The sequence below is a fragment of the Tachypleus tridentatus genome, chromosome 1 (genome assembly GCF_004210375.1).
Source record: "Tachypleus tridentatus isolate NWPU-2018 chromosome 1, ASM421037v1, whole genome shotgun sequence".
NCBI classification, from domain to species: domain Eukaryota; kingdom Metazoa; phylum Arthropoda; class Merostomata; order Xiphosura; family Limulidae; genus Tachypleus; species Tachypleus tridentatus.
In genome coordinates, this window is record NC_134825.1 from 139,169,428 (window position 1) to 139,241,516 (window position 72,089).

At 33.9% G+C, this 72,089-nt stretch overlaps 1 protein-coding gene across 1 annotated transcript; it reads right to left on the bottom strand.

Moving 5' to 3' along the window:
- Positions 1-18,789: 18,789 nt before the first annotated feature.
- LOC143225470 (uncharacterized) lies at positions 18,790-53,664 on the bottom strand. The gene is made up of 3 exons (XM_076454943.1): positions 53,393-53,664; positions 32,535-32,591; positions 18,790-24,012 (listed from the first exon to the last, which is right to left on the bottom strand). The coding sequence occupies exons 1-3, from the start codon at positions 53,411-53,413 to the stop codon at positions 20,542-20,544; spliced, it is 3,549 nt and encodes a 1,182-aa protein (XP_076311058.1). The 5' UTR covers positions 53,414-53,664; the 3' UTR covers positions 18,790-20,541.
- Positions 53,665-72,089: the final 18,425 nt, after the last annotated feature.

The following is a 72,089-nucleotide window of genomic DNA, read 5'->3' on the forward strand; positions in this document are numbered from 1 at the left end:
GTTACGTAGATATAGTAATTACCTGGTCCACCTAATTATTCTACGTATGCTATCAATCGCATTTTATTTCGCACTTAGCCAAATTATGTCGGTCTACTTCAATTTGATAAAACTGCCAGAAATGTTACAACATTTGTTCATAGGTTTAAGTATGTGGAAAGTAAGTGTATAACATTGAAGAATGACCTGATGATAAGAATATTTTGACGTAATGTATAACATTGAAGAATAACCTGATGATAAGAATATTTTGACGTATTTTTTCTATTTATAAAAATAAGACAAGATATAAGAAAATACAGTGAAAAGAATACACTTTTATCGTGTAATTACTTCTTAATTTTAATATCAGTCTGTTTAATTTAATGTGTTTTGTTCTGGCTTAAAAAGTATGATTACAATATATATATATATATGTAAACATAAGATTAAAAAATACATTTCAGACTAAGACCACAGATATTTATATATAAAAATCTGGAAAGAATTCCATATTTTCTTCGAATAAGATTCACAAGTCAAGTCAAACATTTCTCGTCTCATAAACTATTCAGTATAAATATGAATATGCTCTATACAGGTTCTGAAACATGAAGCGTTTTTAAATGCCTATGGACTTTCAGAAGAGACCTGCGACACATTTGAATTTTCATAAGACCAGCGACACAGTTAAACTTTCAGAAGAGACCAGCGACACATTTGTGTTGCCTCAGATACTTAGTTTTCAAACAATCAGTATCGTAAAGCTTTGCCATAATTATTCACGTTTCAAGAGAAACACCAGAAACACATGACAGCACATAATTAGACACTTAAATTTTACACAAACACGTAATAAAATATCTGAAATATAAACTGAAATTACTTTACAAGATTAGGAAACACCTTACTTAATCACCTGTAACATTAAGGTGTAAGTGAATGAACCTGTAATACGTAGTCCAACCACTTACAGACCTAACTCTACGCACGATACACACTCATAATAAGAATGCTACTTACTTTATGCGGAGCTTGTAATATTCGATGAACTGCAGTAATTTGGTTTATCAAGGGGATGTTCACATTAAATGAATACTGAGGCGGTCTCGCGGGTTCTGGAAAATTAGTCGTAACTATGAAAGGATCAATATCATTCAAATACTGCACCCTGCATGTCAAAGATGCCATGTCGAAAGCTAATGTTTGAAACGACTAACTCACAACGCTTTCCACATGCCAGCAACAACTGAAGAGAGCATGCGCAATGCGTTCTTCGTGCGGTGTGTGTTATCGCCCACCTTAGTGTTTGGTTAAGACATTCGTATTACAGATGACACGTGAAGAAAAGTAAGAAATTTATGTTTTAAGGAGGGAGAAAAGGAATACGGGTATAGCTCATCATATGTGACAGTATTAAGTTCAACTTCTAAAAATATTCAAATCATGAACACACCTCAGAGTAACCACATTCCTCTCCAACTTTTGCATAAAATGTCCACAAGAAATTACTAATATTTTATTCTACGGATAAGGCTGGACCACAAACCAGTTAGAAGTTTGAGATAAAACAGATTTGCTAATGTAAAACGCACATTTCGACGGATTATTAATGTAATTTTTTTTAAAGCTCACATAAAGTTTTGTTTATCCGTCTCAGAATCAAGTTTGAAACAGAACTCAAGATAGAATGATTTAATATATAACAGGTATAATTATTACGTGAATAACACTGATTTTATATATGCTATCGCTACACAGGGAAAGAAATGGCTTTTAAAATGTTAACATTCATTCATTATTACATAAATAACATTGATTTAATGTATTATAACTCCATACAAAGGCATGGAAAAGCTTTGAAAGAGTCCACAATCATAAGTGATATATGATTAGCATTTATTTTATGTTTCATACCTTGGCCTAGCATGGCCAGGTGGTTAAGGCATTCGACTCGAATCCCCATCACACCAAACATGCTTGCCCTTTCAGCCGTAAGGGCGTTATAATGCTACGGTTAATTCCACTATTTGTTTGCAAATGAGCAGCTCAAGAAATGGCGGTGGTGATGATTAGTTGCCTTCCCTCTAGTATTACACTGTTAAATTAGGGACGGCTAGCTCAGATAGCCCTTGTGCAGCTTTGCGCGAAAGTCACAAACAATGAAACAATAATAATGTATCATATCTCTACACACAGAGGAAGGAATGATGTTGAAAGAGTGGCCACATTGTACTTCTCATCTTGAAACGGGAATTTAGAATTCACATTTTAAGAGCAAGTCGACGACATTTTAAACTGCACAAATAGGATCTGTATAAATGTCCCATTTCTAACTGGTTTAGAATATCGTAAACCATGGTACTTATTCAGCTTTGAAAGAACTGAAATCCAAAAGTAGGAATTATTGTTTATGTGAATTCAAATAAAGCGTTCACCTCTTGACCTGAAATATTTCACATCATGCTTTAAGATAGCGTGTAAGTGATGACCAAACACCTTTCTGGTACTGTGAGTATCAAACACACATTACACTGGTAAGGGTTAGGCAAACGGTGATTCTTCTGTAGCATACAACTTAAGTTTACGGATTTAGAATGTTAAAATCCGGATTTCGATACCCCGTAGTGGAAAGAGCGCAGATAACTTTGTATTTAAAATAACGAAAGAGTGGGTGGTGATGATGAGCGAGAATTTGGTCGATTTTAAACGAGTCTTTCATTGTTTATTTAACGAATTATTCAGTCTCTGTGCTGCAGAGCAAATGTTTGGTAGTTAGCGACATCCATGATTATAACAACACAAGAATGAAATTTTAATTGAAAGTAACCAAGTGGAAGGTGTAGTGAACTTTAAGGATACGAATGGAGCAGTAGTAAATGAAACTAAAACTTAAAAATGTAGTTTACAATATAACTACAGAAAGTCAAGGCTAATAAAGATAAGAATAAATATCTAATGCATTACATGTACATTAGACTGTAAGAATACACCAGTATAATGTTACTAAATTAATTATGATAGCAGAAATACCCGCCCTCCCAGCACGTGCTCGTTTCTGACGGAAGGCGATTTAGCCTGCAGCCTTTTCTCAAATTTTCTGACCGTTCTACAACAACGATCTCAACTTGATATTTATTAATGTTCACCGTCTATGAGTTTGTGTTTTGTAATTTCGCACAAAGCTACTCGAGGGCTATCTGTGCTAGCCGTCCCTAATTTAGCAGTGTAAGACTAGAGGGAAGGCAGCTAGTCATCACCACCCACCGCCAACACTTGGGCTATAACTTTATACTTACTTCCAAAATCCAAACAATCAGTCAATCAATTGCCCTAAAGACCAATGTCGTTCAAATAGAATGCTTCAAGATTCATTTCTAGTCTCAAAAGCCATCTTTTAAAATTTTTTGTCACCACACTACCATTTAATAAATATGGTTTCTTGTTCGCTCTTTCTTTTTTAAACAAATGAAAGAGTGGTTTGTTTAAAATTCACGCAAAGCTACACGAGAACAATAAGCGCTAGTCGTTCCTATTTTAGCAATGATAGACTATCTCACTCACAATAAGGAAGGCAACTAGTCAACACCACCCACCACCTACTCTTGGGCTGACTCTTTTACCAACGAATAGTGGGATTGACTGTCACAGATTAACGCCTCCATGGATGAAAGGGCGAGCATGTTTTGTGTGACGGGGATTCGAACCCTGACCCTCAGATTTCGAGTCGAGTGCCTTAACCACCTGGCCATGCCGGGCCACAGCAGTCATGTAGAAGAGCTAAGTGATGAAATGTTTTAACACGGATACGCATTAAAATCCTGTTATGTGTTCTAGAAATTACTTATCATTTTAATTAAAGAAAAACATTAAAAACAATTAATGTACCCACATGTACGTCAAAATTCGTATAGTTTCTTAGAATAGCAAAAAAACATTTTATACAAAAAACATACAGGTTTGGCTTGTTTTGAATTTTGCACAAAGCTACACTAGCAAAGCTAATTTAAGAGTGAAAGACTAGAAGGGGAGCAGGTAGTAATCACCACCCACCGCCAACTCTTTCCTACTCTTTTACCAACGAATAGTAGGATTGACCGTCACATTATAACGCCTCCACTGCTGAAAGAACAAGCATGTTTGGTGTGATCGGGATTCACATTGCGAGTTAAGCGCCATAACAATGAAAAACAGACTCACAAAGATGTTCAACTTTATATTTGGAGGTTTGACCCCCCGACTTACACTGACCTAGGGATTAGCAATACAAATAACAAGAAGTGTCATTTTATTTCACATTTGACAACAACACGAGATACTGGAAGCCCAGATGTATCTAATCCATATTTAATTAACTGGACAGAGAGAAAGTTAAAGAGCCTCAGCCGGCTCCAGGGACGCAGGTTGCCGAACCCTAGTGGCACAGCGGTATGTTTACAGACTTCTACTGCTAGATTCCTGGTTTCGATACTCGTGGTGGGCAGAGCACAGATAGCCCTTTGTATAACTTTGTGCTTAACTTTCAACAAACAAACAGTTTGCTGCATTGTGTAACTAAAAAGAAAACTAAATAAATAGAATTATGGAGACTTCAAGACAAACGTTCAACGTCAGGAAAGTATTCTGACGATTAGAAGGGGGAAAATGCTCTACTTTCTACATCGTGAAATAAGGATAAAATGTTTAGTTTTGTCAGGTAATTTTTTTGCAATGTATAGATATTTTCATTTCATACATTTGCGCGTTTTTTGTTTTGTTTTTTCGTTTTTAAAGTGTTTTCAGAGAAAACGTGCCGAGATACAAATGTAAATATGTCTTTAAAATAGAGATCTATAAGAATAAACTTGCCATTTGAATTTTTTGGATAAAGTTATCATATGAAATGGAATAAATAGGATACTTTTAATGAGTTGCTTTAACTTTAATTAGGCCTTGGAAATGTTTAAAAATTCCATGAATAATTAAACTCTTTAGTGCGACTTGAAAAGGTATGTAATTCAAACACAAATATCTACAGAAACTTTCCAAACAGTTCTCTCTGCTACCGACCTAATGCTAACTTCTAAATGAATATTTAAATACCATGAACTAATTCACTTTATACGAGAGAACCAGGAGTTCCGTCAAACTTCTTTTGTACATCACGAACAAGGAATACCGATAAACTTTATTCTTTGTCAACTCATGTTTGTGACAGACACAAGCAAACCCTAGCTTTAACAATAAATGTATGGTGACAAACAAAGTTAATTTAGTGAGTTAGTAGACCTGAATTACAGACAATTCCGAGTAAGCCCTCAGTTTAGTAATAACCCCGGAATGTAAGGTAACAAACCAAAATCATATAATGAGTCAGAAAACCAAGCACAAGAAACGTTCTAATTTTACTTTTATTGTAAATGAAACAATGCACTAACTATTGAATATGTTTAGAAAAGAATTAGACTAAAGATAACTTTCTACTTAGTTACGAAGTAACATTTGCCCGTTTTTCACGTTGAAAGTTTAGCTGAATTACACATAGTACACTGAGTAGCTCTCATCGTATTTAAATAGAAACGTGCGTGTGTGTTTTCGTATAGCAAAGCCACATCGGGCTATCTGCTGAGTCAAGGAAAATCAAACCACTGATTTTAGAGTTTTAAATCTGTAGACTTACCGATGTACCAGCGGGGAACAAGTAGAAACGTAAAATTATATTTGGTTGTTTATGAATTTCACGAGGGATACCTGCGCTAGCCGTCCCTAATTTAACAATAAAAGACTAGAGGGAGAAAACTAGTCATCCACCGCGAGCACTTAGGGTATTTTTATACAAAAAACCAGTGGGAATGACCAAGACATTAAAACTTTTCCATGACTGAAAGGACGAGCATGAGAGAGGGTATTGAACCCACGATTCTCAGATTGCGAGTGGAGCGAAAATTATATTTCAAGTCATCTATTTGTGTCAATTAAGATCTTAATGTTTAAACACAAAGTATTCTATCCCCTTTTCAATACACGTAGTATTCTTTCCTCATTACGATATACATGATACTTCATTTACTCCACCATCTTTATGATACATACAGTTTTTATCCTCATTACAAGATCCGTAATTCTCCATCTACTCCGGGCCCGCCATGGCCAAGCGTGTTAAGGAGTGCGACTCGTAATCTGAGGGTCGCGGGTTTGCATCTCCGTCGCGCCAAACATGCTCGCCCTTTCAGCCGTGGGGGCGTTATAATGTGACGGTCAATCCCACTATTCGTTGGTAAAAGAGTAGCCCAAGAGTTGGCGGTGGGCGGTGATGACTAGCTGCCTTCCCTCTAGTCTTACACTGCTAAATTAGAGACGGCTAGCACCGATAGCCCTCGAGTAGCTTTGTGCGACATTAAAAAACAAACAAACAAACAAACCATCTACTCCATCATCTTTGCAACACATACAGTTTTTATCATCATTACAAGATCCGTAATACTCTACCATCCTTACAATACATATAGTTTTACCCTCATTACAATATACATAGTATATTTACAATGCATATGCTACTCCCTCCTCTCAATAATAAATACATACTCCATCTTTATTAAAATCCACCTAGTAGAATGTTTTATGTAATTTTCTTCTCAGATAACTAACACTCCCTTCATAACCTTGGAAAATTACAAAGTACAAATACGACATAAAATTGTGCACTAAGAAATAACAATCGTTGAAAATAAAACAAGTGGTTGGTTAACCATTATTTCACTTGAAAAATTTACCATATAAATTCCTCAAACTCTTATTCTGTCTGTAAAGTATAACATTAGAGTATATTGTTGTTTGTCAAAAAGTCAACTTCTGTTGGAAAAGACACAATGACGATTGTCTTCTCGTAAAGGCATATTAAAAACATCTTTGCAGAAAAGGCCAACTAAATGCTTGTTAATGTAGATGTCTCATAATCTAAAATGATGTCATATTATATTAACCAATATTCGACATCTTGATCTGGTTACTGGTAACACACCATACTCTAATTGTCCCTAGGACTACTAACATTCGCTCGCAAACAATTATATTATCTATTTTTTGTCATAAGGCAAAATTTTGTTTGTTTTAGAGAAAAGTAGCATTGGACTATCTGCTGCATCCATTGCGGGGAATCAAACCCTGGATTTTAGCATTGTTAAATCCTTATGGCCAGGAGTGGCCAGGTTGGTTAAAGCGTTCGACTCATAATCTGAGGGTCGCGTGTTCGAATTCCCATCGCACCAAACATCCTCGCCCTTTCAGCCGTGGGGGCGTTATAATGTGACGGTCAATCCCACTATTCGTTGGTAAAAGAGTAACCCAAGAGTTGGCGGTGGGTGGTGGTGATTAGCTGCCTTCCCTCTAGTCTTACACTGCTAAATTAGGGACGGCTAGCGCAGATAGTCCTTTCTGTAACTTTGCGCGAAATTTCAAAACAAACAAATAATGTTAAATCCTTAACTTATCGCTAACCCAAATGAGTCTAAGACGAGAGCATTAGGCTTAATATCCTAATACGTTTCTCTTGTGACAAATATAATTATTACAATAAAGGCTTACCAGCTTACAAAATATGTTCACGCCATAACAATGGCATACAATATCCTAAATTAAAGTGTCACACACGCAAGCTAAGCGAAACTTTGTAGGTACTGGAGCATGAAAGCGATACTTAGAATAAGAACATCTCTTATTTAAATTTTAAAAGTTAATAAATGTTTTCAAAAATTTTATTTTTCAAATAATATTAATTTCAATGTATCCGATTACTGGCTAATTGTTTGACAATTACTCAAACATATCTCTGGCCGGAAGTTATTATGTTCATAGTTAATGGAAGATTATCTTAGGACATGAAAAGTTGCTTCCCTTATATGTAATTCTACAAAAAACGCATATAAAAAGTGCAAAACACAAAATGTGAAAGAAAAACTTGTATGTAACCCCGCATGGATGTAATGAACCTCCATGGCAAATTTGGCGAAGACCCCCATCCACACCCTGCGAAATAATTATTTGTACGTACAACAGATAGCACTATTATATTTATATACATTACGTATTTTTCCTCATTTTAATTTAAATGAATCCGATTAAATTTTAATAAAGTAATATGATAATAAAAGATCAATTTTATTGCTTCCATAACTTAAATTGCTTCCAAAACTGGTATTGTCTAACTGCACCAACTGCAACATAAGTGGTTGTGAAAAACGGATATGATATATCATAACGATCTGGCCTTTTTGCTGGACTAATATGTAAAAAGAATTTGTATTTTCTAATATAATGACCCTTCCCCAGTGGCACAGCGGAATATTACCTGACATACAGGGTTAGAAACCGGGTTTTGTTGCTCATGGTGTGCAGAGCATAGATTGCTTGTTGTGTAGTTTTGTACTTTAAACAAACAAACAATAACACAGTGGCATGGCACAGGAAGTTTCAATTATGAAGCCAGAGGTGGCGTGTATAATCCTTATATACTTTATTCATAAAGAGATCCTAGACATTCAATAGTACAAAGCTGCAAAAGCTGAATTATATCTAGAAGGTTATATAACGGCTCTATAAAAAAACATATATTTATGTTCATATATATTTATATATAAATAAACACATATTTATGCAGCTAGATGGGATGAAGCGAAATGAACCAAAATTTAAAATGGCGGGAAGCCTTCAGTAATCCCTATAGAAGCAAAGAACTCCAAAACTATTTTCCAATCCAATCCAAATAAATGCTTTCAGCTGTAAAATATATAAAGCTATGATTACCAACGATGCGATGGAGCTAGGCATATGAGATGGCATTATTTCCAGCTACACCAGTAATTTAACGACTGTTTCCAAGAGAAAGATGATTGAAGAAACTGGAATCACATTCCACTACAAACCTATCAACTTCCTTGATAAATTCCAATGTATTTTTGTGCCTTTATTTACTTTATTTTATTAAATGTGGTGCAGGAAGCCGACGTTCTCATAACAGTGGACCATTTGTGAGAGATTTTTCAAGGTACATGGTTTAAGAATGAACTCGCTATAATCTCCATAAAAGTTTGTTATAGTGGAAAGTGTGTAAACATGGCGGTCAGAATGTGCCCAGTCGACTATGATGGTGTATTTCCAAGGTCACACAGTACTAGAACATGGATCAACCTCATTATGAAGTTTAAATAACGCTAGCAATAGTTTGTTGTTTTCTTCAGTTACCTCCTTTTGTATTTTTATCCAGTGACTCAGGTTTAAATGTTAAATTATAAACACAAGATAATACCACATAACACATTCATAAAGGAACGGTATCCTTTGATAATTTTTAAAATTAAGTTTGTAAATGTGTTGAATGAGTAACAAAGAGTTTATTACAAGTTTTACAACTGTATAACATTTCGACAAGGTTTTGTCGTCCTTAGGTAAAAGTAGTTTAGCTAGACATAGGAATATATATATATAGCAAGCATCAAAGAGATCACACGACTGGAGTTTGCTTACCAGCTTAGTAAAAAATATCTCGGTACCCAGCTGTTGGTTTAAAATGTAACTGTTTTGTTCCATTACGACTGTTTATTGCGTTTGGTTCTTTCTTTAAAATTAGATTGTTTTTAATATGTGTGCTATGTTTTTTGAGTTGAAGTTTGTGTGTTCAAAAAATGAAAAGTGCCATGAGAATATTTGGAGTGGGTGGGTTGAAATACAGATTTCATGGCTTGTGTTTCGAGATGTGAACAAGTAACACAAGATTACTCAAGCTTAAGTAATCTATTTTAAGTACGTTTGTGTTATTGAAAATTAAATTGGTTTTAATTATTGTAAGTTCTAACGGGAGAAAAACTGTACTGGAGATGTGAATTGGGGCTATGAAGATAGAAATGAACTGCAATATTACACACTTCGCTTATCGGGAATTTCAGAGAAACACAAAACTAGTTATTAAGGTGTTGGGTAGTCTAGAATGATTCTGAAGTTGATGATGGACTTGAATTTCTTTTTATCTCAATGGAATGTACGATACAAACTATACTATTCAATTTTTGACAACAGTGTTATACGTATTTCAAGTTATTATTTGTCGTTACAAGTAGCAAAACAATCAGTTATTATCGTGTACGTAATAAATATCTGAATGTACGTTTTAACAATTGTTTCACAGTATTGTGTGTTGCTACAGATAACAAATAACCAGCTGTTACCGCGTATTTGCTGATAGTTGAATGTACGTTTTAACAATCGTTTCACAGCATTGTGTGTTGCTACAGGTGACAAACAGCCAGCTGCTACCGTGTATTTGCTGATAGTTGAATGTATGTTTTAACAATTGTTTCACAGTATTGTGTGATGCTACATGTGACAAACAGCCAGCTGCTACCGTGTATTTGCTGATAGTTGAATGTACGTTTTAACAATTGTTTCACAGTATTGTGTGATGCTACATGTGACAAACAGCCAGATGCTACCGTGTATTTGCTGATAGTTGAATGATTATTCAGTCACATATTCCAATAAGCTTGATTTCTCTTATTTATAAATGATGTGATTTATTGAAATAAGAGATTACGTGTAATACTTCGTGTTCATTTTAACATGTATAAAACACTTCAAGTAATATTTTAAATGAGTTAAAAGGAGACGTGAAGAAACCAACAAGACAGTGTTTGTATTTGTAAATTTATAATATATCAAATGATCAAACATCGTGGGACAATTAAACTTCTCATTACGGAAGGTACACGTGATCAACATTGTTTATTTGTGCTTTTCTTGACTTTTTAAATAAATATTGTGATGTGTAGAAGAATTAAAGAAAACTCTTTAATTATTACCTTTTTAACTAATTATTATAAGGCGCTGGACCAAAATGTAACCATCTTAAGGTCAAAGATATATTAAAATGTTAAGTATTAATGGATACAAAACATTATCCTCAAGACTTTTGGGTCGACTTTTAGAAAGCGCACTCGTTATAGGTTTTGTTGTTTTGTTATATTTTTCTTACATTATTATTAAATATTTTCAGGTAAAAATAGGTGGTATCGTTTGAAAATGCCTCTAAAATTTCAGTTTAAATTACCTCTTAATAAATAAGATATTTCAAGAGTTTATGTTCGTTCATGTTTCAGAAGGGATATCCAGTTTCGTTATAAGTAAGCTTTTTCTGGTTGGAAAGTTACATATAACTAGCCTATTATTTCATTTATCATATTAACTGTTTGCTTTTTAGCAATTACAAAATTGGATAACTATGAACTAGTATATTAGAGGGGAGTCAAAGAGTCAATAGCACGCACCGCCAAATATTTTTGTCTTATCGAACTGTGAGATTTCACCATCACTCCTATAGTGTGCCCACGCTTCCAAACTGCAGAGTGCGTTTTAGCGACAAAGGAGTGCGAACCACGAACTCTTGGACAACACAGCATCATTCAAACCACTAAGACAATTCGACGATTATACGAATGGCTGCTTTATAAGTTTAAGACGTTACTATGTAATGTTTAATGCACATATTCATAGCACAGCCCTATATTCTACATTCAATTCGGATATTCATAGCGTTTGTGTAACTAGTGGCTGAAATATACAAACTTTATGTTGTCTTCTAAGTAACCAGTGGTAACAGTACAAATTTTATGTCGCCTAAATGTTTGTTTGTTTGTTTGTTTTTGAATTTCGCACAAAGCTACTAGAGGGCTATCTGTGCTAGCCGTCCCTAATTTAGCAGTGTAAGAGGGAAGGCAGCTAGTCATCACCACCCACCGCCAACTCTTGGGCTACTCTTTTACGAACGAATAGTGGGATTGACCGTAACATTATAACGCCCCCACGACTGAAATGGCGAGCATGTTTGGCGCAACTGGGATGCGAACCCGCGACCCTCGGATTACGAGTCGCACGCCTTAACACGCTTGGCCATGCCGGGCCCACCATTGTCTATGAGAAAAAGGACTTTATAGAAATCTTAGCTTAAAAATGAACTATGATCACAGTGTTACATCACAAAGGAGATTTTATTGAAGTATATCTTTGTAGACTCAGTTATCAATGGATGTGCCTCGCTTTTATCTTGTAACATTCATGAGATTTTCACTAAAGAAACACAAATATTTTTTAAAATTTTGTTTCGTGAGTGTTTTATCCTTTTTGTATTTTTATTGGTTAAATTTGAAACTTTTTCTTTTTTCTTGATCAAATCTGAAACATATCATTTTCTGTAGAAATTTCATTTACTGCTCAGCTATAAACATGCCTGGTTATATACGTAGTTATAATTGTCGTCGATCAGTGCGGAAGTTTCCGACCCATTCTTATAAGAAGTATTTAATATTTATTTCAATGATCTGGATTTAAACTGTATTTTTGCACGTGCATCTTGGTATACACACACAAAACGAAACGTTTTTTAAGTGTAACTTACGTGACAATCGTGGCCAGTACTATCTACGGTAAGGGAGGAGCGGATCCCTGAAATGGTAGATTACTTTAGATTTACTTTACATCATATGTTTCATTACTCACCCTTCCCGAACTCAGATAACACTTTGTGTAACTTTGTGCTTAATTACAAACAAACGAAACAAACACATAAGTACCATTAAAATAGTTAACTGATATCGTCGTATGTTCACTTATTTGAGGCTGTTTGGTATTTCTGACTTCTCTTGTTTGATAATGGTTCACATAGTCTCGACTAAGCTGTTTTTACGCTTGTTTAAATCCCCCATTACAACCTCTGCCCAAACCTGCTTCGAGAACAAGTGTTTTGACCCAGTAAGCTACCTGAAATGCCACTTATCTCTAGATTGAGGTCAACAACATAAAGCATTTTGGTCATGTTTTAGTAGTTAATATATGATATGTATATATATATATACACACAGATACAGTATTTATTCATCTAATTAAAACCGTACACGCATAATCACTTGTTACATAATCATGGGTATGATAATTTTTGTTTTCGCTGACGTTTGCAATCAAATCAGCTTAAAAATAAATAGTAAAAAGCACGAAATATTATAAGAACATCAATGAACAATTATTTTCTGGTATTTATTAGATGTTTGGACCTTGTTCTTACATAAGTGAGAACTATAGAGATCAGGCATGAAATCCGCAGAATTTCCTTTACCTTGCTGTGTGTCCGGTGACTTGTATGTAATCACCTTGCTGTTCCTGCAGTGATCGCCATGCCGTTGCGTACGTGATATTTATTGCTTTTGACAATTTGTTTCTAATATTTAATTCTGTTATTATTATTATTAATATCTCATTGTCACTTTTCTGACCATTTAGATTATCCCAGTTATAGGATTTGTTTCTGGGAGGAAGCATAAGAGTTAGTTTTAGGGGCATACAAAAAACAAACAAACAACAACTAACGCTTATGTCTGCTTAAATCAAAACATACAGAGAATTTAAAACCCCTAAAATTCTAAATCGTGCTACATCAGATAGCGAAAGGAGTATAGCTACTCAGTGAGGGTATAGCCATCCACCACTACGTCGCTGGACATGTTCTTATTTCTACGTAAAGTTTTATAAGGAAAGCTATCTAATGATTTCAGAAAACGTAATACAAACTTTTTTACTATATAAAAGACATTATGATTTCTACACCGACACTCATGTTCCCTCCTGGCTCAGACGTACTTCAAAATATACAAACAAATTAATTCAAAACTGTGTTTGTTTGTTGTTAAGCGCAAAGCTACACAATTCATTATATGTGCTGTATCGAAACCCAGTTTTTAGCACTACAAGTCTTGAGACTTAGCAATGAACCACTAGAAGGTCTAAATCAAGTGCGTTTTAAATAGAAAAAATATATTTCCATTTGAATACTTCATTCATACTAAATATATCAAGTTAAAGATATTTAGTATTTCCGGAGGTTTAACGAATGAATGTTTGAAATTATGTTACTTTATTGATTATTTCAAAGCCTCTAGCTTTTGCTCAGAAAGTTGAAAGTAAACCTTTCTTTCGGTATGAACACTGTGTTTATGTGTAACAACAGGGACCGGTGACTTGATCAGAAAATAACGAATCTTACGTGTATATAATATATATATATGTGTGTGTATTGTATCATAAATCAGTCATACGTTGCAACAAAAGACCAAAGGTAATAATAAGATTACACTTTTTGTATTTGTTTGACAATGACTAGATTTTCAGTTTGAAATAACACGTCCAAGCAAGTAGCATGTTGAAATAAATTCACATGAATCAGGTGACGTGGATCGGAAAGCATGTCGAAGTAGTCGGAAGTTGATCGGGGAACATGTCCATAGAACTGACATGGATCAAGGAGAACATCGAAATAATCTAACATGGATCATGTAACATGTCGAAACAAGCTGAGATGGACTGAGTCATATGTTGAAGCAAGCTGACATGGATAAAGTAGTATGTTGAAATAATCTAACATGGATCATGTAACATGTTGAAGCAAGCTGACATGGATAAAGTAGTATGTTGAAATAATCTAACATGGATCAAGAAGCACGTCTAAGTAGGTCGACATGGGTCAGAAAGCCTCAGAAATATGCACGCAATAAAGCGAAAAAAAATTTTAGTATTTTAATTAGTAACGGGAAGTATAGTAAAGAGACAAGAAAACACCGACAGTAATTATTCACACGGAATTACCTGAAACATATTAAATAAGTGTTTCATCGGATAATAACTGGAAGTTGTAATTACATGCTCACAATTATTATATTAGTGAACTCTGAACGCATCGTCTCAGCTAATTCCCATTGTTAAATGTAGTTATATGCAATTATAAGGTTAGAAGTGAATGTTTATTAATTCAAGACGAAGTTAAACCAACTAAACTATGAATACAAATAAAGAAAAGACTTTTCAAAAAGGAAGGAAGTGGCTAAATAAATCATTCAAAAACAATACAAACAAGATAGTATCGTCCTAATAACACACTGTGTAGTAGAATGTTAACAGACAATATTAAAGTCAGTTGTGATTGAATAGTTTCATATATTTCCATATGCTAATGCTGCCTGTGCTGTTATGTGGATGATACAAATGCCATCCATAATATACTATTTACATTGTTTTTCAAGTATTTATATTAGCCATCCGTACATTTACAACTGTTTTTGAAAAGTTTTTTGCTTTAGTTGTTTACTTGTGTTTTTTTTTTTAATGCAGTGTTTCAATAGATGTAGCAAGGTTGTATTTATAACCAAGTTCCAAAACAAACAAACAAAATCTAAATACAATGAAGTTCCAACTGTAATATTTATTACTTATTTATTATTGGCTGTAAATTCCTATTTTCCTTTGTATTTACGCTTTTTAAACGAACACTAAATTTCTATAAAAACTAACCACACGGGGTAATAATAACATAATTTACATTAAAATTATGATTTTTAAGATTACTGTTTGTTTGTTTTGTAATTTCGCACAAAGCTACTCGAGGGCTATCTGTGCTAGCCGTCCCTAATTTAGCAGTGTAAGACTAGAGGGAAGGCAGCTAGTCATCACCACCCACTGCCAACTCTTGGGCTACTCTTTTACCAACGAATAGTGGGATTGACTGTCACATTATACACCCCCACGGCTGGGAGGGCAAGCATGTTTAGTGCGACGCGGGCACGAACCCGCGACCCTCGGATTACGAGTCGCACGCCTTACGCGCTTGGCCATGCCAGGCCTTTAAGATTACTACTAGAACACTTATAAAAGCGGATAGTCCGTTTGAAACTATGTCACCCCAGTGAAATTGGTTGAAACAATTATTTTGGTTTTTAAGTTAACGGTTAACAAAAATGAAACAAAAGAAATAAGAACACGAAATTCAAACATTTTGCTAAGATATTTCCAGAACTTGTGACTCAGTCATCACACATATATTGTTATAAAAGGAAACACTATGTAGTATTGTAAGGTTTTGATGACCTCCTATTAAGGATGTATTTAAAATATAATTTCAATGACGAATCTGTGCCATCCCTACATAGACAGTGTTGCCGCCTGATTGTATGCCCACACACCACAAGTTTTTAGGTATTCTAACGTTATAGTAGCAGCTCTAGTGAGCTCGTTTATCTAGCAAGAATCTCTTTAAAACTATTTTTTTTATTTCAGATTTTCATTTGAGCATTACATAACTATTAGAATGGCATACAGCATTACGCAATGCAGAACAGTATTTTTGGCACATTGATAAAAGCTGCTTGGCATGTTGAAAGAAATGAGATCTCTTAGTATTTCCACATTAACAACGTCATAAACAGAGCTCTTTAAAAAATGTCTTCGTAGTGTCATCGAAATTATTCCACTAAAATCTAACTTTCATCACACGTTTGTATGTGTCAGTGAGTCAGTTTAACTTGTTTGATCCAGATGAGAAAATCTGCACTGAAAGATATCTTCACATAGCCAACCCTAATTTTGATCAGATAGACTGGAGGGAAGGCACCCACTGCCAGTTCTCGGACTACATTTATTTGACTGAAGAGTAGGATGTGACCGTCTATTTTAATGCACACCTGGTAACCCAAATTTTACAGTCTAGAGTACGTTAACTATAAAGCTACATTCAGACCACACATGTCTACACGATTTGTTTCACTAGGATATTTCTCATCACATTGACTCTGCTTTAAACAGCCAGGATGTTTTGCAAAGCAGTTATACAGAGCTGCTCCTAGTGGCTCAGCGGTAAGTCTGAAGGCATATATTACGAAAAAAGAAAAACTGGAATCTCCCCTCGTTGGTCCAGTGTTAATCAGCTCATAACACTAAAATTAATTCTGTAGTTTTTTGATTAACAACAAACAAACAAAATATACAGAGTTTAGTATATTCAAACTATTTTAGATATGGTATAAGCAAGTTACGTGTCAGCCATTGCGAAAATAAAGTCGCGGTGGGACGAAATTTATCAGAACAACATTTTAGCACTATTTGGTATTTCGTAGGTAGAGGGCTGTCACTGAAGACTGCTCACTTTTGAAAATTTATGTAGCAGCCCCTTTTAGTATAATATATTCATACACACAAATAACAGAGTTGTGTTCAAATCTGAGAGTCTCTGCGACAGGAATGTTAACTTGTAACATCAAGTTCGTCTAGAGAGAGACCTAAAGCCATGGTAAGCAAAGTGTGGCTTCTTGTAACAGGTGAGGATTCACAAACACAACAACTAGAGACAGAAGCTGCAACAGAATGTGATATAATCAAGAAGGATCTCCGACTGGAAATGATGCCTACGAGATTTGGGATCAATAGGATAAAGTTTCTTCTTATTGCTCTTGATTAGCTATTGTGTACTTCAAGTAGCTGAAGAATTAAAACGGGAAGTCATGTTATTCCATACGAATAAATATTGGCAAATTTACTGGACGAAACGCTTTTGGATTTTTTACTAGACTGTTGAAACTAATGCTAAGAAACAATTATTCTCGTACATCGTGCACTATATGGAATATGGAAAGCATGCAGGGATGTATGTTTAATACATTGGAGCCTTTTGTAGTAAAAATATGCTGCAGGGCTATTTTTGAGATGCTCAGATTTCATATGGAGCATTACTAGACGTGACAAAATGGATAGTAATGGCGTTTTGCAGCTCCAAAATCATTTTAACACAGCTTTGTAAACCATCTGTGTTTGACAGATACGAAAATATGTTTCTGTATAATGATTCCTACTTACTTAACACTGGTTTCTCAAATGAAAGAATACCGTAAATACTGCATCATACATAATGAGTAACTAACGTTAAGTATATAATAACTTGTAATTATGAGAGTCACTCGTTAGAAATCATCTGCTTTAATCATGTAAAATTATTTCTGTAAAGAAATGTGCGAGATCTTCCAGAAAGATGGAGAGACAATCCAATTATATTAAACAATGCAATAAAATTGATAATTTGTTCTCTTTGGTAGTCATATTTTCGGCCGTAATCCTAATCCCATTCCAATAAAGACATCCATGCTATTTAAAATGCCATTTTTCACTTGCTTTTTTAGGTTGTTACTAAGTGTGAAATAATTATCAGGGCTTCTTGATTTTACAAATCAATGTATTTCAACCATTTATAAGCTACTTTTGGGTATTAAGACTTTGAAACCATCTTAAAATAATTCCGGAAAAAAATTAAAATAATTTAAAGAACATTACTGACATTAAAGATATAGAAACATTTCAAGAAGAAGGTCATTTTTCACACTTAAACGTGTATAAGAATAAAAGTGAAAGAACTTTTCAAGTCGTTCACGCCTTCAGTTAAGTCACGGAGTTACAATGTAAATATAAAACGTATTATAAACACTACAGAGCTTAAACGGAAAAAAATATGCTTGTAACTTTTGTTCACCTCGAAACAAAATTTTGCGTTAAAAATTGCTCGGAAATGGTGGTGATTAATTCGAGACGAAATGCGATAAAACTGGTGTATTTGTTTTAACGCAAAGCTATATGTGTTTCGTTCACCGTGGAAAATAGAATCCCGAATTTTATAGAGTTCATTGTGCACAAACTTTTCGTCATCCGCATTTATAATTCTCAAATGATAGGTTCGATTCTCCACAGTGGACACGGCAGATAGCTCGATGTGGCTTTGCTATAAGAAGAGAAACATACCAGTAACCTTATCACGGACACACCGAGGGAAATGAAAAGGGAATCGATAGAATAGTATAACATATGAATATTTTTGAATTAATGTATGGAACATTTTCACGATATGTTTCTTTGGAGTAATTTTAATGTTTATTGTGGTTTACATTGATATCTATATATTTGTTTCAGGTAGTCATATTTTTTATTTTTTGACATATCAAGCAGGGAGTCAAGGCCCTCACTTTTCAAGCTGTCTCAGTATAAATGCATTAAAATTATGAAGCTTACTCTCAGAAAAAGCGGAAAATTGCATAAAACTGAATCCAGAACCCAAGAGCTTTTGGAGCCCTAAGGTGAACCCTGTACCTCGGCCGTAATGAGTGCACTTGTAGGGCAAATTCATTCATTTCGCTTGGTTAAATAAACCTTATCTCCACCCAGTACTTTTAATTGGCTTTCTACACTTTCATTGATGAAAAAAAACATGTTTAATTCGCCTCTTCTGTTTAATAATAATATATATATATATATATGAGTGGTAATGTATCGCGCAGTCAAAACAACCTGATGCAGGAAACACTGAGTGTTTGTTTATTTTTTGAATGTCGCGCAAAGCTACACGAGGGCTATCTGCGCTAGCCGTCCCTAATTTAGCAGTGTAAGACTAGAGGGAAGGCAGCTAGTCATCACCACCCACCGCCAACTCTTGGGCTATTCCTTGACCAACGAATAGTGGGATTGACCGTCACATTATGATGCCTCCACGGTTGAAAGGGCAATCATGTTTGGTAAGACGGGGATTCGAACTCGCCCCCCTTAGATTACGAGTCGAACGCCTTAACCCACATGGCCATACCAGGCCACACTGTATGTTCTTAACACAAACGATAATTTATCAATTTACTACCTTCTGTATTTCAGACTGTGGTAAACAAAACTGTGAAATGTTTTAAGTTTCGTTATAATTTTGGGCATGATGGTGGGTAACACAAAAATATGTGGCCTAACTGAGTAATGATTAAACAGTTGCTATAAAATTATTATTAATTATATCTGTAATTAAATTACGTTCAATTTTTAAATGATAGTGCTTAGTTATTTTTAAGCATAAATCAACAAAACCAATATAAATTAATTAAGAAGTTATTTAATTGAAACCGACATCTTTCTCACATAATTCTTATAAAATAGTTTGTTTCTCAACAAATTATCATACTAGTTGTAAATACAAAATCTCCGAGAATTATATTGAAACATTATTTGATTTAAATCAAACAAAATGTGTCAAGGATTATGATACATAATTAAAATTTGAAATCAAAATTTTATCTATCAACAGTTATGTCTACTAAACATAAATATAACTGTAATGTCATTTAACCACTGTAAATGAACTCGATCATAAATTTAATATTTTGTAACTTTAGTCGCAGCATCTTTTTAAATGAAATGTGAACCGAAAAGGACTTCATTCGTATACCTATTTACATTTCATTAATAAAATTATGACCTTGAATTTCGTGTAACAAATCAGTTAAGATTTAGTTGAGAAACGAAAAATAAAGTTTATTAACAACATTATTTTTGAATTCAAAAGTTTAGCAAAATAAGGTTTAAAATGTCTGATTGTTCGTAAAATTTATATAAGTTGGGAATTCAGAATAAAAATCAACATATTTTGAGTGCAAATGACTGACAATTTCATAACATTATAAACTGCAAAGAATGATAAATTTATTCCAAATAAGGAAAACAAAAACTCTTAATTAAAGAAGACTTTTTAACAACTCATATACAAAAAACCCATGATGTTTGTGTTTCGTGAAACTAGTAATTATAATTTAATAATATTTCACGAATTATCACTGTATTGTACACAATTTTATTTCCTGGGAGTTACCGTGCTTTCAAATACACGTTGAATAAATTGTAGGCCGTCGTTGTTTAGTGTTTAATTTAACAAGTTATCAAATGAAACACTATATGATCACTTACCTTATGTTTCGGATTTGTTATCTGTCCTTGCATAACTTGTGGTTGCCTAATCCTTACAGCTCCAGAATCTATTTCTTCTGTATATTCTCTAAGCTCTGTGTTCATTGGTTTATTTTCACGAATTCTAACAGCACTGGAATCAATTTCTTCTGTGTAAGAGTCGAGTTGTGGTTGTTGAGCTTTGGATTCGTGAACTCTCACTGCCGATGGCTCAACTTCTTCCAAAGGACTGTTTTCACTTTCTTCTTCTGATGATTCTTCACTTTCCTCTTCAGTTTCATTTTTACTTGTTTGGTGTATCTGGTTTTGCTTCACTGACTGTGTAGTTTTTCTTTCATTAGAAGCAGTACTGAATAAATCCCTGGAACTAGAAGTTCCTTGTTGTACAAGAGGACTTACTGGTGATGGTGATCCCAGCATTTCGTCAATATCCTGACATTGTCCAATAAACAAAACCAGCTTTTCTCGTGCTTCCATTCGAGAATCCTGTTGTTTCGTATTAGAATCATTTTCTTCTCCTTCTTCATCTGATGTTGGAGAAGTAACATCTATGATGTTTTCTCTCTCAAGTTTACTTTCAAATTCTTCAAACGTTTCTGGTTCTTCTCCTTTAACATCGCTAAGCAAAGAATCAATATCCTTGCAGTCTCCAATGAACTTCGAAGAAGGATAACTTTTAGTGGTTTTTGATGAGTTTATTATTTTCTCTGGGTCTTCTGTTTCGGAACCTGATGTCTCTTCTTCAGATTCTCCAGATGTACTTTGCTCTTCAGAGTTTGATGTTTGTTTTTGAATATCTTTCTCCAACAGTTTGGGTGAATATTCTGAGGTTGTTACAGCATTTTCATGTGGAGATTCACATGATGGTGTAATTTCCGAAAATCCAGAATCTCTTTGTGATGGTTCTTTATTAACACCAGTAACTGGTTTGAAAGTAAATTTCTCCGTCATACTTTCATTTGGAGAAAACGGAAGTTGCTTATCTTTATTTTCTTTATCATCTTCTGAAGTTTTTGCTTCCTCAGTTGAACTTTCTTCTTCACTTTCGCTGGATTCTTCAGGAAGCGATTCATTAACTCGTGAGTCAACTGGTTGTTGTGAATTTTGCATTTCTTCACGCTTTTCTACACCTTTGACGTGAATGACAGTAGGTGATTTTTGTACAGAAAGCGAATCATTCCCAGAAACGTGTAACTGACTCTTTGCTACATTTTCTTCTGAGGAACTGGACTCTTCTTCCTCAGATGATTCTTCGTTAGTTTCAGCAGTACACTCTTCACTTACTATATTATCTATAGGCGTCTCTACTACGGGATTCTTTGCTTCGTCTTCTGATTCTTCTGTACTAGTTTCGGTTTCGCTAGAAGATACTTTTTCCGATTCAGCAGAGTCGTCTGTTTTGTGAGGTATATTGTTTGCATCTGTAAGTGTGGAATCTGGTCCATATTTATTTTTCTCATTTATACAACTAACTGAAGATTGACGTTTATACTCTGGGTGATATTCACTTTGAGGAGGCCAAAATTTATCTCCAAAGGATTTTTGTCTTGGAAAAAATGATTTATCTCCCACCACACTTTCATTGGATACTTTTCGATTTGGTACTGGAGGAAGATCTCTTGAAGCTTTAAACCCAGATGTTTTATCTTCTTCCAAAAGATCATCCTTGGAACCCTTTCGTCGTCGCCTTGGTCGACTTGTATTTGAAACTTTGTTTCTACCACTTCTTTCATCAGAATCATCATCACTCGATGAGGAAGTTGACACATGGCTCTCCAGAAGGTCAGCAGAAGAACTTCTCGATCTGTCATTTGCTTTGGAATCTAACAAATCCTCCCGGCTTCCTTTCCTTCTGGGGATTCGATTTTTGGAACCAGACTTTGCTACTGCCTCCATATTACTCCTTGATTCGTTCCTTCTGATATCATTTCTTGAGCTGCTGCGACCGACACCAGTTTGACATTTACTCCTTGAGCTTGAACGAGAAAGGTTTCTGTCTTCTCTTTTGTCATTGAATGAAAAATCTTTTTTCTCTCGTTGGTCTTGGTTTCTAATGTAGGCTTGCTTTTGGTTGTCATCAAGATTCATATTTAATACTGATTTTCTAAAATCTTTATTGAAGTTTTCTTCTGATGTTTGACCTTCTGGCCGATCTTGGTCGTTTGGCGATATATCTCGTGCGAAAGGTGCATCTTGTTCAACATTTAACAAGTTTCTTGCCGAGAGACTTGGTGGTGATTTTGTCTGGACAGGCGATGAAGGAACTTTTTCTTCTTTGGAACTTCGCCGCATGTTGTCTGATACAGCACTACTATTTGGAGGCCTGTACGAACGATAAGTGGGTGTGGCGTACTTAGAATAATATCTGTCAAAATACAGAGAATTTGGTCGTGAGGCTGACGACGAGTAACGGCGTTTGGTGCTGTCAGGTCGTGAAAGTGGATCGGGCAGATCTTGGGGATTAACCTGTTGACCAACTGATGCTTTTTTTATAGCAACTTGTTTTTCAGTTGTTGGCTTCTTAATTTTTATAGGCGCCGAGACAACATTAGAGTTATTTTCACTAGTTGTAGTTTCAACTGATGGTGAGGTGGCTCTGCACTGTAGAAACTCTTTTTCATCAGAAGAAGTTGCTTCTTCAGACTCAGAATCTGACGTAAACTCTGCAGGAACTTTCATGGTTTTAGCTTTCGATTCTGATTTTGTTATGGGGAAGTTTTTAGTTTTACTGGGACTGTGAACTATAGTTTCGTTTATCGTTGAAAGATTCTGACTAAGGTCTCTGCTGTTCTGTCTAGAGTAGCCGGTGCTATCATTGCTGTTGCTTCTAGAATAAGATGGTATTGAACTATCCCTACTAGATGTCCGAGAATAACTTGGACGTGAATCATCTCTACTGTTTACCCTGGAGTAAGCCTCGCGCCCAGTAGATTGCGAGTAAGGAATATAAGATTTATAACTTCCAGAGTCATTTAAACCTCTGGAGTATGTATTTCTACCATAGCTGGGCTCATCTCGACTTATGTTACGAGAGTAAGAGCCATAGGTAGGTCTTGATGTGGTTGCAGAAAGGTATTTATCTGCTACATGACCATAAGGACTGTATGACTGACCAATATATTTTGTTTTACCATAGTCAGGTGACTGACCCGATTTATTATAATCTGAGACATAACCCGAACGTCCATAATCTGACGTGTAACCAGACTTATAATCTGAGCCGTAGCCGCAACCATAACCTGAAATCGACCGACCATAATCAGAAATATTGCCAGATTTACCATAATCAGAAATATACCCAGATCCAGATGTGTAACCACTGTAGCTTCCTTTGTCACGTGATGAAAATGACTCACTTGGCTGCCCATAACGAGAGTATGTAGTTGGAGTTGAAGAAACACCTGATCCGCCATATTTACTGTAGGCTGGTATCTGCAAAAGAAATAGGAGCATTAAATGTGGACTGACATGACTGTAAGAAATAAATAAATAAACAAACATGTACTACAACAACAGATGATGTAAACTTTCAAATAACAATTACATCATGCAGTTACTTATAGTGGAGCTTTAAAACTGTCTTATTATATCTTTACTTTTTAGGCTTATATGAGTATGTAGAAAAAAACATTTACACTTTACTAGTTTACAGTTGGTAGTTATTTACACTTTACTAGTTTACAGTTGGTAGTTATTTACACTTTACTAGTTTATAGTTGGTAGTTATTTACACTTTACTAGTTTACAGTTGGTAGTTATTTACACTTTACTAGTTTACAGTTGGTAGTTATTTACACTTTACTAGTTTATAGTTGGTAGTTATTTACACTTTACTAGTTTACAGTTGGTAGTTATTTACACTTTACTAGTTTATAGTTGGTAGTTATTTACACTTTACTAGTTTATAGTTGGTAGTTATGTACACTTTACTAGTTTATAGTTGGTAGTTATTTAGACTTTACTAGTTTACAGTTGGTAGTTATTTACACTTTACTAGTTTACAGTTGGTAGTTATTTACACTTTACTAGTTTATAGTTGGTAGTTATTTACACCTTATTAGTTTATAGTTGGTAATTATTTATAATAATTTACTTTGATATATTAGAGGTTATTTTGAATCATATGAGACAAAAGCCAATAGGTTATTATTAGTGACGTGATACGTAACGAAAATAAAACATCAGATGATAAGGTTAAACAATGTTGATATTTATATATCTGTCAGAAGATATCAGTTTATTTTACTGAAATAGCCTGAGTTATATTCTAGAAAGTGTAAAACATTTACAGCTAAATATGATAGAATTATTGATATTGTATTTGATACTATCGGTGCTTCAAACTATTCATCAGAAGGTTTTAGTACATCTTCAACAGACAATAAATACCACCTTAAAACGTTCTAGTTTAGTAATACAGTTACAAATTTAAATTTTTTTCATAACTTTAAAACAGTTAATTACAATATTTAATGCACCAAAAAGGTGGGGGAGATGGGTTAGTGGTTTGTATGTCTAAATTGTAAATCTAAAATTTAATAGTTTGCACCCTGTATGCTGCAAAGACGTGTTTAGTACTATGGAAACTTTGTTGCACTAGCAAAACGACAGTTAATAAAACACTAAATGTTTTTTAAAGTTATCATATGGTATTATTATTATCCTATACTAAGGTGTTGTTATATAGCAATTTCTAATGTTTAATAATGTATCATGTGATGAACTTCTTGAGTTGTTGTTATATAACCATTTCTAATATTTAATAATGTATCTTGTGATGAGTTCCTTAAGTTGTTGTTACATAACCATTTTTATTGTTTATTAACAACTTTTCAGACAACTAAAGGTGGTCTTAGCAACTTCAAACTACAGCTGGAACGTTGTCTTATCAATGTCAGAAATTATTATAGTTTGACTAATAAATAAGAAACTATTTTTTTAAAATACTCTTAATTTGATTAATTATAAAGCAAAACAGATTTCACTATAGTCAAAGAGAAGTATGTGAGAAGGTCAAAGTTACGAAATAAAATGTGAGAACATTATAGAATAAAGATAGGAGATCTAATCATGTGATCAGCTCCTTAATGTGCGTTTTTTGACTACTATGAATAGTACTGGCTATCTGATTCTACCTTGGGTTTGTAAGTTAGCACAGAATTTCTACACATGAAACGAGGGTAATCGAGCACGATGGTTTGTTAGTTTATTGTTAAGCGCAGAGCTACAAAATGGACTATTTGTTCTATGTCGAAACCCAGTTTTGTAAGCCTTGAAAAGTTTTTGAGCCAATGGCGAGCAATCGAACATGCCTAGTACTGAACAGCAAAAATGTTAAAGTTTACTACAATAACTGTACTTGAACTACAGCGGTGAAATGGTTGACTGAGAAAGAGTCATTGCTATAACTGGTTAGTAACTACATAAAAAAGGAAATATGTTTCAATGATGTGAAAAGAATTATTAGTACAGTTTGTCGAATTAATTTTTGTTTGTTTGTTTTGAATTTCGCACAAAGCTACTCGAGGGCTATCTGTGCTAGCCGTCCATAATTTAGCAGTGTAAGAGGGAAGGCAGCTAGTCATCACCACCCACCGCCAACTCTTGGGATACTCTTTTACCAACGCATAGTGGAATTGACCGTCACATTATAATGCCCCCATGGCTGAAAGGGCGAGCATGTTTGGCACGACGGGGATGCGAACCCGCGACCCTCATATTACGAGTCGCATGCCTTAACACGTTTGGCCATGCCGGGCCTTTGTCGAATTAAAGAAAGGTATTTTATACATAGTGTAAATAAAACTCACTAGATGGCAGAACAGAGATAAGGGTTTTTTTTTTGTCTTTTTTTTTTTTTTACTGGAATGAATTACAAGTAAGAAAAAGTAATATTGAACATCATGATAAGTGTTAACTTTAAGCTCTCTTCTTTAAAATTGTAGTGACGTAATAAGTATTAACTTTAATTTCTGTACTCTAACGTAGTAGTAGCACGATAGGTGTTGACTTTAATTTCTGTCTTCTAACGTAGTAGTGACGTGATAAGAGTTAACTTTAACTTCCCTTATCGACCTCAGTAGTAACGTGATGAGTGTTACCTTTAAATTCTGTACTCTAACGTAGTAGTGGCGTGATAAGATTTTACTTCAATTTCTCTCCTCTAACGTAGAAGAGACGTCATAAGTGTTAACATTATTTTCTGTTTTATAACGTAGTAGTAATGTGATAAGTGTAAACTTTAATTTCTGTCCTCTAACGTAGTAGTGACGTGTTAAATCTTAACTTTAATTTCTATCCTATAACGTAGTAGTGACATGCTGACAGTTAAGTTTAAGTTCTCTCCTTTAACAAAATAGTGACATGATAAGAGATAAATTTAAGATCTCTCCTTTAACAGAATAGTAACGTGATAAGTGTTAACTTTAATTTCTGGTACATAACGAAGTAGAGACGTTATGAGAGTTAACTTTATTTTCTGTCCTATAACGTAGTAGTAACGTGATAAGTGTAAACTTTAATTTCTATCTTCTAACGTAGTAGTGACATGCTGACAGTAAAGTTTAAGATCTCTCCTTTAACAGAATAGTAACGTGATAAGTGTTAACTTTAATTTCTGGTACATAACGAAGTAGATACGTTATGAGAGTTAACTTTATTTTCTGTCCTATAACGTAGTTGTGACGTGATAATTTCTGCTTGATAACTTAGAAGTAACGTGTTAACTTAATTTCTGTTCTTTAACGTAGTAGTGACGTGATAAGTGTCAACTTTAATTTCTGTCCTCTAAAATAGTATGGACGTGAAAAGTGTTGACTTTAATTTCTGTTTTGTAACGTAGTAATAACATGATAAGTGTTAATTTTAATTTCTTTCCTCTACACTACTAGTCACGTGTTAAATGTTATCTTCAGTATCTGTCCTGTAATGTAGAAGTGACTTGATATGAGTTGACTTCACTTTTTGTCCTCTAACGTAGTAGTGACGTGATAAGAGTTGACATTAAGTTCTACTTTCGATCGTACTAATAAGGTGATAAGTGTTACTTTTAATTTCTGTCATCTAGTGTAGTAGGACATGATAAGAGTTAACTTCAATTTTGTCCTCTAATGTAGTAGTAACGTGCTAAGTGTTAACTTTAATTTCTGTTTTATAACGTAGTAGTAACATGAAAAGTATTAACTTTAATTTCTGTCATCTAACGTAGTAGTGACGTTATAAGTTTTAACTTTAATTTCTGTCATCTAACGTAGTAGTGACGTGATTAGTTTTAACTTTAATTTCTGTACTCTAACATAAAAATGACGTGATGAGTGTTAACTTTAACTCTTCATTTATATTGTAGTACTAACATGAAAAGTGTTAATTTAATTTCTTTCCTTTAAATTAGTAGTGACGTGATAAGTGTTAACATTAATATCTCTCCTCTAACGAAGTAGTGACGTGATAAAAGTTAACCTTAAGTTCTCTCCTTTAACTAGTAGTGACGTGATAACTGTTAACTTTCATTTCTGTCCTCTAACGCAGAAATGACGTGATGAGCATTAACTTCAATTTTTGTCCTCTAACGTAGCAGTAACGTGATAAGTGTTAACTTTAATTTCTGTTCTATACCGAAGTTGTAACACAAGTGTTCAAGGAGAGAACATAGTAATGAAGTGATAAGTGTTAACTTTAATTTCTGTTTTATAACACAGTAGTAACATGATAAATATTAACTTTAGTTTCAGCCTCTAACGTAGAAATGACTTTATAAGAGTTTACGTTACATTCTATTTTCGATCGTAGTAGTAAGGTGATAAGTGTTACCTTAAATTTCTGTCATCTAACGTAGTAGTAACATGAAAAGTATGAACTTTAATTTATGTTCTGTAACGTTGTAGTAACGTGATAAGTGTTAAATTTAATATCTCTCCTCTAACGTAGTAGTAACGGGATACGTTTTAACGTTAATTCCTGTACTCTAACATAACAGTGACGTGATGAGTGTTAACTTCAATTTCTGTTTTTTTAACGTAGTAGCAACGTGATAAGTATTAACTTTAACTCCTCTTTTATAATGTAGTAGTAACATGAAAAGTGTTAAATTTATTTCTCTCCTTTAAATTATCAGTGACGTGATAAGTGTTAACATTAATATCTGTCCTCTAACGTAATAGTGACGTGATAATAAATAACTTTAAATTCTGTACTCTAACGTAGTAGAAACATGTTAAATGTTAATTTTAATTCCTCTCCTCTTACGTAGTAGTGGCATGATAGGAGTAAACTTTAATATCTCTCCTTTAACATAGTAGTAACGTGGTAAGTATTAACCTTAATTTCTGTATTCTAACATAAAAGTGTCGTGATAAGTGGTAACTTTAATTTCTGTTTTTTAACGTAGTAGTAATATGATAAGTATTGACTTTAATTTCTGTCCTTTACTGTAGTATTGATGTGATGAGAGTTAATTTTACTTTCTGTTCAGTAACGTAGTAGTCAGTGTAAACTTTAATTTTCGTTTTCTATCGTAGTAGTAACGTGATAAGTGTTAATTTAATTTCTCTCCTTTAAATTAGTAGTGACGTGATAAGTGTTAACTTTAACTTCTGTATTCAAACGTAGTAATAACATGATAAGTGCTACATTTAATTTCTGTCCTCTAGCGTAGTAGTGACGTGATAAGAGTTAACTTTAAGTTCTCTCCTTTAACATAATAGTGGCGTAATAAGTGTTAACTTTAATATTTCTTCTTTAACGTAGTAGTGACGTAATAATTAAAAACTTTAATTTCTGCACTCTAACGAAGAAGCACGTGATAAGTGTTAACTTTAATTTCTGTCCTCTAACGTAGTAGTGACGTGATATGTGTTTACTATAATTTATGTTTTATAACGTAGTAGTAACGTGGTAAGTATTGACTAACTTTTGTTCTCTAACGTAGTAGTAACGTGATAAGTGTTCACCAAGGTAAACAAGTCATTATTGAGTATATCGTAAGTCCTTTGGAATAATTTTTGTTTTCAAATAAAGAAACTGCAGCTTAATCAGTTATTGACCACATTTAATTAAGTTTTAGAATACAGTTGTTTCTCTTTGCTTGTAAGTTATCTACCTTTGGGTCATCTAATTTTTAATAAACGCTTTGAGGTGTTGAAAATGGAAAAATTATATTTTCGGACAAAAGCATGCTGGTTAATAGAATAAACTGATTTTTCTATGAAAGAGAACTAATCATTTATGGAAATGAGTAATTATATTTAACTGAGTTTCTGTGATGAAGATATAACTTTATGTTTGTCTGCAACTACAAAGAATAGCCACATGTAAGATCGAGCCGGTACCTGCATAGAATAGCAGTGAGTTTACGGACTTAATGTATTAATATCCGAGGTTCGATTCCCCTTGGAGGACACAATAGATAGCCAGATGCGGCTTTGTTCAAAGAAACAAATAAACAAACAAATTGATCGCCTTTCCCCAGCGGCAGGTTTGTAGGCTCATAAAATTAAAAATCGGGTTTCGATACCTGTGTTAGGTAAAACACAAGTAGCTCATTGTGTAGTTTTGTGACTAGCTACAAACAAACTGATCTGCAAAAGCTGGCGGTTGTAGAAGGGGGAGAACATCTATTGAGTTTTATATTTGGCAGCATGTGGGACTTAATGGTAATGTTTTTATATTTTTTCGATAAAATACACTATATTCTTTCTTAGTAATTTCGTTCAGTAACAGTATTGGTGGAATATTTGATTGTTTGTTTGTTTCTTTTGAATTTCGCGCAAAGTTCACGAAGGTTATCTGTGCTAGCGATCCCTAATTTATCAGTGCAAGACTAGAGCAAAGACAACTAATCATCACTACCCACTGCCAACTCTTAGGCTACTCTTTTACTAACTAAGAGTGGGATTGATTGTGACATTATAACGCCCCCACGTCTGAAAGAGCGAGTATGTTTGGGCGTGATGGAGATTCGAACGCACACCCTCAGATTAGGGGTTGAACGCTCTGACTACCTTCTCATGCTGTGCCAAAATATTTACTATATCTGCTTTTATTACTTTTTTAGTTATATTTTCATTATAAAAGTAGGTTTGTATCGTAAAGTTAATATATTTATTTAGGACTAACCTATTCCGAAGCTTTCATTTAATTATTGTTCATATGTTTTGACAGATGTGTTTTATTCTGCGTGTTTATGAGACGTGTAATGAATGTACTTGATCATAGATTACGATGTCTGGTGTATTTGGGTCAGTTTTTTCTAATCTTAGAGGTATTTAGTGTGAATAGATGCACGGCTTTAGACAACCTTCCTTTATTGTTAATTGTTGTTGCCTGATAGAGGTCGCTGACGTAAATGTATTCAAGGATGGAGCTAGTCTTCTTTCAACTTTGCTTGAGGTTATCAGTGTGCATACATTTGTGTGTGTGTGTATATATATATATACAAGGTGCAAGTCAATCTTCCTTTTCTCAATAAATTTTGCTGTTGTGAATACATAAGAGGGTGAAACCATCTTTTGTTACATTTTATAATTAATAGAGGCCATTGGTGTGAATATATAAAGGGTTCAATCCAACCTTTCTTTTCTTTTACATTTTCATCTATGACCACAAAAGAACAAGAACCTAAAGTTACATCTTGAGAAATATTTACTTTGATCATTCGTGATTAAAAGAAAACTGATTTAACTTATGGCCATTATTAATCTAATGAAGCCTTCAAGTGACGAATCGTGAAGAGCAACAAGTATTTCAGTTTTCACGATAACACGACGTGAGCTAAAATCATTTATGTACAACACACAATTCGCATTATAGTTTAAATATTTTAACATCAGAAGTGAATTCAAACATCCTGTCGTTAAGATTATTACAGGATGAATACCATCTGTTTCTCAGTGATGACGAGAAAACCCACTTGTAGAGAAAAATATATATGTAAAAACGCCTGGTTTGGGTTGAGAAAATTTTTATGTAGAGGAACGAACAAAATTTCGACCTTCTTCTGTCATCTTCAGGTTCACAAAGAGAGAAAGAGGTAACTGACCGGAAGCTGACCACATGTTTGAAGAGGGTTGTGTAAGTGAGTGTAGGAATGTAGAGGGCGTGCTTACTTGGATGTTTGATTATATTTATTAATATGGATATAAAGGTGTTCCTTTGTATTGGTTTACTTTGGGCTTGAGTTGTTGTATAAGTAAAGCTCCTTTAATTTTGCGTTTGTTTATATTTGTTTCTTTATTTAGTATTTGGGTGTTTTCTGTGGTTATGTTGTGTTTATTTGATTTGCAGTGTTCGAAAACTTGTGGTGACTTTTTGTGTTCTTTGAATCTGGTTTCCATTATTCTACTTGTTTCTCCAATATAGAAGTCGTGGCAGTTATCACATTGTATTTTATAAATAATGTTGGTGTTGTGTTTGTCAGTGTAGATTTTTACCTGGTTTTTGAATAAATTTGGTATTAACTGAAATGTCGTATTTTGTTACTAGTTTTGCCAAATATTGGTTATTTTCTCTTGGTGTTGGGAATATATGGTATGCAACAGTAGATGGTTTCATGATATTTTAACTCGTGAGATATATTTACTTTTGTTAGTTGATTTTGCTTTTTGTTAATTAACCAGATAAAATTAACGATGAATTAGACAAAATAAAACAATACTTCATCAACATCAATAAGTTTCCTCCACGAACCGTATAAAACATTATATGCACACACCTAGACAAAGAGCAAGATCAACTAGCAAAAGTAAATATATTTCATGAATTAAAAAATCACGAAACCACAAATATTGTGGCAGTTACATCAATATTCTAAATTGATGTACACCCAAACAGACTTATGGTGAAAAACAAACATTAACAAAATTATCAATTTTTATGCTAATACTTTTATCTTTTAGTTACTTAATGGAAACAATTTGTGGAAAGCGAAGTTTGTTTTCCATGCAATGTTTACAACTTACTTTACTTGCTCCCGAATGACTGTTGCCATAGCTACCATATCCAGTACTGCCGGATTTCTGGAATGAAAGTCAAAACATAGTTAATTATACTTGTCATGAAACAATCGTATTAGGGCTATTGTACTTTTAATATCAAATTACTTATTCAATGTAATTTGTAATAGATTATAAGGAGAGCTGGCTAAATTTGACGAAATTTTAATGTGTAATAAGTTACAGGGATATCTGACTATATTTGAAAAAGTATAATGGGTAATTAATTATCGGAAGAGCTGGCTGTATTTCAAAAAAATGTAATCTGTAATAAATTATAGGGAGTCCTGGCTGGACTTGAGAGAATGTAATGTGTAATAAATTACAGAGTGTGCTGGCTAGATTTGAGAGAATGTAATGTGTATTAAATTACAGGGAGTCCTGGCTAGATTTGAGAGAATGTAATGTGTAATAAATAATAGGTAGAGCTGGTTAGATTTGAGGAAGTGTAATGAGTAGTAAATTACAGGGAAAGCTGGCTAGATTTGAGGAAATGTAATTTGTAATAAATTACAGGGAAGGTTGGCTACATCTGAAGAAAGGTAATGAGGAATACAATATTGGGAGAGCCAGCTAAATTTCATGAAGTGTAGTGTGTAATAGATTATATAGGGAAGGATGGCAAAATGTGAAGAATTCTAATGTTTGATAAATTATAGGGAGAGCTGGATAAATTTAAGTAAATTTAATGAGTTATGAATTACAAAGAGAGCTGGTTAAATTTGACGAAATGTAATGCGTTATAAATTAGTGGGAGAGCTGGGTAAATTTTGCAGGAGTGTGATGTGTAATAAATTATATGGAAAGCTGGGAAGATTTGAAGAAATGTAATATGTAATAAATTAAAGGGTAATCTGGGAAGATTTGAAGAAATGTAATATGTAATAAATTATAGGGAAAGCTGGGAAGATTTGAAGAAATGTAATATGTAATAAATTATACAGAGAACTGGATAAATTTAAGCAAATGTAATGTGTAACAGATTAAAAGGAAAGCTGGTTAAACTTGAGGAAATGTAATGTGTAATAAATAGTAGGGAGAGTTGGCTAGATTTGAAAAAGTGTGATGTGTGATAAATTACAGAGAAAGCTGGCTCCATTTGAGGAAACTTAATGAGTAATAAATTATGGGGACAGCTGGCTAAATTTTAGGAAGGGTAATATGTGTAATATATTATGGGGTGAGTTAGTTACACTTGAAGTGTAATGTGTAATAAATAATTAGGAGAGCTGGCTAAATTTGAAGAAAGGTAATGTGTGATAAATTATGGGAAGAGTTGGATGTATTTGAGGAAATGTAATGTGTAATTAATTTTAGGGAGAGGTGGCTACATTTCAGGAAATATTGTGTATTAAATTAAAGAGAGCTGGCTGTATTTCAAGAAAATTGATGTGTAATAAATTATAGGAAGAGCTGGCTAGATTTGTGGAAGTGTAATGTGTGATAAATTATAGGGAGAAATTGCTATATTTGAGGATATGTAATATGTAATAAAATACATGGAGAGCTGGGTAGATTTGAAGATATGTAATGTGTAATAAATTATAGAGAAGCTGGCTAGATATGAGGAAGTGTAGAGTGTAATAGATTACAGTGAGAGCTGGCTGGATGTGACAAAATGTGATGTTTGATAAATTATAGGGAGAGCTGGATGGATTACAGGCAATGTAATGTGTAACAAATTATTGGAAGAGATAACGACATTTGAGGAAATACAATGTTTAATAGATTATAGTGGCAGAGGGCTGGATTTTCAGAAATGTAATGTGTCATTGAACACAATGAGAGGTGGCTGGATGTGACGAAGTGTGATGAGTGAGAGATTACAGGGAGAGATGGATGGATTTGAGCAAATGTAATGTGTAATAAATTATTGGGAGAAGTAACGAGATTTTAGGAAATATAATGTGTAATAAATTACAATGAGAGATGACTGGATGTGACAAAGTATGATGAGTGATAAATTAGAGGGAGAGCTTAATGGATTTGAGAAAATGTAATTTGTAATAAATTATAGGAAGAGCTCTCAAAATTTGAAGAATTGTAATATCTAATAAATCATAGGAAGAGCTGGCAGGATTTTAAGAAATGTAATCTGTAATAAATTATAGATAGAACTGGCTAGATTTGAAAAAGTGTAACATGTAAAAAATTATAAGGACAGCTGAATATAATTGAGGAAATGTAATATGTAATAATATATAGGGAGTGCTGGCTCAATTTAAGATGTGTAATGTGTAATAGAATATAGGGAGAGCAGGCTAGATTTGAGGAAATGTCATGTGTAATACATTATAGGGAGAGCTGGCTAAATTTGAAAAAGTGTAATGTGTAATAAATTATACGAAGAGCTGGCAAATTTGAAGGAATGTAATGGTTAATGAGTTATAGGGAGAGATGGCTGGATTTCAGGAAATGACTTATAGGAAGAGCTGGTTAGATTTGAGGAAGTGTAAAGTGTAATAAATCATAGGGAGAGCAGATTTGATTTGATTAAATGTAATGTGTAATAAATTATTCGGAGAGCTGGTTCTATTTGGGGAAGTGTAAGGTGTAATAAATTATAGGGAGAGCTCATTAAATTTGAAGAAATGTAATATGCAATACATTATTAGGAGAGCTGGATAAATTTGTTGAAGTGTAATATGTAATAAATTATAGGAAAAACTGGCTAGATTTGAAGAAGTGTGATGTGTAATAAATTACATGGAGAGCTGGCTGGATTTAAGGAAATGTAATGTGTAATAAATCTTAGGAGGAGCTGATTGGATTTGATTAAATGTAATGTGTAATAAATTATTTGAAGAGCTGGCTCTATTTGAGGAAGTGTAATGTGTAATAAATAATAGGAATAGCTGGATAGATTTGAGCAAATATAATGTGTAATAAATTATAGAAAGAGTTGACTTGGTTTGAGGAAATGTAATGTGTAATAAATTATAGGGGAGCTGGCAAGATTAGGGGAAATGTAATATGTAATAAAGTAGAGGGATAGCTCTGTGGCTAGATTTGTGGAAGTGTAATGTGTAAAAATTTACAGGGAGAGCTGGATTGGTTTGAGGAAATGGAATGTGTAATACATTATAGCGAGAGCTGGCTATATTTGAAGACGTGTACAATGTAATAGTTTATAAGAAGAACTGGCTACATTTGAGGACATTTTAATGTGTAATAAGTTACAGGGATAGCTGGCTGAATTTGAAGAAGTGTAATGCGTAATTAATTATAGGGAGAGCTCACTGTATTTCAAAAAATGTAGCATATAATAAATTATAGGGAAAGCTGCTTAGATTTGAGAAAATGTAATTTGTAATAAATTACAAGGAAGGCTGGATAAATTAAAAGAAATCTGATGTGGAATACAATATTGGGAGACCTGGCTAAATTTTATGAAGTGTAGTGTATAATAGATTATATAAGGAGAGATGGCAAAATTTGAAGAATTCTAATTTGTAATAAATTAATGGGAGAGCTTTCTAAATTTGCAGAAGTGTAATGTGTAATACATTAGTGGGAGAGCTGGCTAAATTTGAGGAAATGTGATGTTTGATAGGTTACAGTGTGACCTGGTTAAGTTTGAGGAATTGTCATGTGTACTAGATTATAGGGAAATTTGGCTAAAATTGAAGAGATATAATGCATAATAAATTATAAGGAGAGGCGGCTAGATTTGAGGAAGTGTAATGTGTAATAAATTATAGGGAAAGCTAGTTATATGTGTAGAAGTGTAATGCGTAATAAGTTATAGGGAGAGCTGACTAATTTTGCAGAAGTATAATGTGATTATAGGGAGAGTTGGCCAAAATTAAAAAAAATCTAATATGTAAAAATTATAGGAAGAGCTGGCTAAATTTGAGGAAATGTAATGTGTAATAATTTATAGGTAGACCTGGCTAGATTTGAGGAAATGTAATGTGTAATATATTGTAAGGAGACATGGCTAGATTTGAAGAAATTTAATGTGAAATAAATTGTACAAAGGGCTGGCTAGAATTTAGGAAATGTAACATGTAATAAATTATAGGGAGAGCTGGCTAAGTTTGAGGAAATGTAATGTGTAATAATTTATAGGAATAGCTGGGTAAATTTCAATACATATAATGTGTAATAAATTATAGGGAGAGCTTTCTAAATTTGGAGAAGTGAAAGGTGTACTACATTACAGGGAGAGCTGGGGAAATTTGCAGAATTGTAATGTGTAATAGATTATTAGGAGCGCTGGATAAATTTAAAGAAATTTAATGTGTGTTACATTATAGGTAGTGCTGGTTATATTTGAAGAAGTGTACTATGTTCTAGATTATAGAGAGAGCTAGCTAAATTTGAGGAGAGTGTAATAAATTATACAGAGCTCTGGCTAGATTTGAGGAAATGTAATGTGTAATAAAGTAGAGGGAGACCTGGCTAGATTTGAGGAAATGTAATGTGTAATAAAGTAGAGGGAGACCTGGCTAGATTTGAGGAAATGTAATGTGTAATAAATTATAGAAAGAGTGGCTAGATTTGAGGAAATGTAATGTGCAATAAAGTAGAGGGAGACCTGGCTAGATTTGAGGAAATGTAATGTGTAATAAAGTAGAGGGAGACCTGGCTAGATTTGAGGAAATATAATGTGTAATAAAGTAGAGGGAGACCTGGCTAGATTTGAGGAAATGTAATGTGTAATAAATTATAGAAAGAGTAGCTAGATTTGAGGAAATGTAATGTGTAATAAATTATAGAAAGAGTGGCTAGATTTGAAGAAATGTAGTGTGAAATACATTATATATTGAGAGGTGGCTATATTTCAGGAAATGTAATGTCTGATAATTTATAGGAAGAGATGGCTATATTTGAGGAAGTTTGTGTAACAAGTTATCAGGAGAGCTGGGTGAATTTGAGGAAATGTTATGTGAAATAAATTGTATTGAGACCTGGCTGGATTTGAGAACGTGTAATATGTAGTAACTTATAAGGAGAGCTGGCTAAATTTGAAGAAATTTCTTTCTTTTATTTCATATATCTGTTAACGAATTACAAATTTTGATTTAGTTTTTACTGAAGTTGTTCTGAGATGTTTTAGCCATTTCTTCAGATGGAAAAAAAATGTTCGACAAAATTACAATTTCTACAACTAAAAAACAAAATGGCTGACTTTGAAAAGTATGAAAAGTTATAATGTGTACAACATCCATAATAAAAACAGTAATTCGATTAGAGGTTTATTACGTATTTATACATAAATGGAAGGTGTTATCTTGGTTTCAGTCATGAGCAAACCTTTTATTCACCTCACTAGGTTGACGAAAAGACGCCCAAGATTTATTTTGGGTGATGCAGGGAAGAAAAGCTAATGCTTGAATTCACTATAAACGAAACTGAAAGGAAGTCAGAGAAGGAAAAAGGAGGTCCACCAGTTATTGACCCTTAAGTACGTGATTACAACGGGAGTTTCGGTTTTTGAGTTATAAGAAAAAGCAACAAAAAAACGAAAGATATTTCAGGGTAAGTTGTTCTCCTGAACACACAAAAATCAATACAGGTGCCAAACAGAGTTCTGCAAGGTTTATTAACTCGGTTGTAAACGAAGACAAGATGAAGTGTGCAGTTACCGGTTTTGTGTGCGTTGTTTGTTCTTTGGTATATGTTATTCCTGGTTATTAAGTGCAAACCTGCACAAATGGATATGTGTGTTCCTCTCACCACGGGTATCGAAACCAGATTTCTAGCAGTATAAGTCCGATGACTTACCAGTGTGCTACTGAAGGGTTTGTGTGTTATTCGACCTCGACTGTTTATTTATTTCTTCGTAATCGCGAAGTTTTATAGTAGGCTATCTGCGAGTATCGAAATCCAATTTTTAGCACTATAAGTCTGAAGCTTACCACTGAGCCACTGGGGGTGCTAGAACTCAAACTTGCTATTATGTAACTAAAAAACAAAAGCGTGTTAAAACCAGCGAGTTAGAGGCCTCGGGTTCTTCAAGCAGTCATGGATGTGTGAAACGAAATTTAAATATGTTTAATGATACTAACTTAGTATACCAGCATACGCAACAGTGTAAACATATATTATCACTTTTAATACACCGATTATAATCTACATGTTTGGAAAATTGAAACGTTTTTAAGGGTTTAAAACCGAATAAAATATGTGGCAAGAACGAAATGAAACAAGTCGATGACAAATTATGAAATGTTTTACCGTAACGTTATAGGTTCTCCTGTCAATAGGCTTACTTACGTTGTCAGATCACAAATAAATGTAACGATAAACATATTTCCTATGATTGTACATTTATAGGTTTTCCATTTGAAGAATGACCGATGCATTTTTATAAGCAGAGAAATTATACTGATTAGTTGAGAACAAAGACATACTGGACTATCTGCTGTGCACATTGCGGGGAACCGAGCCCCTAATTTTAGCGTTGTAAGTTCGTAAGCCTACCAGTGTTTCAGCGGGGAAAAATTTGTATTGAAATTAAATTCAGGAAAACATGAAGAGAGTTAGTGGTATAAGTGGAGTAATAAACCTATAAATTAACTGGTATAAAACCTTGGAACCACAATAAATGCAACTCGAACCAGCAGAAGGTATTTCGTGGTAAATCATTTGTGTTGTGAAAAGCAAGAGTTGTATTCGTTATTAGGCACACCTGAAAGAAAAACACAGCGAATATAACCACGTATATCCACCTGCAAAATGCACGATCACAATAATGAGTAATAGTAAATTATATAGAGGAAGTTCATAGGGTTACTTCATTTCGAAGGATTTGTTAGGATTTGTCGTGGTTCGTTTTATTTAATTTTCAAAACATCTTTGGAAATAAAAAGAGAGAAAAATATGTTGGTGTTTCTTGTACAAACTCGTGGTTTTCAGTTTTTTACAAAAGAATTGTTAACTTCATTTTACCAATTGTTTCTACTCATGATTGGGTACATTTTATTTAATACCTGTTTTAATGCTTGTTAATTGTTCACATCAAATGGTTAATTCTACCGGTTAAAGTTAGTAATTTTGTTTTTATCACAATAGAAAAAATTAAAACGAAAATTCAATCATACATTATAGAAGGTTTTGATCCCCCCAAACCCATATCATAATTTAAGACGTTCTTTTAATGAACCAGTGATTACCCATTAGGTGTTATAAGTGCTATCATTTTTATGTGTTGTTATATATAAAATAACACAATAAGCTGTCTATGTCCCTCGAGAGTATTGAAACTAGATTACCATCCAACCACCAGGGTTAAAAATGTTTCACTAAATATTCAAAACGTATTTTTTGGACAATATGCCACTGCAGTCTACATATTTCAAGGGTTTATCACAGTAATGAAGGAGTTTCGATACCTGTGAAAAAGAACAGTACATTGTGTAACTTCGTGTTGAACAAATAGATAAACAGTAATGAAAACTAATTGTAGAAGTCTATGTATCAAAAGTTGATATTTCTATATATTCCAGTTATACGACTGTACGACGAAAAGCTAGAATATTGGTAGAAAATTAAATATCACGATGATATTTTCTGGAAGATTCCGTAAAGAAGATTTTGTCAAATTTATTCACTGACAGAAAACAACAATTTGATAAAATCATGCATGATTTGTAAGAACAGTAAAAACAAGACGCAAAATCGTGTACCCCTGTTTTATCACAAACTTAGTAATTTCATAAATAAGAAATGGGTACATCTTCAGAGCGAAACCTTTGTCTTAAACTGCTACTGTAAAAACTTCGTCAGTGCCAATTATTTTCTTCCAGTGCATTTAGTTTAACTGCTGCCAACTAAAGATCATGTTTAGGGTCAGATAAAAATAGCCTAAGAAAGTAAAAAAGTACTATTTTTCCTTCTTTCATTACTTATCATTGTTCAAGTAGTTTAATTTAATAATGATTACTGATGTACAAAATGTTTATACCAGAAATTATGACAGACTGAACTACTGTATATCTCTTGGAAAACAGCCCACAATAACAGATATATATATATATATATACATACATGATTTTATATATAATTCAGAACACATCTTGTATATAGACAAATTTTATTTGGTGAGGAGGGTGCATATATCACAAGTGTATTAATTTTCATTGATTATAAGAGAGATTAAAGTGACTTTCTTTTCGATTTTAATCGGTTTATCTGCATAAAATGTACTAAGTAACGTAATGGTAATGACAATAGCTTTCATATGTAGCTATAAACATTGGCCTAGAGATTTGAATAAATCGTTAGAGTAATAGAATTTTCTGATAAAGTTGTTGTGTAACTCCAGAAACACCAGAAAATCATTTTCGTACACTGTTCAAATGAAAGAACACGAGTGGTACACAATGTATTTCAGGATGTTAAAGCATCATCTACATAAAGGTTTAAGAACTAGAACTAAATATGAGATTTCACTGTTACCTTTTTTCTTTGGTTTGGTTGTTGGTGATCAACTGACAGTCTGCGGGATTGAACTCTATCACATAACAAATTCACTCTTTAAATAATAATGTGATGGTCCGATCTCATTATTCGTCGGTAAAGAGTAGACGAAGGGTTGGCGGTGAGTGATGTTGAGTAGCTGCCTTCCCTTTAGTCTATTATTTTAAAATTAACTACGGCTGACGCAGATATCCATCGGGTAGATTTGCACGAAATTTAAAAAATACACAAACAATCTATAATCGTAACGCAAAGTGGAAGTCTGATATAAGTTAATCAAATTTGTAGAGAACATGGTTTAATAATCGACGTCTATTTTCTGTTATAATTATTTTGTCAAAAATACTTCAAATTTCAGAAGGCAGTACTCTAAGTATACAGTTGTAGTTGTTTGTTATTAAGCAAAAAGCTACGCAAAGGTCAGCGGTAAGTCTACGGATTTACAACGCTAAAATCAGGGGTTCGATTCCCCTCGGTGGACTCAGCAGATAGCCCGATACGGCTTTGCTAAAACAAAATACACACACATACACAAAGGGTTACCTTTGCTCTGCTAACAATGGGTATAGAAACCCGGTTTCTAGCAGTATAAGTCTCCAGACATATCGCTGTGTCACTGGGACATACAAATACAAAACAACTAATTTCTACCCTAATCTCATGGGTACACGGTATGACCAGGTAGTTAGTGCGCTTGACTCGTAATCTAAGGGTCGCGGGTTCGAATGCCCGTCCCCGTCACACCAAACATGCTCGCCCTTTCAGCCTCTACGCGTTATAATGTTATGGTCAATCCCACTATTCGTTGATAAAGAGTAGCCCAAGAGTTGACGGTGGGTGGTGATGACTAGCTGCTTTTCCTCTAGCCTTACACTGCTAAATTATGGACGGCTAGCACAGATAGCCCTTGTGTAGCTTCGCGTGAAATTTGAAACCAAACCTAATGTCATGTAGAATGCTCAAATGTTTGCCATTTTCACTCTGACATATTACTATATGTGTGTGTGTGTTTCAATACTTCAAACGTTCTTATACATACAATAACATTGTTAGTGAATTTTCTAACGCTACATAGGTTATCATACCTATGAAAACATTATGAGTGAATGTCTTAAGGTCACAAAGGCTATTACACATTGAAAGAAATGCAGTGAACGTTCTAATGCATTTTCAATAAAGATTCTACAGGGCTACAAAGGGTAACAATTTAATATTATTATTTGTAGCCAATCTCTTCTGTTTCACGATATATCAGAATTTATTTTTTGTAGCCAATCTTTTCTGTTTTAAGATATATCAGTCTTGTTTGTAACCATTGTCTACTGTTTTAAGATACTTTAGAATCTACAGATGTCTTTCTTGGAATGCAAGACATGTTTGATTCATGTGTTTCAAGGCTTTTGCTTGTTGAAAGAAAGAAATGTTGACAGTACATGCTCTGTAAAGTTCTAATTATCTATAATTAAGTAATTGTTAGAGGGTGATAAATTAATTTCTCTGTTAGAACTTACTGCTTAATTCAGCGCCGCATACCAAGAAATCCATAAGATCTGTTTTTGATAAAATTTATAAATATGAAATTAAATGGTTTATACATATATATAAACACCAGAAGAATAACCTACTTCCTGGGTCGAATGTTTCTAGTTAAACGAAAAACTAAACAAATATAAAGAGAACACCAGGGCTAAAATGCACCAAAACACTGCCATTTATACATTCTGTAGTTTACAAACTAAGAATATGCAACTAAAGCTAATTTGCAGTTTATTCTTTATTAATACACTCTGAGGAACTAGTCTGTAATGAAGGTTTATGCAAGTATAGTTAATTTGTTATTATTTCTCTGTATTTACAATAATTGATAAAAAAAATTGTGATAATGTATTCAAACAGGTTAAAGGATAATATCATTCCTAGACTGACGTTATAACACATAGAATACCCTGTATATAATATACACTTCTTTAAAAGACATGATATGGTTCGCACATGGTTTATTTACTCTTGTGTCTGGGTGCTAAGACAACAACACAAGGTTTGTACATTCCTCCCACTGGTTGATTAAACAAAATGTGTATATACTCCTGCCACTGGTTATTTAGACGATAACAAAATGTGTATATACTCTGGTTATTTAGAGAACAACATAAGATTTGTACGCTCCTGTTACCGGTTAGTTAGACAACACAGTCTTTTATACTTCTACCACTGGTTATTTCGACGACAACACAAGGTTTGCATTTTCCTGCCACTGGTTGCTTAAACAGTAACACATACTGATTGCATTGGCTACTTAGATAATGCAACGCTTGTATACTCTTGCCACTGGTTATTTAGAGAACAGCACAAGGTTTGTATACTCCTGCCATTGGTTGCTCAGATGGTGCAGTGTTTGTATATTCCTACCACTGGTTATTTAGACGACAACAAATTGTGTGTATACTCCTGCCACTGTTTATTTAGACGACAACAAAATGTGTGTATACTCCTGCCACTCTTTATTTAGACGACAACAAAATGTGTGTATACTCCTGCCACTCTTTATTTAGACGACAACAAAATGTGTGTATACTCCTGTCACTGTTTATTTAGACGACAACATAAAGGTTTTATACTTCTACCACTGGTTATTTAGACAATACAAATATTTTATACTTCTACGACTGGTTATTTAGACAACACAAAGTTTATATACTCCTGCCATAGTTAAAAAACAAAGTCTTTTATAATTCTACCAATGGTTATTTAGCCGACATAAAATTTGTACTCTGGTTACTTAGACAACACAAGGTTTATATATTGCTACTACTGGTTATTTAGACGACGGCCCGGCATGGCCAAGCGTGTTAAGGCGTGCGACTCGTAATCTGAGGGTCGTGGGTTCGCATCCCCGTCGCGCCAAACATGCACGTCCTTTCAGCCGTAGGGGCGTTATAATGTGACGGTCAATCCCACTATTCGTTCGTAAAGAGTAGCCCAAGAGTTGGCGGTGGGTGGTGATGACTAGCTGCCTTCCCTCTTACACTGCTAAATTAGGGACGGCTAGCACAGATAGCCCTCTAGTAGCTTTGTGCGAAATTCAAAAACAAACAAACAAACAAACAAACATTTAGGCGACATAAAATTTGTACTGTTACCACTGGTTACTTAGAAGACAACATAAAGTTTGTATATTTCAGCCACTAGTTACACAAACGCTATGAATATCCGAATTGAATGTAGAATATAGGGCTGTGCTATGAATATGTGCATTAAACATTACATAGTAACGTCTTAAACTTATAAAGCAGCCATTCGTATAATCGTCGAATTGTCTTAGTGGTTTGAATGATGCTGTGTTGTCCAAGAGTTCGTGGTTCGCACTCCTTTGTCGCTAAAACGCACTCTGCAGTTTGGAAGCGTGGGCACACTATAGGAGTGATGGTGAAATCTCACAGTTCGATAAGACAAAAATATTTGGCGGTGCGTGCTATTGACTCTTTGACTCCCCTCTAATATACTAGTTCATAGTTATCCAATTTTGTAATTGCTAAAAAGCAAACAGTTAATATGATAAATGAAATAATAGGCTAGTTATATGTAACTTTCCAACCAGAAAAAGCTTACTTATAACGAAACTGGATATCCCTTCTGAAACATGAACGAACATAAACTCTTGAAATATCTTATTTATTAAGAGGTAATTTAAACTGAAATTTTAGAGGCATTTTCAAACGATACCACCTATTTTACCTGAAAATATTTAATAATAATGTAAGAAAAATATAACAAAACAACAAAACCTATAACGAGTGCGCTTTCTAAAAGTCGACCCAAAAGTCTTGAGGATAATGTTTTGTATCCATTAATACTTAACATTTTAATATATCTTTGACCTTAAGATGGTTACATTTTGGTCCAGCGCCTTATAATAATTAGTTAAAAAGGTAATAATTAAAGAGTTTTTATTCTTCTACACATCACAATATTTATTTAAAAAGTCAAGAAAAGCACAAATAAACAATGTTGATCACGTGTACCTTCCGTAATGAGAAGTTTAATTGTCCCACGATGTTTGATCATTTGATGTATTATAAATTTACAAATACAAACACTGTCTTGTTGGTTTCTTCACGTCTCCTTTTAACTCATTTAAAATATTACTTGAAGTGTTTTATACATGTTAAAATGAACACGAAGTATTACACGTAATCTCTTATTTCAATAAATCACATCATTTATAAATAAGAGAAATCAAGCTTATTGGAATATGTGACTGAATAATCATTCAACTATCAGCAAATACACGGTAGCATCTGGCTGTTTGTCACATGTAGCATCACACAATACTGTGAAACAATTGTTAAAACGTACATTCAACTATCAGCAAATACACGGTAGCAGCTGGCTGTTTGTCACATGTAGCATCACACAATACTGTGAAACAATTGTTAAAACATACATTCAACTATCAGCAAATACGCGGTAACAGCTGGTTATTTGTTATCTGTAGCAACACACAATACTGTGAAACAATTGTTAAAACGTACATTCAGATATTTATTACGTACACGATAATAACTGATTGTTTTGCTACTTGTAACGACAAATAATAACTTGAAATACGTATAACACTGTTGTCAAAAATTGAATAGTATAGTTTGTACCGTACATTCCATTGAGATAAAAAGAAATTCAAGTCCATCATCAACTTCAGAATCATTCTAGACTACCCAACACCTTAATAACTAGTTTTGTGTTTCTCTGAAATTCCCGATAAGCGAAGTGTGTAATATTGCAGTTCATTTCTATCTTCATAGCCCCAATTCACATCTCCAGTACAGTTTTCTCCCGTTAGAACTTACAATAATTAAAACCAATTTAATTTTCAATAACACAAACGTACTTAAAATAGATTACTTAAGCTTGAGTAATCTTGTGTTACTTGTTCACATCTCGAAACACAAGCCATGAAATCTGTATTTCAACCCACCCACTCCAAATATTCTCATGGCACTTTTCATTTTTTGAACACACAAACTTCAACTCAAAAAACATAGCACACATATTAAAAACAATCTAATTTTAAAGAAAGAACCAAACGCAATAAACAGTCGTAATGGAACAAAACAGTTACATTTTAAACCAACAGCTGGGTACCGAGATATTTTTTACTAAGCTGGTAAGCAAACTCCAGTCGTGTGATCTCTTTGATGCTTGCTATATATATATATTCCTATGTCTAGCTAAACTACTTTTACCTGAGGACGACAAAACCTTGTCGAAATGTTATACAGTTGTAAAACTTGTAATAAACTCTTTGTTACTCATTCAACACATTTACAAACTTAATTTTAAAAAATTATCAAAGGATACCGTTCCTTTATGAATGTGTTATGTGGTATTATCTTGTGTTTATAATTTAACATTTAAACCTGAGTCACTGGATAAAAATACAAAAGGAGGTAACTGAAGAAAACAACAAACTATTGCTAGCGTTATTTAAACTTCATAATGAGGTTGATCCATGTTCTAGTACTGTGTGACCTTGGAAATACACCATCATAGTCGACTGGGCACATTCTGACCGCCATGTTTACACTTTCCACTATAACAAACTTTTATGGAGATTATAGCGAGTTCATTCTTAAACCATGTACCTTGAAAAATCTCTCACAAATGGTCCACTGTTATGAGAACGTCGGCTTCCTGCACCACATTTAATAAAATAAAGTAAATAAAAGGCACAAAAATACATTGGAATTTATCAAGGAAGTTGATAGGTTTGTAGTGGAATGTGATTCCAGTTTCTTCAATCATCTTTCTCTTGGAAACAGTCGTTAAATTACTGGTGTAGCTGGAAATAATGCCATCTCATATGCCTAGCTCCATCGCATCGTTGGTAATCATAGCTTTATATATTTTACAGCTGAAAGCATTTATTTGGATTGGATTGGAAAATAGTTTTGGAGTTCTTTGCTTCTATAGGGATTACTGAAGGCTTCCCGCCATTTTAAATTTTGGTTCATTTCGCTTCATCCCATCTAGCTGCATAAATATGTGTTTATTTATATATAAATATATATGAACATAAATATATGTTTTTATATATAAATATATATGAACATAAATATATGTTTTTTTATAGAGCCGTTATATAACCTTCTAGATATAATTCAGCTTTTGCAGCTTTGTACTATTGAATGTCTAGGATCTCTTTATGAATAAAGTATATAAGGATTATACACGCCACCTCTGGCTTCATAATTGAAACTTCCTGTGCCATGCCACTGTGTTATTGTTTGTTTGTTTAAAGTACAAAACTACACAACAAGCAATCTATGCTCTGCACACCATGAGCAACAAAACCCGGTTTCTAACCCTGTATGTCAGGTAATATTCCGCTGTGCCACTGGGGAAGGGTCATTATATTAGAAAATACAAATTCTTTTTACATATTAGTCCAGCAAAAGGCCAGATCGTTATGATATATCATATCCGTTTTTCACAACCACTTATGTTGCAGTTGGTGCAGTTAGACAATACCAGTTTTGGAAGCAATTTAAGTTATGGAAGCAATAAAATTGATCTTTTATTATCATATTACTTTATTAAAATTTAATCGGATTCATTTAAATTAAAATGAGGAAAAATACGTAATGTATATAAATATAATAGTGCTATCTGTTGTACGTACAAATAATTATTTCGCAGGGTGTGGATGGGGGGTCTTCGCCAAATTTGCCATGGAGGTTCATTACATCCATGCGGGGTTACATACAAGTTTTTCTTTCACATTTTGTGTTTTGCACTTTTTATATGCGTTTTTTGTAGAATTACATATAAGGGAAGCAACTTTTCATGTCCTAAGATAATCTTCCATTAACTATGAACATAATAACTTCCGGCCAGAGATATGTTTGAGTAATTGTCAAACAATTAGCCAGTAATCGGATACATTGAAATTAATATTATTTGAAAAATAAAATTTTGAAAACATTTATTAACTTTTAAAATTTAAATAAGAGATGTTCTTATTCTAAGTATCGCTTTCATGCTCCAGTACCTACAAAGTTTCGCTTAGCTTGCGTGTGTGACACTTTAATTTAGGATATTGTATGCCATTGTTATGGCGTGAACATATTTTGTAAGCTGGTAAGCCTTTATTGTAATAATTATATTTGTCACAAGAGAAACGTATTAGGATATTAAGCCTAATGCTCTCGTCTTAGACTCATTTGGGTTAGCGATAAGTTAAGGATTTAACATTATTTGTTTGTTTTGAAATTTCGCGCAAAGTTACAGAAAGGACTATCTGCGCTAGCCGTCCCTAATTTAGCAGTGTAAGACTAGAGGGAAGGCAGCTAATCACCACCACCCACCGCCAACTCTTGGGTTACTCTTTTACCAACGAATAGTGGGATTGACCGTCACATTATAACGCCCCACGGCTGAAAGGGCGAGGATGTTTGGTGCGATGGGAATTCGAACACGCGACCCTCAGATTATGAGTCGAACGCTTTAACCAACCTGGCCACTCCTGGCCATAAGGATTTAACAATGCTAAAATCCAGGGTTTGATTCCCCGCAATGGATGCAGCAGATAGTCCAATGCTACTTTTCTCTAAAACAAACAAAATTTTGCCTTATGACAAAAAATAGATAATATAATTGTTTGCGAGCGAATGTTAGTAGTCCTAGGGACAATTAGAGTATGGTGTGTTACCAGTAACCAGATCAAGATGTCGAATATTGGTTAATATAATATGACATCATTTTAGATTATGAGACATCTACATTAACAAGCATTTAGTTGGCCTTTTCTGCAAAGATGTTTTTAATATGCCTTTACGAGAAGACAATCGTCATTGTGTCTTTTCCAACAGAAGTTGACTTTTTGACAAACAACAATATACTCTAATGTTATACTTTACAGACAGAATAAGAGTTTGAGGAATTTATATGGTAAATTTTTCAAGTGAAATAATGGTTAACCAACCACTTGTTTTATTTTCAACGATTGTTATTTCTTAGTGCACAATTTTATGTCGTATTTGTACTTTGTAATTTTCCAAGGTTATGAAGGGAGTGTTAGTTATCTGAGAAGAAAATTACATAAAACATTCTACTAGGTGGATTTTAATAAAGATGGAGTATGTATTTATTATTGAGAGGAGGGAGTAGCATATGCATTGTAAATATACTATGTATATTGTAATGAGGGTAAAACTATATGTATTGTAAGGATGGTAGAGTATTACGGATCTTGTAATGATGATAAAACTGTATGTGTTGCAAAGATGATGGAGTAGATGGTTTGTTTGTTTGTTTGTTTTTAATGTCGCACAAAGCTACTCGAGGGCTATCGGTGCTAGCCGTCTCTAATTTAGCAGTGTAAGACTAGAGGGAAGGCAGCTAGTCATCACCGCCCACCGCCAACTCTTGGGCTACTCTTTTACCAACGAATAGTGGGATTGACCGTCACATTATAACGCCCCCACGGCTGAAAGGGCGAGCATGTTTGGCGCGACGGAGATGCAAACCCGCGACCCTCAGATTACGAGTCGCACTCCTTAACACGCTTGGCCATGGCGGGCCCGGAGTAGATGGAGAATTACGGATCTTGTAATGAGGATAAAAACTGTATGTATCATAAAGATGGTGGAGTAAATGAAGTATCATGTATATCGTAATGAGGAAAGAATACTACGTGTATTGAAAAGGGGATAGAATACTTTGTGTTTAAACATTAAGATCTTAATTGACACAAATAGATGACTTGAAATATAATTTTCGCTCCACTCGCAATCTGAGAATCGTGGGTTCAATACCCTCTCTCATGCTCGTCCTTTCAGTCATGGAAAAGTTTTAATGTCTTGGTCATTCCCACTGGTTTTTTGTATAAAAATACCCTAAGTGCTCGCGGTGGATGACTAGTTTTCTCCCCTCTAGTCTTTTATTGTTAAATTAGGGACGGCTAGCGCAGGTATCCCTCGTGAAATTCATAAACAACCAAATATAATTTTTACGTTTCTACTTGTTCCCCGCTGGTACATCGGTAAGTCTACAGATTTAAAACTCTAAAATCAGTGGTTTGATTTTCCTTGACTCAGCAGATAGCCCGATGTGGCTTTGCTATACGAAAACACACACGCACGTTTCTATTTAAATACGATGAGAGCTACTCAGTGTACTATGTGTAATTCAGCTAAACTTTCAACGTGAAAAACGGGCAAATGTTACTTCGTAACTAAGTAGAAAGTTATCTTTAGTCTAATTCTTTTCTAAACATATTCAATAGTTAGTGCATTGTTTCATTTACAATAAAAGTAAAATTAGAACGTTTCTTGTGCTTGGTTTTCTGACTCATTATATGATTTTGGTTTGTTACCTTACATTCCGGGGTTATTACTAAACTGAGGGCTTACTCGGAATTGTCTGTAATTCAGGTCTACTAACTCACTAAATTAACTTTGTTTGTCACCATACATTTATTGTTAAAGCTAGGGTTTGCTTGTGTCTGTCACAAACATGAGTTGACAAAGAATAAAGTTTATCGGTATTCCTTGTTCGTGATGTACAAAAGAAGTTTGACGGAACTCCTGGTTCTCTCGTATAAAGTGAATTAGTTCATGGTATTTAAATATTCATTTAGAAGTTAGCATTAGGTCGGTAGCAGAGAGAACTGTTTGGAAAGTTTCTGTAGATATTTGTGTTTGAATTACATACCTTTTCAAGTCGCACTAAAGAGTTTAATTATTCATGGAATTTTTAAACATTTCCAAGGCCTAATTAAAGTTAAAGCAACTCATTAAAAGTATCCTATTTATTCCATTTCATATGATAACTTTATCCAAAAAATTCAAATGGCAAGTTTATTCTTATAGATCTCTATTTTAAAGACATATTTACATTTGTATCTCGGCACGTTTTCTCTGAAAACACTTTAAAAACGAAAAAACAAAACAAAAAACGCGCAAATGTATGAAATGAAAATATCTATACATTGCAAAAAAATTACCTGACAAAAATAAACATTTTATCCTTATTTCACGATGTAGAAAGTAGAGCATTTTCCCCCTTCTAATCGTCAGAATACTTTCCTGACGTTGAACGTTTGTCTTGAAGTCTCCATAATTCTATTTATTTAGTTTTCTTTTTAGTTACACAATGCAGCAAACTGTTTGTTTGTTGAAAGTTAAGCACAAAGTTATACAAAGGGCTATCTGTGCTCTGCCCACCACGAGTATCGAAACCAGGAATCTAGCAGTAGAAGTCTGTAAACATATCGCTGTGCCACTAGGGTTCGGCAACCTGCGTCCCTGGAGCCGGCTGAGGCTCTTTAACTTTCTCTCTGTCCAGTTAATTAAATATGGATTAGATACATCTGGGCTTCCAGTATCTCGTGTTGTTGTCAAATGTGAAATAAAATGACACTTCTTGTTATTTGTATTGCTAATCCCTAGGTCAGTGTAAGTCGGGGGGTCAAACCTCCAAATATAAAGTTGAACATCTTTGTGAGTCTGTTTTTCATTGTTATGGCGCTTAACTCGCAATGTGAATCCCGATCACACCAAACATGCTTGTTCTTTCAGCAGTGGAGGCGTTATAATGTGACGGTCAATCCTACTATTCGTTGGTAAAAGAGTAGGAAAGAGTTGGCGGTGGGTGGTGATTACTACCTGCTCCCCTTCTAGTCTTTCACTCTTAAATTAGCTTTGCTAGTGTAGCTTTGTGCAAAATTCAAAACAAGCCAAACCTGTATGTTTTTTGTATAAAATGTTTTTTTGCTATTCTAAGAAACTATACGAATTTTGACGTACATGTGGGTACATTAATTGTTTTAATGTTTTCTTTAATTAAAATGATAAGTAATTTCTAGAACACATAACAGGATTTTAATGCGTATCCGTGTTAAAACATTTCATCACTTAACTCTTCTACATGACTGCTGTGGCCCGGCATGGCCAGGTGGTTAAGGCACTCGACTCGAAATCTGAGGGTCAGGGGTTCGAATCCCCGTCACACAAAACATGCTCGCCCTTTCATCCATGGAGGCGTTAATCTGTGACAGTCAATCCCACTATTCGTTGGTAAAAGAGTCAGCCCAAGAGTAGGTGGTGGGTGGTGTTGACTAGTTGCCTTCCTTATTGTGAGTGAGATAGTCTATCATTGCTAAAATAGGAACGACTAGCGCTTATTGTTCTCGTGTAGCTTTGCGTGAATTTTAAACAAACCACTCTTTCATTTGTTTAAAAAAGAAAGAGCGAACAAGAAACCATATTTATTAAATGGTAGTGTGGTGACAAAAAATTTTAAAAGATGGCTTTTGAGACTAGAAATGAATCTTGAAGCATTCTATTTGAACGACATTGGTCTTTAGGGCAATTGATTGACTGATTGTTTGGATTTTGGAAGTAAGTATAAAGTTACACAATGGGCTATTTGTGCTCTGCCCACAACAAAAACCCAGGTTTTAGTAGTGTGATTCCGCAGTCATACCACTGTGCTATTGGGGGGCTAGCAATATCGAAATCGAATTCTTATCAGTTTGTGTTTAATTAAACTCATCATATTTCTTTTGCATTTAATTACATTATGATACACAAATATACATACTAACTACTGGTGATTTTAAAAATTGATAATTTCTACCTGATTTCATACTAATGAGATAGATATGGAAGTCAACTGGTGAACAGCACCCACCCACGACTCTTGGGCTACCCTAATAGAATAGTTGGATTTGGCCATCAACCTTATAATTTACCCACGCCCCTATAGTGCGGAGCGCAATCTTTTTGTGGCAATGAGACCAAACCACGTTCCTTCGGATACACAGCCCAGCACGCTAGCCACCAGGCCACTCACGGCCCCTAAATTAGAGATGGATATTTATATGTCTTGTGAAGTTTATAAAATAGCTACTTTTAGCCTATATACATATATTGTTTGCATCTTGTGTCATTCAAGCTGAAGAAAATATGAAATTCTTGGTCACTTTATTGAGTACAACTTGCTTTCTCTCCTAAGCCTCTTAAGAAACTGTTTCTGCTATACATACAAAGATAACTAAAACACAGGTTTTGATGGTAGTTGCTATAAAATATGTTAGTTGAGTAATGCAATAAAAATAACAAAAACATTCAGTCTAAAATACAAATACCGCACTTATAATATTTACAAACACTTAAGCTTCCTTTATATTAAAGGGTCATCATAAACAGACCCAAACTCTTGCAATACATGTGTGAATAGAAATAATACTGGATCAAAAATAGGTTATATATATGTATATATAGTTCTCTTTGTGCTGGAAGTTATTAAATATTAATTTTAGATATTCCACTAATATTTTCAATAATTCAAGATAAAAAACATACAGAGACAGAGAACAGGTATAATATAACACTTACATAAGTGTTTCGACGAGACATTTTAGTCACAAGAAATCAAACATTCGGTAACAGAAATTCCTAACTCCGGTTTTTCGGTACTCCAATTATATTCAAAGTATTCTGTGGACTTAGTGAACTGTTGGAAAGCAAGCTGTTGGACACCAGAAACTGTTATGATATTCAGCTCTTGGCGGAGTTACAGTGAACGGCATATTTTCGTATGGTGCCACAGATTATTACTTAAATAAAACGTATCAGGCCCAGCCGCACGTAGCGCTGTACACTAGTTTAACGTAGGCAGAAACAGAGTAGGATTTGGCAAGCGTTGGTTTGCTGAGATGGCGGATATATGCCCCTCCGTGCTTCCCGCTAATTTTAGAGCAAAAACTGTGATCTCTTTACGTCACACTGGTACACTCAAGTTGATGTAACGTTCAAACCTTCCATTTTGTAAGTTAACTTTTAATTACGATAAAAAATAAAGAAAACCACTGTTAAGTTTTCAATAAATAGTGGAAAGTCTTCTTCGAAATTACATTTTTTGTTGTATAATGTGACACATGTTAATCAGTATAACACCATTATAATCACAGCTAGGTCTGTTTAGGTCTATTTACCTTGGGACATAGGGAAACGAAGTGGAATTTTTATATAATAATAACTAAATCTCATGGAAGGAATAACTGAATGCAGTTATTTTATGAAGCAATACAATTAATTCCAAAATTTCCAGGATACCTTGCTCATCTTTTGCAGCTAATACATCACAATAATATTTTCTTCGAAGACGTTCGGCGAATCTCCGACGGATAACAACTGATAATACTCGTTCTACCCAGTGAATTGTTATCTCATTTCTCTAAACGGGCTACTTGATGCCATGTTTTTATTTTATTATTTCGGAACGACCAACAACATTTTGTTCTTTCGGTAATGAATGAAATCTTTGGAAGACTAAGTATGAAGTGTAGCGTGGTGCGTGACAGGTTGTTGCTTCAGTTATAGTCCAACACCAAAACTTACGTAGAATGCCATTCACTTTATCTACTAGTTCCAATAGACGGGCGCTCTTGTCATGGATGTCTCATAGAAAACCTCACACTCTCAATCCCAGCGCCTGCGCTGCATTAGATCTTAGCCGACCCAGAACAGATGAGCCCTATTTACTCAGAACTTACTCAAGTGATGCTTAAAATAGCTACAAGGAGAGTCATATGAAAGACTGTAAAGCAGGATAACTGGCTACATCTACACTGAAAATTATAACGTTCGTAGGAATAAATCTTCCGCGTTAATTATTACAAATTTACGGATTTTACAATTATAAATAATGTTGAATACAAATTATAAATAATGTTGAATACATTTAATCGCATTTCAAAATAAATTGCTACTCTTTCATGTTTAAAAACTGATTGGAATGTTATGTATTTTTCGCTGAGTAAGTAAATGCACGTAAAGTTACCACAAAAACACAGTAACTAGGTAACAAAGTAGAACTTTAGTATAAGGTGACTTGAGGCATAAAAACTCCAAGAGGTTTCCGATTTCCTTAATTAACTTTTTTAGATAAAGTAAACTTAAAAACTTTAAAAGCAATCCTAGATGTATTAAAACGTCTAATTTCAAAATATTCATGTATGTGTCTAATAACGGGAAGTCAACAGAAATGTCCTCCTTTAACAAAAGTTAATGTCGCATATTTTACTTTGCAGTTACGTAACCCAACCACTAAGGATGGCGTATTTAACTCTAAACTGGAGCTTGCGAGTGAAAAGACACAAATTATTAAAGTCACTTGTGAACACGATATTGTTGAAGAAAGCATTTTTGTTCGATTCAGTTACAAACATTAAGTGCAATAAGGCCTAAGATTTGTTTGTTGGCTTAAGTGAACGGGGATCGAATTCCGGATATTAGCGTTATAAGTTCGTAAACCCATTAGAGACAACGTGGTTAAATATCGAACGTCTTCAGTACGATTAAGATGTTGGTTTCTGAATAAAATTATGTATTTGTTTTTTGGCTTAAACCTGGATTATAGCGCCGTAAGTCTGTAACTTACCGCTTGTCCACTGAGGTAAAGATATAATCCTCTATTCCATATTAATATGAAGAGGACAACACTTTAATTGGATTTTAATTATCAATATAGGATATGTTATTCTCATTAATTTTAAAAATAAACCTTAAAACCGATATAATTAATATAAATTATGTTGATTTCTACCTCTGATGTTTGATGTACAGAATGTAATATAAACTAAAATACTCCAGTAAAAAAAAAACCCAACAGAAACATATTTTAATTGTGACTGTTTTTGCTGTGGATATTTGATGTAAATATATTTAACTGCTGCTGGTATCAGCCATGTTGAATAAGTTTAACTTACAATGCTGTCCTTTTACGTTAAGGTGAAAAAGACTTAATATCCCAACTCCAAATCGCATGTTTAATGCTCAAACCTTCAAAGATACATTAATCTTCATGAAATTCAATATTGGACATTTAAATAATACCTGAGGACACAGAATACTCTATTTTTATGCTGATTGTGAATCCAATAATTCTTGTTTTCTAACTGAAAACGCAATCTGCTGCTTTGAGACCCTTCAAGCGCTATCTATACTTCACCCATAACGGATATCGAAACCCGGATTGTAGCGTTGTAAGTCCCCAGATATACCGTTGTGCCACTGGGGAGGCCAGACACGAATGGTCCAAATTTCGAAATTAATGACGGCTATGCGCACAAAGTCGTTGTATAGCTTTGTGAAAAATTGTGTAATAAAACCAAAAGTGTTGTGCTGGTTGTACTGTCACGCAATTTGTTACCTCAAATCATGTCACCGAACACACTCGCTCTTGCAGCTTTGTTGATAAAAGAGTAGCCCAACAGTTGGCGGTGGGTGGTGTTGACTATCTGCTTTCATATAAACTAACATTTCACTACATAACAGTTACGTTACTCATTTCTGGACATCAAAAACGTTTTATGTGATATTTTGTGGAGCGGAAACAAAGCCATAACTGGCCACATTAATCCACATGGTTGTTTGTTCTTTTACGTGTTATGTTACTTCAGGCTGGGCATCAAACGAAGAATCACGTAGTATTGTATGACACAACATCACACCTAGAACTTCACCATGATTGACAATATTCATCCGTATGGTCTGTTCTTTTAGGTGTATCATTCGCCGTTATGCTACTTGAGGCTGGACATCACACAAAGAGTCATATGTTATTGTTTGATGGGCAAGGTGTGTTCTCTTAACATGATTTTCAAGTTACCTCCTGTTTCTTCTGAGTAAGAGACTGCTCATTTATTACATTTCATATTGTAAAAGTTTCCAGGTGGGACAAGTTCGTTATACAATTTTCTTAATATGTGATTAATTTTCATTCCAGGGGTGAAAATTAATATAGACATTATGTTAAGTTCTTATTTACATGTTAGTATGTTCCATGTTTCTGACAGAGGTATGCTAAAATGTTCTATATGAGCGATGGTATAAGTAATTAAATAGGTTTCCTTTATTTTCTGGGTCAAATGATCCCGAAATTTTTCACCCTAATAGCAAAAGAAACTTATGCCTTTCGATTATCCTGCTATCCGAAAGCAACAATTAAAACACTTGAATTTATAGACTGTATGAATTTCTAGAAAAATCTTTTTGAATATTGAACACCACTTTATCACACAACGCCTGAATGTTTTGAGTGGCACCATGAATAGATATATATAAATTAAAAGATTTGTCTTTCTTACTCTGGTTCAACATAACGTTTTTAGACTTTCAACCCAAATCACCCTTCTTTTACTTGTCTTAAATAGTTGTTGAGGTGGTTATTGAAAAATATGCGGAACTTATAAACAAAACTATATGTAGTTGTTGCTGTCAACGAATCTGTTCAATTCATGAACAAAACTATAGACTTGTTAAAAATGATTGTACACTTTGTAACAAATAAGATCATGAATCATTATTCTTGAGATGGAATACAAATACACTTAGCGCTGTCAAACTGAGAAATATGCGTTATATTAAACATCTGCATATGTAATTTGTATAATTAAAGAGGTTCTATGGTCATCATGAACGATTTATAATAACAGCAAACACTTTTATCAGACATCTATAGAAATATGTGTAATTGAGTACTTCACAAAGTATATATAATGACACAATATAAAACCAAATTATTATAAATAGCATCTGTAGCCTTATATCAGTTCATATTAAACATTCAGTACTAGATTGGCCCTCCTCATGCTCTAACAACCTCTGCGAAGCGACGCGACACGTTGTCGATGAAGTTCTTAATGTAATCCACCATGATTTCATCCTAACTCGACGCTGCAACTCAGCTACAATAGCTGGGATAGGGTCGTAGTTAGCAATTTATCGGATCAGTTCTTACCAACAGTTCTCAATGGGATTATAAATTGGATAATTTGTTTACTGTGGCAATCTTGTAACGTTCTCCTGGTCAAGCTAATCCTGTACAATACTCCCACTGCGGGCAATAGCATGCTTGTCCTGGAAAACAAAGGTATTGCCAAACCTTGCCCACGTATATGGCTGAAATATCGTCTTCATGTGATGCTTCAAAGACGCTATCGACGTTTTCCTGGAGGATACGAAGAACAATGTTTTCACTGTAATGAATAGCTGCCCAAATATGTACTACACAACCCACTTTGTGTTCCCTAGGGGAAATATAGTCTTCTTTCATATATTCTCCCGGCAAATGACATACCTACCATTAGATTCAACAGGCCAGGAACAGGACTCATCTGAAAAGATGACACGTTGTCAGTGTCCTAAGTGTAGATTTGCTTGTTGTCTTGCCAAAGTAACACGATGACAGCGATGAATTATGGTTAATATCAGTTTGCAGATAGCTCTTCTTGCAAAATGACCTTGTTTAGGTAGTCACCTATTCACTGTTCTTCTGTGTATCGTGGAATGAATGTATTTATACGATTCCTGTCGTAAGTTGTTGCAGAACTTTTCTTGACCCTGATGCATTAACTAGATCAAAGCAAAGTTATATGAGGCAGTAGTTTTTGGTGTTTTTCTGCAAGTTTCCTGGACCAAAGATTCCTGTGGTTCGACGATGTATAAGGATTCTGGCCACATAACACTGGGAGAACCCACTGTTCTGCAATGTCCGATTGATTCACAGCATTCCTGGACAATTGAACAATTTGACGCCTTGTAATTTCTGGCACTTGACGAGGCATGTCTTATACAAAATACATAGATATTGTCTGAACAAAGCGTTGATCTCTATCGAAGAGGATTATACCAAAATCACACTTTTTTTTCTACAAACCAGGTGATTGTGTGTGTGTTTTGACGAACAAATGTTCAAAACAGTTTTTACAGACCCGAAAACAACTTACACATCTTTGTCTAATCATACGCTACATTTTCTGTTACTAATTGCTATTTAATCAACAACTACTCCATGCAGGTAGACAATATCATCAATATATAACTTTAGGCAGACATATTAGCCAAGACTGTAGGAATTACAGCAATTTATTTTTACGTTCAGATTATTGTCAAGTACTTTCAACTAATAAAGAAAACTGCAACTGTCTAAAGGAACACGTCGGTACAACCAGAGTTCAATAACAACAAAAACTAGTTATTCAACAATAAGAACACCTTAAATAACTTTTCGCAATCACTAAAACACAGTTAATAAATACGTGCATACTCAGGACTTTATTCTAATGTTAATAACTAATTTACTATAAAATCGGGAAGAAAAACCAGAAGAAGAGAAATCTAATTCCAAACAATACACAACACAATCTTTCAAAGTTCCTTTCACTACTAACAACAATATCGAGTGACGAACAGCTATAACTACATCGTTCACTAACTATCTTGTGACGCAATTTATGAATCGCATGCCATTTTGTTCGGTCACGATGGTACGTCTCATGTGATCATAAATTTACATATTGCTACATTAATAATATCGTACATCACCCCCAGGAAAAGTGGCGTTTGTTTCATGATACGTATTTATTCTAAACACAAATTATTAACTTGAAGATGAGTTGGTGTTTTAATGTAAGTAAAAATTAATAGCTAAACTAAATGATAAAAGGAATGTTTAAAGAATCACAAACAAAACCATAACCATGAACATAGATTTTGTTATCTTACAAATCTATAAATTGAAATAGTTTGTCCTACCTTGACTTTATTGTATTTTACGAGGGAAGGTAAAGTCAACTTATAAAAAAAAAATATATCAGTTTCTGAGATTTCCAAAAAGAGAATCAATTGTGAAGAACATTTGTCCATAGATGAAATATATACTTAATATGAAAATCGTCTACAGGTGAGATCAAAGAATGGATTTTGTCTCACATAAAATGGCCATTTGTTCATTCAAGTTAAACAGTTCTTTGCTACCAAAGCTTTAAGAATTTTATTAAAACTATGTTAAAGTTGTTTACTCAGTTAATGAAAATTGACAGGCATGTGAGACTCGAGTCTTATGTCTGGTAACATCAGGTTGAAGCAGACAAGTTTTTGGTGGCCGGTGCTAGAAGCGTTAGTTTGTCCTGAGAAGAGAGCTAATTGATGAAACTTTGTAGAATGGATAGCAATTGCCTGTTGTGGAGACACAAGTGTTGAGGACGGCATTTCGATAGCCTTCCGCCTGAAGACAAAAGGCAGATTTGTTTTGTTTGTTTGTTTTGGAATTTCGCACAAAGCTACTCGAAGGCTATCTATGCTAGCCGTCCCTAATTTAGCAGTGTAAGACTAGAGGGAAGGCAGCTAGTCATCACCACCCACCGCCAACTCTTGGGCTACTCTTTTACCAACGAATAGTGGAATTGACCGTCACATTATAACGCCCCCCTCGGCTGGGAGGGCGAGCAAGTTTGGCGCGAACCCGCGACCCTCAGATTACGACCCTCAAACCCAACTTAGAAAACTACTGTTTTAGGTCCTTAAGTGACACTTACTATTTCTTTTTAATTCATATCATCATCCATAAATAAGCACCATCAGCGTTATGCTAGTTAACTCTTTTGCTAAAGTTGATAATAATAAAGCTTGATTTTTATCTCATACTCTAATAAACCATGTACATGTTCCAGTTTAATTAATTAGTTAACATAACATAAAATTGTTAGTTAAAATAATTTATATACGTGTACTTATATAAATATTGAAATGGATTGACACTCTTTGTTGTTTTTCAGAAATCTTGTACTACTATCTCTGATGAAATTGCAATGGCGAAACTTTGACTAAAAAATGTTTTTACTTTATGTTACCATTCTCTGTAGAGTAAAGGTCGTTTTTACTAACTTTATTGTTAAAATATTCGAAAACATTTACTGTGTGCTACGAAATGTGTTAGTTTTCTTTTTTACCTATAGAAACCGTTTGGGCGACTTTATAATTATAAAAAATGAAGCACTTCAAAACGGCAGTAAAGTTAATTTTAGTGGAAGAGAATCAAGATAGTCAGATAAGACATAGTTGGCACGAATTAACCTAGAAAATCTAATGTTACAGAAAGATTTCATCTCTTGAGTAGCTTCCAGCAGTCAAGACACAGTCTCTGTTCTTTTTCAGGCATCTAAAGGACAACAGTAAGTTTACTGGTTTACAACTCTACCATTCAGGGTTAGATTCAATTGTTACTTTTATTCATATGTTGTAAACTGTAAATTTATGCATACCCGAGAATCTGGCACATCGTTTCAATATTTATGTTGTTTATCTGCTAGCTAGGCAATATTACAGAAGGTTTTCTGATCGAATGTTTAATGTTATAGGTCTGCAACAAAGCATACACATCTCTACTTTCTTTTACATAAAAGTTTTAATACCCATACCAGCCGACTTGAGATACACTGTTACTTCAAGTGGGCTTCTCGTCATCACGAGGTATATAGATGTTTGAAAAATTCGAGGATTATTGAAATCTAAAAATTAAAGTCTTGTCCCATAAACAGGAAATTTGATCTATTACTACCTATCCTTACAAGCGGAAACCAAGCTATAGTCGGTTTAATTAGGTTATGTTCCTTGAATCTATTATCGTAAAGCCAATAAAAAGAATTTGTGAGTTAATAAATTTTAAAATTTAATTTGATTAGATTATCTCAGAACTGATTGCAAGAAAACAACCATTAATTTCTATATCATATGACAGAATAAAGCTATATCCCAAGTAAAACGTAGTCAACACTCCTCACCATTTGTGTAACAATTAAACCAGTTTATTTGCTGTTTCAATAATATTAATTGTAGGCCTCTGCTTGTGAATGATTAAGTTTTGTTTGGTGAATCTGTGACACAAACAATGTCTCATTGGAGAAAGTCTCACCGGACCACGTCTCACTGGACAAAGTCTCACCCAAATATTTTTTTTATAGCCTACGTTTTTATTTATTTTTAACTTCCTTTTTTGAAGACATCTTAAAAGTTTCTTTGTTTGCAATTTTAGGTTTGCTTGTTTGTTTCAAAGTGAAGACTTAATTATGCCAGAAAAATTACTTCAAAATAATGTTTATTTCTAAGTGAGAATATAATCAGGTAGTAATTATAAACTTTGATAATTACAGCTTATATTTTCAGTATGAGAAATTACACTGTTGCAAAAAAATATGGCACTTTGTTACATAAAATTGACGTTTCATTAGAAAGAAATAGTTATATTTCAATAAAACAATTGTCAAACACATTTTTCATTCGAATACAAGAGACTAAAAATTTTCAAAAAATGATTGGAAAAATACAAAACACACGAAATAAACTATTTTTTCTCAACACAAAAAACTATGATGAGTCAATTCATGTAAAGAAAAGTGTTGTTGTTTTGAATCAGGCACAAAGCTACACAATGGGCTATCTGTGCTCTGCCCACCACGGGTATTGAAACCTGGTTTTTAGCGTTTTAAGTTCGCAGCCATACCGCTGAGCCACTGTGGGCAAAGAAAAGTGTAACTGCGCACAATTGAAACATTGTGCAAAAACGCTTCTTGAATGTTTATATAAGTTAGAGAAATTTTGGTGGTTGCCTATTTTGATTACCACATTCAAGTCCTATAATTTATCACAAATTATGCGCCTCATGCTTCATCAAAATAATGCCAAATTTTTGCAAAAGTCTATATTTATGAATAGGAATACAACATCAAAAGTTTGTTTTAAAGCGAGAGTCGGTGATCATGGAGGTGAGACATTGTGTATCGGGACAATCTAGTTTGGTGTTTTTTTATGAAAATCATTATTAGAACACTGCCTACTTTAGATCATAGGTGTATTGATGACACATTTATAGTCTTTGAGGGCCCTTTTTAAAATTCCCAATTTATTTAATATTTGAACAGTCGAACTGGTAGTGTAAAGTTTATTGTGGAACATCAGGAAGACAATAAAATTCTATTTTCGGACACTTTTATCATTATTAATAATAATGGCCACTTCAACCGTCAAGTGTAATAAAAAAAAAAAAAAAAGACGTTTACAGGGTTGTACTTTAATTTTTATTCCGAATGTGTTTGAGTAAATTTGTTGTCAAAATACAATTTTATTGTGCTTGAAAAATATCTAACACGTTTGAGGTTTGTATAAAGAATTGAGTAATATCAAAGAAACCTTATGCGCAAAAAAATGATTTATCTAAGATAGAATATTTCGTAATTATTTGAATAAATGAAGTGTTAGTATACCAAGTATATGTAACGTTTCTCGGCCCGGCATAGCTAGGTGGTTGAGGCGCTCAAATCATAATCCGAGAGACACGGGTTCGAATCCTCGTCACACCAAACATGTTCGTATTTCCAGCCATGGGTGCGTTATAATCCTACAGCCAATCCCACCATTCGTTGGTAAAAAAAATAGTCCAAGAGTTGGTGGTGGACGGTAATGACTAGCTACCATCCATTTAGTCTTACAATGCTAAATTAGGAACGACTGACGCGGATAGATAGCCTCGTGTAGTTTTGCGCGAAATTCAAAAACAAATAGTGTGACGTTTCTGAATATCCTGTTGTTAGCAGTCTATCACACAGACGTAATTATTCTTTAATTATTAAAAATCAGGTAAAATGTGATTTAAATACATTTCTAATGTGTTTAAGCCTAAATGTCGAGTACTTTTTCGTAAATTACGGACCATATTCCCGCTTGACAGTCATAACTTATAAATCTATCGGGAAGGTTATGTCAGTTGTGCTAAAAGCAGATATCTAATTACTACAAGTAAAAGAACATTTAAACCTAAAGTCACCTATTATGTGAAGTGTAGTTGCACCTGCCTTAGGAGAATGTTATGTTGCTTATTCTCATTGGTTTAAGATCTTAGCAAGGACCAATGAAGAACAGATAATCCAATTAAAAGAGCGGCCTGGCATGGCCAAGCGCGTACGGCGTGCGACTCGTAATCCGAGGGTCGCGAGTTCTAATCCCCATCGCACCAAATATGCTCGCCCTCCCAGCCGTGGGGGTGTATAATGTGACGGTCAATCCCACCATTCGTTGGTAAAAAGTAGCCCAAGAGTTGGCGGTGGGTGGTGATGACTAGCTGCCTTCCCTCTAGTCTTACACTGCTAAATTAGGGACGGCTAGCACAGATAGCCCTCGAGTAGCTTTGTGCGAAATTCCAAAACTAACTAACTAACTAACTTTATGAAAGCAATTGTTTCTAAAAACTGACACTTTTTAAATCAAATTTACGTGTTTCCAGTTTTTACACTTTCATTACGTAGATGTTATGAAACAATTAATTTTAAGCAGTATCTTTACGATGGCTTATTAAATAAATCTTCCTAGTTGAAGGGCTGAAAGGGCGAGCATATTTGGTGCGACGGGGATTCGAAGCCGGGAACCTCGGATTATGAGTCGAACGTCTCAACCTACCTGGCCATGCTGGACCTATAAGGGATTAAGTACGTTTTATTAAAACAACTTTAGATTTTTGTTACAAGTTACAGTACTTGTTGCCTCGTCCAGCAATGTTTTATCTGATGACTGTGCATCTTTCGAGTGTAGTTTCAATTTCAAAGGGCTCCGACAGAAGGCTCTTACTTACAGAGATTGTCACTCCTCCATGCATGTTTTCCGTAATCCATCTAATGTATGAAGATGGTAGTTTTCTAATGTCCATTTCAATAGTCTAATTGCACAAAAGATCCATAGTTGATGTGTTTTGCGGGTTGATTGGTATGTTTTCGTAAAGAATATTATGAATACCAGTTTTATTTTCTATTTACTTCAGATATGCGAGTACTGAAATGTCTTGGAAGCAGTTGTGTACACTTGGCCTGCATCATTTTCTAAGGAAAAGTTTTTTCTTTTATTGTGCAGTGTTTTATTGCCTGATACTCGTGAACGGCTTTCGTCACTGACCTTCGTATTGGTGAATTTTTACTTGTTGCAATATGTTGCACTTTATTAATTATGGCTGGGGTACGACTTCTTGCAGGGGCCTTCCTGGATGGTCTTTGTTTGCTGTGTTGATGCATATTCCTTTGTTTTCAAATACCATAAGCACAAGAAGGTATTCCTGTCTTGAAAATTCTAAATAATTGAATCTGAACACATTTTTATGACCTGAATATATGGATACATTGTGTCGGAAAATTTCGTTATATATCCTTTCCCAGATGTACAAGTTTTCGGTGGCGAAATTGCTTACGAAGGGCCAATGTCAAAATGAGGTTCTTATACAATCTGTTTCACAACAACTTCATCAAATGTGATTATTACGTACCTTGATGGTTTGCGTATTTAATCATTTCAATCTAAAGTAGTGAAAAAGGAATAGTTTTTATGCAAAATAAACATTTTATTGGCAGAAGTGTTCTCATTTCATTGAGAAATGACCGAGTTTTTAACCTAAATGTCGATCATTGAAAATATTAATCTTTTCACGATTCAATTCTCTTCGAAAATAGTTTCTTGGGTAGTGAGGCAATTGCACAAATTAATTATTAGTTTACATAAATAAGTGGAACATAGAAGCATCCGTTAAATTTTATGCTTTATTACTGTTAATTAGCACCATCTTTGAATCTTTTTTCACACTGAGGATAAAACAAAATCTCCAAGAATTTAAAATAAAATACAGTTTTAGCTAAATACAAAACATTCCTAGACTTCCCCCCTCCCCCAACAGCAAACGTTAAGCAGGTTGAATGACGTCAAGGATTGTAACGTTTGAACATGCAAATAGTTACTGGCACGTTTTATACGTTTTTATTTTTGTACATTCTATTGACTACATTATTGTTGGAGTCAGGTGTACCGTGTGATGCCAAGTAACCTTCTTTGGAAATCTTATTTTGATATGACGACATCAAGTAAGAATATTATGTAAATAATAGATCATAACTCGAAAATAAGTGAACCTAGGTGTAAGCCAAACCACACAATAAAATAGAATGAATTTAAGGTTTACGAACAGCCGCTATTTATGCAGATTTCAAAATAGATACCTGAACATTTTTTTAACTCTACCTCCGCTAGCAGTGGCATTTCATTCAATGAAAATATTGCTATTAAATATCGTGTGGTAGCTATTAAGCATTAAAAAATATGTTATATTAAGTAGAATTTTTTACTTCAGTCCGATGTCTTAGACGAATAGTGACTAAGAAACAAACCCATCTGTTTTACCACTGATAATTAAGTGTTAGCCTCAAACAAAATAAACTTATTATATCCGTTTTTCTTCCAGTGTACAAGTGTACATCGTCAAATAAATGTATAGGCAAATTGGGAAAAAATATTCTTGCTTTTCCATGCAAAAGCAGCGACTTAAGATTTAATGACATTGTAATTAAACATATTAAAAAAGTTGCTTTAAAAGTAAGAAAACGGAAAGACGATATTAATAGATATCGTTTGAACAACAATATGTAATAATGTTTCCATGTGAACTACCGTGACAGTTTAGTGTTAAAATACACCAGATGAGCACTTTGGAAGGTCACCATTTGGTATCATAATAACCTGGATTTGGCGTGATATTTTCTAGATATTTGATGGAAGCAGGTTTGGTTTGTTTTCAATTTCGCGCAAAGCTACACGAAGGCTATCTGCACTAGCCGTCCCGAATCTAGCAGTGTAAGACTAAAGGGAAGGTAGCTAGTCATCACCACCCACCGCCAACGCTTGAGCTACTCTTTTACCAACGAATAATGGGATTGACCGTCACATTATAACGTTCCTACAGCTAAAAGGGCAAGTATGTTTGGTGTGACTGGGATTCGAATCTTCAACCCTCATATCACGAATCGAGTGCCTTATCCACCTGGCCCAATGCAAACAGGACATTATAAAGTCTGCAAAAAGTGTGTGGGGTAAGATTTGAAAAGGAATGCATTACAGGGAATAAATCTAACACTAAAAGTAATGGAAATAATTCAGTACGGGCCAAAAACAAATAACGCACTGGGTCTTAGCGATGGTATCTGATTGGCTTCTAAGTAGTGACTAAAGGTAACTCTGGATACTGGAGTAAGGAAGAACACGTATTGGAATGCCAAGACACTGTATACCATACTTTTCTATGTAAGTGATAAATCACCTCTATTAGTAATCGTTCTTATTATTGATATTTATGAGGAAACTTCCAGCTCATACTAAGTTGTACAAACCTTTGCACCACCCTTCCATTTGGGACCTATCACACTAGAACAGAGATGACCTGAAACGACACCAAACAAGTATTAGCCTCGTTAGATGATCTCTTTGGTGTATACGACTCCAGTCTGATGTGACGATTAATGCAAGTTTTCGATTATTTTAATCATGTCAAACCAGGACGTTAACTAAAACGCAGAACGAAAGTTTTTTTTTTTAAATAACTGAATAAAGACATTATTTCCCGTTATAAGAGGATAAACTCCAATAATTTTAATTGATACTGTGCAATGTATGTTAAACTATATTATTTAATTTTAGTTATTCATAGGGGAGTACTGTCTACCAGCAGATAACAAATGGTGACAAAGGATTATGGTGATATTCCAGACTCAATAATAATAATATTATAGTCTGATGACGGTTTGACAAAAGAAAGTGATTGTAGCCACTGTGATACTTTTTAAATCAGCTGCAGAAAATAGGAGCACATTGAATTGGTGTATTATCGGCTTTTAAAAGCACACTTATCCCTAAAGCTGACAATAAAACGTGCCAATGATGTACAGGTACACTAAACGGTATAACTTGTTAGCATTGTTGTGAAAATCTAAAAACAGGATCAAGTCTTATCTTTTCCACATTTATTTGACAAGTAATACAGAAAAGGGGTGAAGCGTAACTTAGTCACATTACATGTTACACTTATTCACTGTCAACACTTGTTTTTGCGTTACACTGATATAAAGTAAAGTAGTACTCCTGAAACCGAAAGTGAGCCCTGATACTTGTAAAAAACTAAAATCGTGTAAACAAAAATATTTAGTTTACACCCAAAGTTAAGTGATTTTCATAAGCAAACTCTCAGTTTCAGAGAACAACTGTTTGCAATCTATCGTGTATATATATATAACTATACACAAAATATTGAGTGGTACTGTAGGGTTATTTTTTTTTAAAGCGTAATTTAAAAAGACCAACCCTGGATGTAGACCAAATGTCTACAATAAATATTAAGACATAAAAAATGAAAGTTTAAAGTTATGGATGTTTGGATGAGAGTTAACGTGATTGTAATTTTTAGTCAATAAGGAAGCACAATTTAAAAGACATGCAAAAACAAATCAGGTAATGTATGATCATTTTTATTCTCAGTGCTGACAGTACATTATTACTCTACGTCTATTAAGACGAACTGTAATTCAGTGCTTTTAAGTTTTCAAGTATCCTAATATGAATTTTTTTTAAAGCAACATATATTTTGTAGCAATATAAGTATGATAGAGAGAGCACTTTATTTGATATTCAGTGATGCCACTGTACTCTGGATTTAACAACAGTGCAACTATTTTATACAACTGCATGCAATAAAATTCATTACTTTTACCCATTACATACTAAAATCAAAATATTTTTTGTTAAACAAATGGAACATACTGATTACATCATTACACTAAGTTCACTTGGCAACTAACAACAGTTTTTAATTTCAAGATTTAGGAAGAACAAGATTAAAGCAAACTGGTATCATCAATCTATTTAGTATTTAATTATAACTATGTTCATAAAAGTGTTTTTATGACAACTTTTAAAAAACAACCCTCTTACTTGATGAAGGACAACTGATAAAGCCTTTAAATAAGAAACCTAGACATTTGATTATTAAAATCTATTAAAAAATACTAAAACTGACATTAAAAGATGCATACTAATTCAGTAGAATTGCACATTCTACACTAACCAAAACTTTTCTACATTCATACATACAATGTAAGAAGCAAGACCTGCCTACTAAAATAAGCAGTCTCAATATAAAACAACCAATCTGTGGTTGACATCTATTTGCTTTCTACGTGGGATCTAAGTATGTACTTTACTTTAAACAGCTCTAATCCAAACTTAGAATATTTAACAGAAACCAACACTAATTTTATAATGAAATCCAGGAATCTCAAGTTATTTTGTCAACTTTTATACACACAAACCTCCATTTTTTTTGCTGTACATTTCTGAATGGTTAAGTAATAATGTATTTCGAAATGCAGAACAATATTCTTATGTTTGCCATAAACATATAACAAATACATTTTACATAAAATTCAAATGACCATGGAGCAAAAAACAAAAAAAAACTTTGTATGAAAGTAGCTATTATAGCAAATAAGAACTTTAGTTAAGTAATATTTATAAGCAGCTGTTAACTACTGAACCTAAAAATGTTTTTACTTCAAATGAAAACTAGTGACAAGTTCTACAACTAAAATTCTGTAACAGTGCCAGAAATAAGTTTAGCAGTCTTATTATTTTATAATAAGTATTTCAATATTCATGAATGTAAGAAAGGAGAGCTTTATTCTATAATGAATACATTGATTCATATATTAAGTAGCTTTCTGTTTTAGAGTATTTACATGTACATCATACTTTTTAGTCTTGTTAAAATGCTCATTGTACGTTTGATGTTATAAAATTGGCTAGCATGTACAAATCTTCACAGCATACTGAAAGAAAGGTGCATCTTCGAGTCAGTTTTAACTAATAAAAACAATCATAAAAGCACCTTAGAAATGTGAGGCTTGTCAGAGTAATGTGTGTGTTCAGAGAAATTAAAACATTTTGATGAAAGTCAAATATATATCTTAAATAATGTTAGCTTCTTTGGAAACTTAGCCTATTATCTGCACAAAATGTTCAATACACTTTTTAACTATTAAACTTCATTAAGTTGCAGTAATGTTTCACTATATAAATAAATTTCTGTAATAAATTCCTGGGAATGAAACAAAGATATTACTTATGGTACTTTAAACATTTACTTATGTTTGTAGAAGTACAATAAAATTTTGTGTATCTGTAGGAACAACAGTTTAAAGGTATTTAATGAACACTGAGCTATGGTGTGCAAATTTACCTGAAGCCTCACAGATCCTAGATACAAAATTAAATGTGTGTGCAGTGGCATCCAAAGAAATCAAAAATGAATAAATCTTGTCCAAAGTACATTTGTTTAAATGACAAGTCGGATTTATTTTGACATAGGTGAAGAAAAACCATGAAAATTAGAGAAACATTATTAAAATCATAAAGAAATTGGACAACTTGTATAACCTGCTATGTTTTACTTTAGTCTCAGTATCTTATTTCTTTCTGTCAGTTATTTGTTTTATAATCTATCTGTTCAAAATAAGTTATCTTGAATGAAAAACCCTAAACACGTCAAATTTATGGAGGCAAAATATGTGCTGGCCTCCCTTTCCAGTGCATTTGTACATGTACTAATTCCCCAATAAACACTGTTCCTGAAATGTGCAGGAAAGTATCACATTACAAGTAGTGCTAAGCTATCATGCCTATGATATTCTTTGAACTGAGATAATGGTGTAATGTTTTGAAACTACATAGTTATTTTCAAGAAACATGTACTAAATTAAACAGATCATCTTAATCTCAACATTACCTGTGTGCAAGATGACACACATTGTAACTTCTGTGTTTTCTAAAAAATTCAACTTTAACCTTCTTTCCATTTTTTCCCCTTTTGTTATTTACAATCATACATTCTATGTGAATCTTATTCCCACATAATACACTATGTGTCACAATCTTCTACTTAACTGCCAAAGAGCTGAGACATGAGAAAATATCTTGGGTAATTACCAACTAAAATATTACACTGCTATTATCTTACCTCCACATAGTGCTTTTCCAGCTTTGTACAATAATATTTTCTCTTTCAACCCACATGAAGTACAGAGGAAATATGGAATGTGATAATAATCTTCTCTTTGAATTAAATGTTAGTTTGAAAATATTAAATCAGAATGCCATAATCTTACTTTTACCTTGCATATAGATTGCCCTCGCCAAAATGGAGAAAAAACCTGAGGTAGTAAAGAGGTATGTATCCTTCATAGAGAAAAGAAAGCAGAAGTGGCCTTTCATAATTAACATACCAAATAGAGATGTAAGACCCACAGAAACGTGGAGAGGATAATACCACTAGCCTGATCAAATGAGGTAGATTACTGGAACCTAAGTACCTTAAAAAAACTCATTTCTGACCTAGAAAAAAAAACACCAAACAGATTAAAGATCCAGTTGGAAAAAAACACTGAGATCTTAACTACACAACTAATATGAAACCTGGAAATAATAAGTTAAAAATGATAACAAGGACTAGAAGCACAGAATATATTTTTAAAATGCTTACAAGGTGATCATGTACATTTCTATCTTCATTCTCAGTTAATTAATCTTTTACAGTTAATTGTCTTCCATGGTTGCAATAGTAAGTTCAATATCATGACACTCACCTGTTCTTCTCATCAAGCAGATGTAACAGCATTAAATTCTTAAGCACAATGTACCCAACAAGTGATCCTAATCACTAAGTACCCATGACACAAGTTTACCAATCAGTTACCAAAGCAGGCAAGTAGTCCTGCAAGTTTCTATTGCTATGGTTTTAAAAATCAAGCCAAGCACAAAGAAGCCATTAACATATAAAGACAAGTTGCTAAGCTATAGAAAATAGGGTTCAAGCTAATACTGATGACAAGCCAGACATATACACAATATACACTTCACAAACTTAATCTAGTTCACAGCATCTCAGTAATTACAGTACTTGTGTTATCCCAGCTGAGCTGATATTGGGTGAAAGGCTTTCTTAGCACTGGATATAGAAGATACAGTGTGGTTGACATATTATTATACCTTTTCCTCTAATCTCACTCATTAGTTCATATAAATAACATTTGCAGAACCTAAAGCACTCCACTTTCAAAACAACTTCAACAAACATAATTAACTATATGCAACAATATTTTCAGTCTCAAAGGTTAAGCATGTTATGAATCAAACCTTCAGAACAGTGGTACCAGGTGCCAGGCTTACTAGAAAAGCAATTGTTACTTACATGTAAGAAAAGGATATGGAAATTGATAAGAATTAGATTAATAAAACAAAATGGCCATGTGTTTAGTGAGAAAACTAGTGAATTGAACAATGAATTAAATAACACTGTAAAAACCTTTACAGTAGAAAAACTATAATTGTAATAATTAAAGCA

Excerpts from the sequence above, each read along its gene's own strand:
- LOC143225470 (XM_076454943.1), bottom strand. The coding sequence starts at position 53,413 with ATGTCTCGTCGAAACACTTAT. Across the intron at positions 32,592-53,392 it reads TGTCTCGTCGAAACACTTAT|AAATCCGGCAGTACTGGATA; the intron begins GTAAGTGTTATA and ends CTTTCATTCCAG. Across the intron at positions 24,013-32,534 it reads GTCATTCGGGAGCAAGTAAA|ATACCAGCCTACAGTAAATA; the intron begins GTAAGTTGTAAA and ends TTTCTTTTGCAG.